The sequence below is a fragment of the Pteropus medius genome, unplaced genomic scaffold (assembly GCF_902729225.1).
Source record: "Pteropus medius unplaced genomic scaffold, Ma_sr-lr_union100, whole genome shotgun sequence".
NCBI classification, from domain to species: domain Eukaryota; kingdom Metazoa; phylum Chordata; class Mammalia; order Chiroptera; family Pteropodidae; genus Pteropus; species Pteropus medius.
In genome coordinates this window covers 21,152,434-21,224,522 of record NW_024344240.1, presented here as the reverse complement: position 1 = coordinate 21,224,522, position 72,089 = coordinate 21,152,434, and the positions used below count along the sequence as shown (strand labels likewise).

Here is a 72,089-nt window from a genome sequence, read left to right as displayed (position 1 = left end):
AGTTAGATTCTCAAGGGCTTTCTCGGGAAAGGAAACGGAGAGAAGCAGCTAATTCCACCGGTCAAACCACCTTCCCTTCCTTGGCGGGCGCTGGTCCCTTTAAAGATAGTTTACTTTTCTGAAAGGTGGTTGAAAATGATTCCTTTCTGGGATCCCTAGACAAACTCAGGGTGGGGACGGCACCTCCCCTTGCCCATTCTCTCACGGTATATGTTTACCCTGCTGGGCCTGAGCACCCCTAACGGGTCGTTGGCTACCACGCTGTTGTCCTCGGCACTCGGGTCTTTCGCCACCACGCTATTGTCCTCGGCACTCGGGAGCTCCTGGGAGCAGGAGGGCAGGGCGGGGACCCACCGGGGACGGGGCCTCAGAACTTTCAGCGGGTCGGGGTCCAAATCGTAGTCTTTGTAGTCCTCCACGCTGCGCGTGTGCCGCCGCGGCCGCGGGGTGTTGAACTGGAACAGGGGGATCTCATTCCTTCGGGACAGGAACTGGGAGTAAGGTGGGGGGTTCGTGCCCGGCAGGAAGGCCCTCTTAGCTCGGCCCAGACTGACGAAGAAGTGATGCTGGGGCGAGTGATACACGTCGTAGCCATTCTCCAGCGTTCGCTGGCGGAACTTGCAGCTCTCGGGGCTGAAGTGATGCTGAAAGGGCAAAGCGATGCAGGTGAGGGCGGGAAGTGTGGACCGGAGCCCCCTGCCCTGGGCTCTGAGCTCAGTGCAGACCAGCCTGGACCCCTGGAGGGAAGTCGTTGATGGGAGGAGCTATTAGGTCGCTGTATTTAACCTCACGGTGCCCTGCTGGGGAGACGTGATTTTGACTAGTGCTTTCCAAATCGCCCAAGCACTGAATACTGCTTCCACTCCCAGGGAGTGGCAGCCACCGGGACTTCACAGCTCCCTACCTGGACGCCAGCTGGCTTGGCACAGGGCTTGCTTGGGCTAGACGTGTTCAGAGCCGGCAGCACTTCTTGTGTTTGGTTTCTGGAGAGAGGGCTCTCTTAAATGCAATCTTGTCCTTCCTACTCTCTACCATTTTGAACCCCCCTTTGGCTAAATGGTGGCTTGGGCCTGCCTCCTTACCTGGAGGAAAGGAGATGGGATGGAGTTTGCGGGGTCAAACATAAGTGAGAATATTCACATCGGAGAGATAATATAGTTTGGGAATTAGGGACATGAACTTTGCCAGTAGAAGACCTAGGTTTGAGCCCTTTCTCTGCCACCAACTAGTATGGGGTTTTATTGAGTGCCTGCCAGGACCTTTACATATTATTTAACTTAATCTTCAAATTCCACAAAGTAATATTTTACAGATGAGAACTATCTACATGCCTATATAAGGTCAACAGATTTGTTTGTTTATTGTCTCTATTTCTTCAACAGATATTTGTCTGCTCTGGGCCAGATACCATTATAGATGCTGAGACACCGCAGTAAGCAAAACAGAAAGTTATTGCTCTAATGAAATTTCTAAGGTCTCTCCCATGGTAAGAGGCTCTTGAGATAGGCAGCCCTATTATTGTACTATCTCAAAATCCTTTGGCATGTGCCTGCAACCTGTAGTTTTGAAAATCCGTTGCTTGCAATCTGAAGGACCAGCCATCACAATTGGGGCAGAGAGATAATTAATTTGAGATCTGTAACATGTGTGTGTGTGTGTGTGTGTGTGTGTGTGCGTGTGTGTCTTGGCGTGCGTGCGCTGTGAGGGGGGGAGAGGCACCCAGAGGGCACACAGTCCATCTCACTGCACTTTTTCCAGGTGAGGAAACTGAACGTTAGAGAAGTGAGGGGACTCGCCCAAAGTCAAAAAGACAACAGAATCAAGAAGATGCCGATGGTTTCTAATCCTTTCTAATGCACTTTGCAACATGTATTTACATGATTAAAGGACATACCGGCTACATACAAGCTGCTGTGCTAGACACAAAAATGAGTACTAACAGGCAGTTCAGACTAGAGGCTAAGAGTCTGTGCTCTAAAACCAGACTGCCTAGGTTCAAACCAAGATGTATAAACCTGAGCACTTTAGTACTTAGACTAAAAAAGTACTCAGTGAAAACAAATCAAGGTATACTGCAAATGGAATCTTCAGGCTATAACTATGTATGTTCTGTCAAAGAAATTAGATAATTATTTGCAAATAGTGACCAGCACAAAAGAAACTCACTGATCCAAAAATGTTGCCTTTGAAGTCCATGCAGAGGTATCTTCTACTCATCACACCTATTATGACCACAAAGCCACTGTCCTCTGATCTTATCATCAGGGCACCTGAGGAGAAAATTATTCATGTCAAATTCTTGCTGCACACTCAATTCTCACCTTCGAGCATGTCCTGAAAACCCACCTTCGTGAATACTCCCTTGATTGATTTTAATGGCGGTGATGATTTTATATAATTCTTCCCTTGTACTTACTTGTTCAGCCTCATTTCTTCTGATTTTCTCTCTCGGGAACCCCCATTCTTCTACTCCACAATTTCTTCCTCCCTCATCTTCTTGCTACATGGAGCAGTCTGAGCTCTCAGTTTTCTTTCACTGGTGCCATACACATATTCCTCTGTCTGCCGGGGTTGTCTTTATTTTCCCCTTGCCTGGCTAATACCTCTTCATATTTGTGGTGGTAGTCATGTTCTCCCAAGTCTTCTGCCTTTGCGATTTTAAAATCTGTACTGAGATGTCTTTCAAGGATCCAGTTTGCATATAGAGCCTGAATCTCCACCCAGGTAGCCGTGTAATAGCCACTGACTCATCAGTCAACACCTATCATGTATTAGAATTGATCATCCCCTCCCTTCTCTGATTATTGAAATCACTCATCCTTTAAGGCAAGGTTCAGATGTCACTATTTCTATAAAAACTTTCTGAATCTCCCTAATTATTAATTGTTCTTTCTTCTCAGCTCCCCCAGAACAATGCCTACACCTCTATTATAACACGTGTTTCATTCACCTTGCTTTAACTAAGTTTACGTATCTAGTGCCTCTCTTAGAAGGAGCTACTTAGAAGCAGAGGGTTTATCTTTCCATTAATAGATACTGGGGATGGATGGAATTTCTTCTTGGGTCCTTATTGCTATTTTTTGTCTTTTTTTTCACTAGGCGGTGTCCCCTCTAGGTACAGTCCCTCATGGTCTTTCAATGTCCCTCTCAAAAACTAGTTTACAACAAAGGCCTAAAACCCATTCATACTACCTACACCTTAAATAATTGATAACAGCTTTAAGTGTGACCCCCCCCCCATATACTCCAGTGTAAACTTGCAATTTTAACAAGTACTAATGACTAGTTAAATAAAGCCTAAAGTTTTCTGTTTTATGACAAGGCTGCAATTCAGCAAGACTTCTGCCCCAAATGCTGTTTAATTACCTGAAACTTTCTGTTGAAAATCATTTCCTTAAGTCTTTGGAGCCACTTCCATTTGCTTACCGTAGAGTTTCCCTCTGCATCTCATTTGTCCTCATGGCCGCAAGGAAGGACCCCAGGTAGGGGTTCGAATCCCTCTTCTAGAAATGTCATGAGCTCAGTAAATGGTGGAACCTTGTGGGGTGACTTACAGCCAGTCGCCCTCCCTACTCCATGTAAGCTCAATATAAGACCTCTGAGAAGTGCTGCAGACAATACTTAGATATGAGCTGAGTATAAATCCTGATATGGACTGAAATTGGAATGGTGTGGGACAGAAGGAACGAGGGTGGGAGCAAGAAGAGAAAGGAAGAGAAAAGAAGAGGCCAAAGAGAGACGTTAATTTGTTTCCAAGTTTGGCTGAGGGTTAGTCTAAGGGAAGCTTCTGGAAGTACGGTGGGGTATGAGAGGTGTAGAGGATATTTAAATTACCTCATAATGGGGTCCGCCTATGTGTCTTAAATATATGGCTAATTTTGTGGTAATCCTTGAGAGAAACATAAGAAACTTATAAGAAATAGTTTCTGTCCTAATGAATTTTCAGTTTAATTAGGGAAAAATTACATTGAGTAACTGCTTTTGAGTGATTGTGCTCTAAGTACTTTACATATTTTAAATTCTCAAGACAACTGCTGTGTTGTTAATATTATTAATATTGGTAGTTGCAGTATCCCAATTTAAGTGATACAGAAACCAAGGCAGGATTCAAACTCAGGTCAGTGACTTTAACATTCACTTCCTATGACCCTATAGCTTCCCTCCAACAGAAATCATTATAGGCACTAGAAGACAAAATTAAGTGCCAAAATACATGCTGCAGGCCATGAGAACCCTAAGCCACCATGCCCCTGAGTGGGTCAGGGAAAGGTCACTGAGCCAGGAATTGAGAACTGGAGTACTTGAGTTCTGGTCCCAATTATGCCACTTACTTGCTTTATAGCCTTGGACAAGTCATTGCTCTAGCCTCAGTTTCCTCAGCTGTGAAAAGAGAATAACAATAGCTGTCCTGCTAAGTTTATAGGGTCATGATTAGAATCAAATGGGATGATGGTTGTAAAAATGACTTGAAAGGATTGAGCAAATGAAAGGCATTATATAGTATGTGCTGACCTGACACTATGACAACCCCATATTTTGGCAATCATGTTGGCCTGATGCTTGGGGTCACTGTGGGCAGTGTGTTTGGTATACTTGCTCCTGATCCCTGGGGCCAGTTCCAATAGAACATAGCTTTTGGAACAGTGAGCAAGTGCTATGGAGGATGCCTAGACTTGAATCAAACCAACATGAGCTAATATGAAAGTTTAGAGAATGTGAGAGACAGATTTCCTTCAGAAGGCATATTTTCACCATCCGCACAGATTCAAGAGCAGAATTCAGTAGAAGGAAGGAACAAAAATCATGGGCTGCTTGAGCTATAACCTGTTGGAACCAGGAGACTTAATGGTCATTTCTTTCAGTGGCTGTGGGTGATGCATGTGTCCCTAGAAGAAGCATAAGTTTGATGTGAAGGTGTCTTTTAGGTCATTTACTACCTATGTGACCTTGAGCCAGTTATTTAAGTTCCTTAACCTTTGTTTTCTCATATGTAGTAGAGTCATTTACCTCATTTGGTTGTCTTCAGGATGTAATGAGATGATATTTTTATCTAACATAAGAGCACTTTCTGAATGCTGGTAATTGTTATATTACCACTTAATTTCACCTCTGCTATCAAAGTAGAAAATTATCTGCTCATTCTGGTCTCACAGCCAGTAAATGACGAATGAGATAATAGATGTAAAGTGCTTTGAGCTCTCCAAAACAAAGATGCGATTTTGAAGGATTGAGGGGTCTGAGGATAATTCAGCTTCAAGTAAAGAAAATGCCAGTGGGGAAGATGAAAGAAATAAAAATACCAGAATCTAGGAAGTGACATTAACCAAGGGTAAAAAGCATCTCTTTTCTGCTATTTCTACAAAGAGGGGATAGTGGGAGATGGGAGGGTGATCTTTTTCAAGTAGGATAGAACACACAGACATTGGAGAGGTTCCCCGACATGAGCACTGTGAGTCTGTAAGGAGGTTATAGAATCTTGTAGGGAGATAATTTCACACTGACCAACAACCCAAAGATGGGTTGGGCACTCAACTATTAATCAAGAATTTACTGAAGCTCAACAATTAAATGAAACAGATTTCACTGGAAAATTCATAATTAATTAGGAGGGGAAAAACCCACCTCACCTTCCCGTCATTGTAAAAGTATTGCTTTACACTCATGGAGGAGGTAATTATAAATCCTCTGTTAATTAGTTGTGCTATCTATCTACATGCACCAATGTTTCTTCTTTCTTTTTCGGTAATTTTTTATTTTAGTATATATTTTTTTTGGCAATGCACCTGATAACTGATTTGAATAGCACAAAGGTTATATAAACTAGGAAAGGTGTCTCCTTCCCATCACCCTGACCTGAGTTCCCTTCCCCAGGTTTGTGTTAATTCCCAGACAAAATGCTTATTTAGTGTCTATATCTGACAAACAAAATCACTTTTCTTTAAACAAAAAATATCTGAAATCAGTTCAATTCATTTTTCTTCTTCTCAGTCATTTTATTCATTCCCACCAGTACTTGGTGCCTCTTCTGGGCCTGATGCCAGTGGATATTTGTGGGAAAGTTCTAGAATCCAGCTTGCCTGTTCAGCAGCCTGAGCCCCCCACATTGGAGTGTTCAGCCCACCATAGCTTGCTCACACTGTTCTACTCTATGTTGTGTTTAGGAGGACATGTCTTTGGTGGGTGTGGGGTGTCCTTTCAGTGAAGGGATTCCATGATTCTGGGAGAGTTTTATAAGCATTCTCCAGTTATATGAAGCCCTTTCCATCTATGGAGATCAAAATAATTTACCATAATCCTCTGTTGTGCATTTTAAATCACCTATCTTGCAGTAGAGGTAAGGGTGACCCTCCATGAGAAGTGCAAAATTGTACTTTCTAAAAGTCTGGTAATGAGCTGGGAGATAGGACGAGGTGCCTGAAGGGCTATGTCTTCCTTTGCAGTCAGAGTTTTGCATGGTATCAAACACATTGTACGTTCCATTAACTATCCATTGGAGCAGCATTTTGGATACATCGAGTGTATCCAGATTTATTTCAGATTTTTTCCTTTAGACTCAAACATGGCTTCCACGATGTTGGCTCCTGAATCCTACTATATCCTTTTGAGTTCCGGAATCTTTGATATTTGAAGAGACCTTTTCTCCTTCCTCATATCCTATCACCATCCACTGAACACCTGAAGAGGTTTGATCTGTTGGGTTTGCATGTGCAGGTATCTTGCTACCAGGTTTGAGGACCTTTGATTCTTAGCAGAATTAATGTCTTGCACACAGCAAGGCCACAGCAACATTACTGAATAATTTACTACAACAATAAAGGGCAAATCGTTATTCCTATAAGGAGTTTTCTTTAGTTAAATAGAGACTGTGATTACTCTTTTATTTCTTTAATTTGATCTGTGTTGAATCAATTTGCATTTTTATGTATCCTTAGAGTAATTTTTACATATTCTCATAAAATAGAAGACCTTTTCTACTTCGGTATTCATCCCCCCTGCTACCACATTATCTCTTATACAGGTGCACACCAAGGATCCCTCACTTGAATCATTAGGATAATCAATTGACTGTTGTAGACTGGTGAGCTAACTTTCCACAAACCTAATCTTTAAAAACATTTCAGTTGTCTCATGTTGCAAAAGAGTTTCCCAGCTAGCTCAGTTTTCTACTGAGTGGGACTTTCAGCTCCATAGAGAAGAATCGACAATTCATATCAAACTGGGTACCTCTGAATACCCCGGTAAACCTTTGGATGGATGAATGGTTAGATGCATGCATGCATGGATAGATGAGTGCATGAATGGTTTGTGTACTTGGTCAGACTCATCAAGATGACATACTTGGATAGTCTGTCTTTAATACATTTTTATGAAGCCAGAATACAAGAAGCTCAGAGTTGAAAAGAGCCCCTGAGTTTATCTGTTCCAAACCTTGGTCTGATACAGTAATCTTCTTCACAACCATTAAGCCAATCCAAGGTTCATGAGCTAAAACTCAGTGTCTATTGACCTACCTGGCTTTTTCCTCTCAGCCTCCTTGCCTTTCTTTCTGTGCATTTTTTGATTCTTTGGACAGGACAAAGAGAAAGTGGCTGCTATTGTGGGAAGAGGGATTTTCGTTAAGGCAGAAATTATTCATTTTGGGAGAAACAAGTAAACGCCAATTAGAGAGGTGATAGAATCTTCTCTCAAGGTTTAAACACACACACACACACACACAGGTACACACAATAAGTGGATTCTGGGGCAAGAAGCTATGAGGCTGGATTAGCTCTCCTATCTCAGGTTCTCCCCAAGTTCTTTGTAGGTATCATGGACAGAAGAGCCCTGCTTCTTCCCAGCCAGAATAAAGCCCCTACTCACTGTAGATGGTCTGATGGGGTGTGCCATCCACATGGCCATCCTTGTGGATCTGCAGGTGGTAGCCGTTCCTGGCTGTGGCTGTGTAGAGGTGGATCAGGCCCCCCAAGCTGGAGCTAAGCAGCGGAGAGGCATCGGGATAGGCTCTGACTGCACCGCACAGGATGCAGACCAGGAGCCCTAGGCTGCCCCTCGGCATCACTGCTCTCTGAGTGGCTGGCACAGAATTTGAAATCTGACACTGCCTCCCTTACTCGGGTGGCCTCTCTGGCCTTTTTCTCCTCTTCTTCCTTGTGGGTATCTGGCATGAGGATCCCAGGCTGGATTCCCTCCTTTTTTTCCCTCGGCCTTTTAAAGGGTAGCAGTGTGACATCAAACAGGAAAACCTCCACTGTCCACATCCTCTGTGTTGTAATCAGCCCATCTGAAGAGAATGCAGAGACCTCTGAGGCTCACGGAAGGCACGTCGATTCCAGACACACACACGCACATGCACATACACACACACAAACCCCTCAATTTCAAGCCAATGCTTCAAAAAGTGAATGATGTGTGGGCAAAAGTTATCTACAACTCTGGGTTCTCTGTTGACCTGTCCCACTTCCAGCAGGAAATGTGAAGGCAGTCAGTGGTTCCGAAAAAAATCCAGCTTCAGCCATGCGGTCAACAGACTTCTGTGCAATTCATCTCCCATCGAGTTTATTCATTTTGGTTTTCTCAGTCCTTTTAATTTCAATCAACAACTATGTGTCCAGTGCTTTCTCTGAGCACAGCACTAGGAGGGTGTTGTGAAGAATACAGAAATAATACAGGGCACCATCAGGTAAATGGCATCCTCTGAAACCCACTTTCTTCTGAAGATATGGGAGCTAGGAGCAGAGGTGCAAAAACCAACGTTGCCATTTTGGGAAGAGTTCAAAATGGGAAGAAAGAAACAAAGCCTTGAGATCACTGATACTCTACAAAATGCTGAAGTTTGATTTCTCAGTTTCCCTGGTTTAGACTGTCCAGGGCAATTAAACTGGTATTATGGTCTCTCCAATAGTATGGAGACTAATTCAGAGACCTCCTGAAGATTGGAAGACTGCTGGCTGAGCACGGGGGGCAGAGCCCAGGAAGGTCCCGAGAGCGCAGAGGCAGGCCAGGGGTCCCCACAGTTAGTGTCTACTAGGTGTCTGGCTCCTGGGACTGGACTCTTTCTCACAGATACTACTCAGAGGTGTGTCTTTTAGGAAGCTACTCCTGATGTGGAGAGAGAGTCCTGGCACAGGCAGTCCAACAGGGAGAAAGCTACTGGAATGCATATTGTTAAAACAAACACATAAGCAGGCTGCTACTCTTCCAATTTCTCATTTGCCAAGTATATACGATGTGTAGAATCAGGCTAGACATCATGATTAATAGAAGGGAGAGCAAGATGAGATCACTGCTTCAAGGACCCCACAGGCTAATGGAAAGGGCAAATAAAAATAAGTAACCATCATACAAAACAACATGGGATGTGCAATCATATAGACACAGGCAAAAAGAGGTGCCATGTGTTATTCTACAACTGTGCAAGTTTTTATAATTTATAAAGCATTTTCACATGTGTTAGTTCATTCGAACCTCACTGCAACTTTGTGAGCTAGGCACACCAGGCATTATCAGTATTTTAAATTCATATATGAAGAGAAGGAGATCTTGGGGTTCATATGTCCAAAGTTGTCAATCGAATAAATGGAAGAGCTAGGATAAGGTCTTCTGATTCCCAAGGCTGCTTCTCCAATAATAACATGTTGGCAGCTAATGCTTATCGAGCGCTTAGCAAGCGCTTTACTTGTAGTAAGTCTTCATAACAACCCTTTGAAGATACGCTATTATCTCCTTTGTAGAGATGAGGAAACTGATGCACATAGTTTAAGCAACATGCCCCAAAATGTACAGCTAGTATGTGGAAGAGGTTAGATTGGAATCTGGGCAGTTTGACTCCAGGCCTGCTAAGTACTTTGCTAGATGCACAAACCCCACACCACATTAGGACAAAAGCTAAAGAGCTAGGGACTTGATAAGAAAATGCAAGTAGCAATAAGGATTAATACTCTTTAGTTTTTCTCTAGGAAAGCCAGGCCTTTACCCAGGATGTGTCCCTAAGAGACTGGGTGCTGTCTTCCCAGGTTAAATAGAAGATTTAGGACATTTAAATGCTTATATATAAGTCAGTCTTCTTTAACGATGTTCATAGAGTGGTTCTGAGGGCAGAACACTGTCTTTTCTTCCAATCTCTCCCCCAGATTTTTTGTTTTGTCACCTGCTACGCTTGATCATCTACCTGGGAGTTACCCACCTGTGGATGGTGACTGGAAGTGTTTAAATTCTCTTCTGATTGGTTTGTTTCTCTCTCCCTGACTTGCTCATAATGTCCACAATGGATTAGAGATAAACTCAAGTAAGGACAATGTCTTTAATCTGATATTTAATATCATATATAGGATTTTATATATTTTATAATTTAATATTAAAGGTCACTATAATATCAGTCTCAGTCCAACATATATGATCAAAAGTGAATCTAAATACATAAATAGAACCCTCATTATACATTCCAAAATGAAATACAAATGACTTCTGTAATATTACAGGATCCATGCCATGCCTATCTTGCCTTTGGTGCCATAACCAGAAGCTAATTTTGCAGGACAAAGGAGTTAGAGCACTGCAGGTGCCTTCGCTGGGGAACCCTAGTAAGCTGAAGGTCTTAGAGGAGCTGGAGGGCAGAGGACATAGGAGAGGTCCAAGTGATTGATTGTAGCTGCAGCCTCAGTCCTTTTTCCTTCCCTCTTTACTCTGCACCCCTCCTCTTCTCCGCTAACATCCTTCTTACTGGAAACCCTCTCTTGGCCTCCACCTCTGTGGCTTGTGGGAGATAAGGCAAAATGTGTCCCAGGCTGGGGGAGGCCAGGCCCATGTGAATGATTTCACAAAAGGTCACGTTGGGTGATAAAACAGGGTTATGCTTGTTTCACTCAGAACAAAGCCAGAGTTAGGCCACACTTGAGCTGGAGGCAGCGTGGGGGACACAGCTTTTGAATTAAGGATTTTCAGTGTTAAGTTTATCAATCTGTAGCCCCTTCTCCAAACCCTACACACAGTCACACTTCCAGAGGGCTCCTCAACTCTCCTTTGTTTCTTTTTAATACTCTCGACCCACCAAGGAATTTTTTTTTTTAACTTTATAGAGATAGGGCTTTTTAACTTGTTCAAAACACTTTCATAATGATTATCTCACTTGTTCCTCACAGAAATGGTCTACTTTTTGAGAGACTTCCCTCAAACTGTTATTCCTATAAGTATCCCTTTGGCTGGCCAGACCTCATGGCCCTTGCTGGGGTGACTGAGTTCCCCAGCTTTCTCCACCCAGCACCCCCTCACCCTGTCTCCTATTCGTGCGTTTCTGAATTGGAACCCCACTTGGAGTTTCTGAGCTTGGAAGACTTGTGAATTCTGAACCCCTTCCCTTTCCCCTTCGTTTTCTTCCCCTTCCTCCCCACTGACTCTTCTAACCAGGGCATTCAAGGGGTCTCTTCATCCCTTTCTTTCCTCTCTGTGTGGGTCATAGAAACATAGATTCTCATAGTTGAATGTTAGGAATCTTGGACATCTTCATTATTGCCTGTTTTTACCGCGAGGAAAACTGAGGCCCAGAGGTGACTTACCCAAGGTCACACAGCCATGTTAGTGGCAGAACTTAATATTAGAATCAGGCTTCTGACCATTAGCAAGAGTTCTTTCTACCACAGAATAATTACATCTATTCCTGGAATAAATTCATTGAAAGGGAATCAGGCCACCTAGATTCTGAGCCTGTCTTGTGACTAGCTGCTGGGTGATTCTTTTCATCTGCTTCTCAGAGTTAGCTCATGCCTCATCTGTGCCACTTTGAACGCGGGGAGATAAAGGAAATGACATTTGGGTGTTGGGTGAGTTCTTTGCAAATAGATCCTTCCTTGCCCACCTTGTCCTAGCACCAGCCCAAGGGTAGGAAGGTTTGGCTTCCCATAGTTTCATTTTCCCCTACCTCAGGGATGTTAACTGCTCTTAGTACCTACAGTGAAGGTGCTGGAATCATTCCTTGCACAATTATTTTGTCTTCCTCCTGGACTTTACCCTTACCAACTCATACTGTGTAGTGGAAGAGCAAATCCTTGAGGCAGGAGTCCTGGAAGCCACCTCCACCAATCTTATCCTCACTTGTATGGATCTCATTTCTGTTCTGTGTTAAAGAAAGGGATTCAGCTAGAAGGTGTTTGCTCTTCTCCAGGTGATGGGAAGAAGAAGCAATTTCTAGAGCCCTTAGTTACTCTGCCTGCAGGGCTTTGCTATGCTGCTTCCCCTATCCCACCCTACGCCTTTGACCAAAGCCAGAGGGAAGGCAGTGATGCTTCCAAAGTTGGATTCTGCCCAGAGAAGGAACAATAGACACTTTGGACACACATAATTTGCGTGATCTGATTGGTGCTCCAAGGCTGCCCATAGGAACCCAGCCCACCCTCTCAGGATGCCTGGGGCTTGTCACGCAGCCCACGTCGGGGAGCAGACATCCTGGTTCCCACTCACCTCCTTAGAGCCTGTGACCCAAGCCAGCCCACCATGTTTGGGGCTCTGTACATCCGGACCATGTTATCTCAGGATCCTGGGACTCCTTGGCTCCCTGGCCTCCTCTCCTCCCTGTGGACACGTAGCCACCACATACTTCTCGGAGGGCTATTTCTAGCTGAGGGGCCAGTAATTCAGCCAGCTTGTCAGGTCAGGCGGGCTGAGTGCTGCAGCTGGAATGGGCGGCCTGACACGTTGTGGGTTCAGCAGAGTGCAGGATGTTGGGGCTTCCGGAGGCAGGCATCCCCCCAGCCTGCTGGAGGTCATGGTTGCTGAGATGTGGGGGTGGGGGGCAGACAGGATGCTCCTGCCGCATGATTGGGAGGAGCTGGGTTCTCTAAGGGGAGAGGCGAGAACTCAGCCTCTCCATATCTCCAGCAGTTCCTTGTACTCTAAACCAGTATAGCCCTTTCCCAAATTATTTTTCTTTAGCATAGCTCAGAGTTAACATGGTTCAGTAGTTAAATTCAGGCCCTGGTGTAGGCAGACTGGTTCAGAAACTAAGTTATGATCCATACCAGCTATGCCATCTTTGTCAAATTACCTCACCTCTTTGAGCCTTAGTTTCCTCATCTGTAAAAAAGAAGAATATAATTGTGCCTATGTTGATGTAAGACATGTCCAAATCTGTAGAGAATTTCTATGAGTTTATTTGAGCCAAACTGATAACAGTTGCTGGGAAGCAAAATGCCAATGGATTGAGAAAATACTTCAGAGAATGACAGTTTCACAGCTTATTTTATACATTTGAATCAAAAGGAGGAGAAGTAAAGAGGGTTGTATGAAATTCACTGGTGGCAGATTAAGGGAGTGGGAGAAAGTAAAGCAGGAAAATCTCTGGGTAAAAAGTAAAACAGAGAGACACATATTTCTTTTACATTGGTGGATACGAGATAGTTAATTAACATTTACAATACACAGTGATGGTATTTGGGGAAAAGATAAAAATGAGGGCTCCTGTGATCTCTTACTCTGGTGCAAGTGGTTGTGCCATGAGGGGTCTGAAAAGAAGATAACGCTGACATTTCAAAGGTATGTTATCTTAGATACAGAAAGACAATAGATGGGCTTACCTAAGGTAAAGATTGACCTTTGTCAAGGTAGCTACAGGCCTAAGACGTGACTATCGCTATGACCTACTCTTAGTTAGGAATTTTTCTGTCCAGACCATCCTATGTGGTTACATTCAGACTCTGAGTTTGTAGTGCCTGCCATGCTGGCCTCTCCTGAGCTTGTCAGGTTTGGCGTGTGGCCTCTTTGTCGTCCACACCTGCCTCCTCAGACTGACAGGATCTAACAATATGACACATATAATACTCCATCTCATGTAAAGTGGTCATGTTTATTGTTTTGTTATTGCCTCTTTTTCAAACTCCAACCTCCTACCACAGCTTCAGGTAGTTTCAACAAGACTCTCACCTATCAGAACCCCTTACAAGTGACTTTCAGAGTTATTGTTATTTCTGATGCCTGACACATTTTAGGTGCTTAATAAGTTTTTATGGAATGAAGAAATGAATTTTTCCCTTAGCTCGATATGATGATAAAACACTGGACTTGGAATGAAAGCAAAAACAAAACAAAAAACCTGGGTTCAAATCCCAGTTGCTCCCCATGGCTAGTGTTGTGACCTGACCAAGTGAACTTGGACATTCATTCACCGCGTCCTCCAGTCTCCTAACTGTCTAGTAGAGATAATGGCTTCTGCTCAATCTTCTTTCTAAGATTGCAGGAACAAATAGGCAATGGGTCTGACATTGCTTTGGAAACTGTGATGGTACAGTTCTAGGCAGATTATTCTTTACTTCCAATTATTTCAGATTTCTTACTCCAGGAAGATAGATCTGTTCTATTTATTTCCCTTTCCATGTTCTCAGCGCTAAGGTTAGCTTTAGCTATGCCACAGTCTCTTCCTTCCTTTTCTCTTCTCTCTCTCAAAGCATGGGACTCGCTTCCTTCAGAACTGAGCCAACCTCACTTCATAAAGGAAACCATCCCCATCAGCCTCACCTGAACCCAAGGTCTCCATTCAACTCACTCCTCCAATATCCCCTGCAATAGTCTTTTCCTTTGGGAGCGTTCTCATATTTTTGAGGAATTCATCCATCCGCCATGATTTTATGGCAAGGCATCTTTCAAAGCAAGGCCACATTATCTCACTTGAATTTCACCTCAGGTCTCAGCTCTGTGGGGGAGGTGAGTCAGGTTATTACCCTTATTTTATAAATGAGAAAATTGAAAGCTAAAAAAGTTATTCACTGACTCAAGGTCTCACAGCCAATAAGTTTTATATCCAGTTCTTCATTCTTCTTTGTGTCGTAGCTGGAGAATCCTGAAGGTGAGGTGGTATAACTAAGGTTCTCCAGATGGACCCCATGGCATGGGAGCTCTGACTTCCTGTCTAATAGACTTGGAGTTTCTAATCTTTGCTTGCCCTCTACTGGCTGTCATTTTGAACAAGTTACTTGGAATCCCTGAGCATGTATGTAAAATGGGGATATACTATCTTCCTCATATACAAATACTTGACCCATAGTAGGTACCCAGCACTCCTTTCCATTCTTTATATTTCCTCAAAGCACCCGCCAACCTCTGATAAGTGTGTGTACATTATATTTCCATTCCTATTCCCATAATGGTCTCTCGAGGTGAGTATTTATCCTATTATTCAATGAATATACATTAAGTACCTAGTATATACCAGGCATTGTACTAGATTCAGAGATAAATGAATGAAAAGACATTATTCTTGCCTTCAAGAAGCTTACAGTATAGTGAGGAAAGGCACCTGCTGGAGAGAAGACTACTCTGAGTGTGATTTGTGCCATGAAGCTCTGTGTTCAAAGGGCTCTGGGACCCAGCAGGAAGAGCCTCTAACTGGCTGGAGGAAGTCAAATTGGGCTTCACAGAAGGGTTGACAGCTGAGCAGAGTTTTGAAGAAGTAAGAATTAGCCACATGAGTAAAGTGTGATATAAGGCAGGTTTTTTTTTTTTTGCATTTTTTTACAGCTTTATTGAAATATAACAGACAATTAGTTGCTCATATTTACAGTGTATGATTCAATGATTTTTTTCAATTATAGTTGACAGACAATAATATATTTGTTTCAGTTGTACAGCATAGTGATTAGAGATCAAAGTGATCGCCCCAAGGCAATAGTATTTCAAACAAAACTGCAGTCAACACGAAACCAGTCCAGATTTTTCACAATTTGAAAAGTCAAAGCACATTTCATTAATCAATGAAGAAGATTTTGTTAGACATAAACAGCAGGAGATTTCAGATATTTCACAGTCCTGTGGATCTGGGCCAATGAAAATGTTGCAGGAAGTTTCTGCAGCAGATGCTTTTGGTCCAGGTACTGAGGGACAAGTGGAGAGATTTGAAACATTTGGGATGGAGGCTGTGATTGATGAAGGAATGCCAAAAAGTTACTTACTGCAGACTGTAAGACAAGGTGGATACATGCCTCAGTGAAAGACTAGTTCTTGTTACAATTTCAGCAGTACCTGTAAAAGCTAAACATATTTTATCTGTGATTTCAGATAAAAGTAGTCTTCACTCATTAAAGATGACCATTTACCCTTAAGGACAAGAATGTACTGTCCTCCCACATGGACTATTTCCATTCCAGAAAATGTGGGATTCTACTTTAAGTACTACATAAACTGACTTCATCCTCTACAATAATGTTAACCATATTTCTTATGGTATACTTTATATCTCCATGACTATTTTGTAACTACCCATTTGTACTTCTTAAGTCTTGTAGGGCAGATTATTTTAAAAGTGGTGATCACAAGTGGAAATATAGAGTGATGAAAGAACATGACTCTTTTGGAAACCTGTCAGAATTTCAAATAACCACAGTATAAAAGGAGGGGTAAAGTATTGGAAAATTAGCGGGGAGAGGTGGTCAGAGTTGGATTACAGATGAACTTGAATGGCATATTAAGGAATTTAGGTAATAATCTCAGCCTTCGGGGACACCCTGGAAATTCAGAATTTCCAGGGAAATCAACATGATTAAACTTGTGATCACTCTGGTAGCAGTGTAGTGAATGAATTTGAGGAGGAATAGGACTACATATAGAATGACCAGTTAGAAAAACATTTTAAATATTCTAGATGAGAGAAGGTAGTAGGCTGAACTAAGGCAGGGGGCGTTTGGGGCTAGAAAAAATAGCATTATGAGAAATATTTAGAAAGAAGAACTCACAGGAATAAATGATAGATTGTAGATGGAGGTCAGAGAGGAGTTGTCAAGGATGATTCCCAGCTTCCATGATGGGTGCTTCCAGGGGCCCATGACACCATTACCAAGCTGGAGGACACCAGAAAGAAATAGGGTTAGTTGGAGAGATGATGGGTTCAGTTTGTTGGGTCTGGGGAGCATTTGGATGTGAGTAGCTCTTGGGAGAAAGATAGGCCTGGTGGTAGAGAAATGGGAGTAGTTTTCATACAGGTCATGCAGAGAAAGAAAGATGGCTATAGTCAGGCTCCCTCCCACACCTGTAGCTAACTTCCGCGTGGAAGAAACTCAGCACTTCTCCCCTTATGGAACCAGGTGCCAGGTACACATGCACAGGTTTCCATTACTGGCAGATTGCACTATTGTTCAACCTGTGTATAAAAGGCTCCACCGCATGTGAGGAGGGCTGTGCCCTTGCTGGAATAAAGAGCTATGTCGCATTTCCTTATGGCTCCCCGCATTTTCTTCTAGCTGCCTGAGCCTCGTACCCCTTACCTCAGAACCACGAATCTCAGCAACACACTTGGCGTAGTCACAGGCAGGATTCCCAGATAAGGGAGCTGTCTGCCCTGTCAGAGGATGGGAAGTACAGGAAGGACATATGGCCCCCACAGAGTATGTGGTATCTTGTGGTGGTGGTATTGATGACTAAGACTCTACCTGAGCCGTGGGAGGCAGTTGATGGTTCCCAATAAGTATTGAGAAGATGCTCGGCTCCTTGGAGGTGCAGCTGCCAGAAAAAGCTTGAGCCGAGGCCAGCAGAGTGGGCTGGGTGCTTTTAATGGCTTTGAAGCAGAATATGGATGAAGCTCTCACAGAGCCCACACGGGTACAGAAGCTTTGGCAAAAGGCAGATGCCTTGGATGCAAGGGTGCAACAACTGGAAGCTGAGCTCCGAAGAAGTTCTACTTCAGAGTTGCCACTCGGCTCAAGGTCAGGGGAAGCACACCCTGATAGAATGGCTTACTGCCGCTGTGCAGACAGTTTGGAATGATGCCAGAGAACTCTCAGAGCATGAGTAAATGGCAAACATAGGCTGAATTAGCGCAGATCATTGGTGAACGGGGCATGCGACAAGCTATGTTTAATTTGAATACACAGGGACTAGATGATGAACGGTTTATGATTGGCATGAGGGACCTAGTGTTAAGGACTGCCCCCTCTAATGATTTTAGCTCGTTGGTTGCTGTCCTGTCTCCCTATGTGGAGAAACATATACATGAAGTGACTACAGCAATGGCTACTCTGTGGGATGTAGAGGGGAGACGCCATGGGGCGGGGCGGGGGAGGGGGCGGCGTGGTGCACAGAAGTGTCCATATGGTAACTCTCAGACCCCAGAGGGGCAAGAAGAAAAAGGCCTTGGGCAGGGTCCTGTTTGTGTGACCTGAATGCAAATATGGACTGATTTGCTAGCTGAAGGAGTCGATCCAGACAAGATAGATCTCCAGCCTAATGCGGTGTTATTAGAATTGTGGCGGCAGTTGAAACATGAACAGCAAGCAGTTCAAGCGTGGGCAGAAACCTCCTACTGAAAGAGCTAGATTCCCTGGACCATCCGCCTATGTAGATGGCTATTAAGGAGACAATATATTAAGACAAAAGCTGCGACTTTGCCTCTTAGAATAGGACTTTTGCCCCCACATCTGTATAAAGTGTATGTTTCTCTGGTGCCGGAGGTTATTCTGGGGGTGAATGTGTTGCAAGGGCCCAATCTGCAGACCTCTCTGCTGGTGAATTCTGTCTGTGAGTCTGGGTGGTGAAAATTGTAGGGTGGAGACATATTCATCACCTGTCACAGGAAGTGCCAGAACAAAGGCACATTGTCAATGTTAAGCAATATCACTTGCCTGGTGGAATGATGAAATCGGGGCTATGATTCAGGCATTGGAGAAATCTCAGACTGTGCGCCCCATGCATAGTCCTTATAATGCCCCTGTGTAGCCAGTGAAGAAGGCCGATGGCTTGTGGAGAATGACTGTGGACTTTTGGGAACTGAATAAAGCGACTCTCTCACTGCATGCTGTACCATCCATCCATGATCTAATGGATCAACTGACTACAAGGCTGGGAACATACCACTATGTTCTGGATTTGGCTAATGCTTTTTTCTCCATAGATTTGGCTCCTGAAAGCCAAGACTAATTTGCCTTCACGTGAGAAGGAAGACAATGGACTTTTGTGGTACTATCCCAAGGCTACTTGCATAGCCCAACAATTTGCCATGTGTCGGTAGCCCAGGATTTGGCAACCTGGACCTGACCAGCAACAGTGGAGTTGTTTCATTATATCGATGATGTCATGTTAGCCTCTGCTTCCCTTAAAGACCTAGAGCAAGCGGCGCTGATGCCGGCGCTGTTTCAGCATCTGAAAACAGGTGGCAGTAAATGCAACCAGGGTTCTGGGGCCTGGCTTATCTGTCAGAGTCTTGGGTGTTGTCTGGTCGGGTAAGACGAAAGTTATACCTGATGCTATAATTGATAAGATACAAGTGTATCCACGACCCACTAAAGTTAAAGAATGGCAGAATTAGGTGGGCCTTTTGGGGTACTGGAGAGTATGCCCCACCTAGCACAGCTGACATGGCCATTGGATAGCCTGATCAAAAAGGGAGCTACTTGGGACTGGGATGAAACAGTAGAGAAGGCCTTTACCACCACTTAGCAGGCGGTGCAGGAAGCCCAAGCCTTATAGGTAATAGATCCAGGTAAATCCTTTGAATTGGACATGCATGTAACAGCTGAAGGATATGGCTGGGCCTATGGCAACGTTCCTAACAAACTAGGACCCCAGTGGGTTTTTGGTCCCAACTATAGAAAGGCGCAGAGAGCAAGGACTCCCTAATAAAGAAGCAAGTAGCAGCTGACTGGTATGGCCAAAGTGCAGGTGCACATCCTAGCAAAGGCTGGTTACGCACAAGGTACAGGCACCCAAAACAAGGGTAGTCCAAACCCCTGATGAAATGGGGTGCCTATCTGGAACAACGAAGTATCATAGCTACTAGCCCTCTGGCCATGGAATTACAGATGTTTTTTTTTTTAATTTAATTTATTTTAATTAGTTTCAAGCATACAGTACATTGGTTAGACATCTATATAGTTCGTAAAATGATCTCCTCAATTGCTCCCTCTCTCCCCTGACCCTCCACCTAGCCAACATATTAATACAAATTGTATTCCCTATGCCACGCTCCCATCCCGTGACCATCCATCAGCTACTAATTTGTATGTTTTTAACCTTTCACCGCATTCTCCCAACCCCCAAAACCCTACCCCTCTCTCCATCACCAAATTGTCCACTATATTTGTGAGTCTGTTTTTGATTACTTTGTTCTTTTTATTCCTTAGATTCCGCATGTAAATGAAATCACACAGTGTTTATCTTTCTCTGTCTGACTTAAATACCTTCTAGGTCCATCAAAGCAATATCTTTTTCCATCCCCTTCCTTTTAGTCTGTGTCTTTTAATCTGAAGTGAGTCTCTTATAGGCAACATGTAGGGGTCTTGTTTTCCTTTCCATTCATCCCCTCTATCTTTTAGTTGGAGCACTTAATTCTTTTCCATCTGAGTTACTTATTGATAGGAATGTAGTTGTTACCACTCTTTATTCCTGTTTTTGATACATGTTTTTTTTTTTCTTAAAGAAGTCTTTCCAACATTTCCTGTAATACTGGCTTGGTGGTGATAAGTTTCTTTAGCTTATTTTTGTCTGGGAAGCTCTTTATCTGTCCTTCAACTCTAAATGATAGCTTTGCTGGATAAATTATTCTTGGTTGTATATCCTGGGTCTTCACCCTGTCGAATATTTTCTGCCAAACCCTTCTGTCTTGCATAGTTTCCTTTGAGAAATCAGTTGCTAGTCTTATGGGTGTTCCCTTTTAAGTAATTATCTGTTTTCCTCTTGCTACCTTTAATATTCTTTCTTTGTATTTAACCTTTGGCATTTTAATTATGATGTGTCTTGGTGTGGGCCTCTTTGGATCCCTGATTTTTGAGATTCTCTGAGCTTTCTGGGGTTGTATGTCCATTTCCTTCACCAGGTTAGGGCAGTTTTCCATCATTATTTCTTCAAACAGCTGTTCAACATCTTGATTTTCTTCAGTTATGCCAATCAGATGGATATTTGGACCCTTAATAGTGTCCCATGTGCTCCTTAAATTATTTTTATAGTCTTGGCATCTCATCTCTAGCCATTCTGATTGTGTGTCCTGGCTTTCCCGTCCTCTAGGTAGGGCATTTTAACCTTTTCTTTATTCACTTTATTTATTCCTTTGTTTATTCCATTGAATATACTTCTCATCTCAGATAATGTGTTCTCCATTTCAGACAGGTTTCCTTTTATCATTTCCATTTCCATTTCCATTTTCATGTTTTTTATCTCTTTATCGGAGTTCTCTATACTTCCCAAAAGTTCATTGAGCATCTTTATCACCAGTGTTTTGAACTCTGCCTCTGTTAGATTACTTGACTATTATATCTGGATCTCTGTTCTGTTCCCTCATATGGTTTCTGCTACTTTGTCTTCCCATTGTGGCTGCCTTTCCATGTCTGTTTCCATGTACTAAGCAAAGTTCCTAAGTCTCCTGGTCTCATTAGTGTGGCTTTGTGTGGTAGGTGTCCAGTGGCACAGTCCTGAGAGGGGTTCAGTTGTAGGCCAAATTTAGCCTAAGCCTCTACCCATCCAGAGTCACCCGTTAAGATTCAGCAAGCAATCCACAGATGCTGTGCTTCAAAAGGCTACACCAGAAACCGAGGCCAGCTGCCTACCCCAGTGTGAGTCTCAGCAAGGAGCACCTGACTCACTGAGGATATACCCAGATGTAGTTTGGGTGGGTCTGCGAGTTGGGGGAAGCAGGGTTTCAGGGAATCCTCTGGGTAGAGCAACCTCTATTGTCCAGTTTGATGACACCATTGCTACGGCAGCGCTGTGTCCAGCACACTGGTAGTGGGTAGGGTGCAACAGGAAACAATGGACCCCATTGGCACTTCTGTATGGAGCGAGTCTCCCCTCGGCCCTCACTCCGACAATGTCTCCTTGTAAGTTCCCGGTGACCCCTGCGCATAGCCAAATCAGCACTTGTGCTCAGAGCAAGCAGGTCCGTCACCGTGAAAATCCGCTCCTGGACGTGACCCCTTTAAGAGGCTTCTGCTGCTGCTACCACTGCCGCAGGCTCTATCTCACTCAGCCACTCGAAACCAGGGCAGCCCCATGTCCAGGTCCTGTCCTACTTTCTTCCATTGCAGGGTGCTTTCTTGGATTTCTCCCTAGTTGTATAACTTGTTCATCCAGATCCCAGGCAATTTTTCCTTGCCGCTGCTCCTTGTTTCCATTACAACTTTGATTTGGTTGCCAGAGGAATGAACACAAGCCTCTATCATCTGCGCCATTTTTTCCCTCTCTACAGATGGTTTTAAGCCCAGTCGAATTTACCACTGACAATACACTGGATGCTGAAGTTCCTACAGATTTAGAAGTGTCCCCCCACAAAGAAAGAAAGCTACCCATACCTGCTGAAGCGTGGTACACAGATGGGTCCAGTAGGAGGCAGGGAACCAAGTGGGTGGCTATATGGGTGCAACCACCTACTGACCATATTTGGTATGATTCAGATATGGGTCAAAGCAGCCAATGGGCTGAGCTAAGGGCTGTATGGATGGTTACAGCCCATGAAGATGGCCCACTGACTATTTGTACCAATAGTTGGGCAGTGTTTAAAGGTTTGACATTATGGTTACCTATGTGGAAATGGCAAAACTAGCTAGTGGGCCAGAGGCCCATATGGGGACAAGCCATGTGGCAAGACCTATGGGAAACAGGACAAGAAAAGGATGTTACTGTTTATCATGTTATGGATCATGTCCCCTTGGTATCTCCAGGAAAAGGTTCCTGCCACTGATGTGGCACACTGGCTCCACAGACTATTGCAATGCATGGTGCTGAAACAACAATAGAACCTTCCCCTGAAGTGGGAAGATGTCACAGATACCTGTGCCGAGTGTCCAGTGTGCAGATAGGTTACACCGCATCCTTGAAGCAAGTGACTAGAGGAAGGGTTCCATTAACCATGTGGTAGGTAGATTACACAGGACCTCTTCCAAAAGCACAAGGGGCATCTTATGCCCTTATGGCAGTGGACACAGCTACCAGGTTGCTGTTTGCATGGCTGTGTGTGGCCATAGACCAAAAGCATACTATCCAAGCTCTCAAATGCTTATGTGCCTTTGATGGTAGACCATTAGTGGTGGAAGGTGACCAAGGTACTCTTTTTACCAAGCATGAGGTTCAAACGTGGGCCAAGCAAAGGGACATTCAACGGAGATGGCATGACCCAGGCAGTGGGCATGATTGAGTGATACGACGGGCTGTTGAAGCAGCGCCTGCAAGTAACTGTCGATCTCCCGGGACTGCGAAGTTGGGTGTCCCGCCTGTGGAATGTGTTGTGGGGCCTGACTGAGTGACCTCAAACTGGAGGCCCCTCCCCGGTAGAGCTGTTATTACATTGGGCCATGGCCCCAATTCAATTTCAGGTCACTACCACTGAAACTGTTGAAACCTGGCCATGGCCTCAATGATAACATACTCCTACTTGCTCCTACTTGTCTAAAAAAGGGAGAAACAGTGCAATGGACTTGGCCATGAAAAATAAAAGCCCCACACTGTCGGTGTGCAGGCCTAAAGTCCATTTGGCGCTGAGTCTTAGCTCTCCTAGGAAGTGGAGCCTGCATCCTAGTGGCATGTTGTTGTTCCCTGTATTATTGTTGTGGCATATAGGTACAGAGTTCTGCCTTCCTGCAGCAATCACATGCCAAACCTCCAGTAGGTGTGTGGGAAGAACTATGAAGAGGTGTGGTGTGCAGAGAAAGAAAGATGGCCGTAGTCTGGCTCCCTCCCACACCCGTAGCTAACTTCTGAGCGGAAAAAACTTAGCACTTCTCCCCTTATGAACCATGCGCCCGGTATGTGTGCTCAGGCTTCTATTACCTGGCAGTATGCCACTACTGTTCAACCTGTGTATAAAAGGCACCGCCGCCATGTGAGGAGGGCTGTGCCCTTGCTAGAATAAAGAGCTATGTCACAGTTGCCTACAGCTCCCCACATTTTCTTCCAACTACCCAAGTCTCATACCCCTTACCCTGGAACCACGAATCTGCAGCACCACTCAGGTGATAGTTAAAACAATCTTAAGGATGGACTGTCTAGGGAAAGCACATGGACTAAAAAGGGAGGGCCCCGGATAGCTGGGAGGATATTAGCGTTTAAGAAGAGAGCGGAGGAACGGGAGTGCTCAAAAGATAACTAGAAATGTTGCTCATAGAGTTTGGCTGAGACCCTTCAGCACCTGATTCCTTATTACCTTTGGTTGCAGTGGATTCCTTTTAGAAGATGTACAGAAGATACCACAGGCAAGTGCACCGTCTTTATTACAAGCCAGAATTTGCACCCTGGTGAGCTGTGCTAGGCAGTGTATGATCCCTGAGAGCAACAGTAACTTTGAGATCTTGCCTAAAGACAGACAAAGAAAGCTTCTTCTTGGCCTCTTTCCTATAAGTTTCCATTCTTCTCTTGATCTTCGGGGACTTACCTCTCCAATTCCCAAAGGAGGAAATAAATAAAGACATTTAAATAAAGAGAAGAATCAAAGGCTCCTTTCTGAAAGACTGGAGCAGAGCTGATGCTGATCTAGTTGCTTTTCCATCCAGCCCTGTCTTGATGCCCACTTAGGTTTCTAAGGAGGCAGAGAAAGAAGGGAAAGAATAAAAGGGATCTTAGGGACTGAAAAGAGGGCATGGTGCGATTTAGCTCATGTTGCTTCCACATATAGCTTATTTATTCCTCCTGCTAAAAAGCTCCAGCCTCTAGTATTAAGACCCTAGTGTGTATGGCTCAGAGCAGAAGCCCATTTGGTTGTTGTCTCACATCTGAGATTCCATTCCCAGGAGTGGAGTGAAGAGGAATTCTTAAGCTGCCTGTCGAAATCAGAGTGTGTTCTTAATTATCAGGAATGGTGAAAGAAAAATGTGAGAGAGAGATCTTAGGGGAGCCAGAGGAAGCAAGATTTTTAGGAAAAAAAAAATATGATTAACATGATAAAATGTGCAGAGAAAAAACATAAATTAAAGAACAGAATTTGCAAGTTTTCATTCATGATTTTTTGAAGAGCTATTTCAACGAAGCAGAATTGGAGACCAGATTGTGTGGACTGAGGACAGGGAATGAAGAGATGAAAATAGAGAGTATAGAACTCTTTTGAAGTATGGAGAGACAGTTATAGGAAGGGACATAGGGTGATGTTCTAAGCCAATTCATTAAGAAATTAAAAATGAAAATGATGTTATTTAGACCACAAGAAAAATTTTAGAGAAACATTACTACTAATTCTCATTTGTTTTACTTGCTCTAATCCCAGGACTTTTAGATATGGGAGGACATACAGGGCTAAGGTGTGACTGTCTTCTCCAGTCAGTGAAATTGGAAATCAGAAAATACATTTTGAATTTAAAAATGATTTCCTCTGCAAAACTGTACAACTTTTAGAAGATAACGCAGGAGAAAACCTACATGGCCTTGGCTATGGTGATGACTTTTAAATATAACATCAAAGGCTCGATCCATGAAAGAAATAATCAACAAGCTGGACTTCATTAAAATTAAAAACTTGTGCTCTAAGACAAAGTCAGCGGAATGAGAGGACAAGCCACAGGCTAGAAAATATTTGCAAAAGACACATCTGATAAACACTTATCCAAAATATACAAAGAACTCTTAAGACTCATCAATAAGAAACCAAAGAGGTAGATAAAAAAATGAGAACAAGACCTGAAAGGACACCCCACCAAAGCTGGTATACAGATGACAAATAAGCATATAAAAAGATGCTCTACATTATGTCATCAGGGAAGTGCAAGTTAAAACAACAATGAGAGAACACTACGCACTTATCAGAATGGTCAAAATCCAGAACACTGACAACACCAAAGCCTGGCGAGGATGTGGAGCTATAGAAACTCTCATTCATTGCTGGTGGGAATGCAAAATGGTACAGTCATTTTGGGAAACACTTTGGTAGTTTCTTAGAAAACTAAACGTATTCTTACCATACAGTCCAGCATTCGTGCTCCTTGATATTTATCCAAAGAAGTTGAAAACCTATGTCCACACAAACACTGGAACATGAGTTTTTATGCCAGCTTTATCATAATTGCCAAAACTTAGAAGCAACCAAGATGTCCTTCAGTAGGTGAAAACGGGTAAATAAACTGTTATATCTAGGCAATGGGTAAATATGGGTAAATAAACTGTTATATCTAGGGATATTTAGTATTCAGTTTTAAAAATAAATGAGTTATCAAATCATGAAAAGACATGAAGGAATCTTAAATTGCATATTCCCAAGTGAAAGGAGCCAATCTAAAAAAGCTACATACTGTGTGGTTTAAACTATATGACATTCTGGAAACGGCAAAACTGTGGAGACAGTAAAAAAGATCAGCGGTTGCCAGGGATTGGGGTGGGGGAAGGATGAATAGGTGGAGCACAGAAAATTTTTAAGGCAGGGAAAATGCTCTGTATAATACTCTGTATAATGTTGGATAAGTGTCATCTGATACATTTGCCCACACCCATAGAATCTACAACACCAATGTAATCTTAATGTAAACTATGGATTTGGGGTGATTATAATCTGTCAGTGTAGGTTCATCAATTGTAACAAATGTGTCACTCTTGCAGGGGATGTTGATAATAGGGGAGGCTGTGCATGTATAGGGGCAAGGAGTATATGGAAATCTATGTAACTTCCTCTTAATTTTTCTATGAACCTAAGACTGCTTTAAAAAAAATAGTCTTTAAAAAAAAGATTTCTCCAAAATATCCATGTACTTTATAGCCTGATAAGTTTGGCAAACTAGAGGATTCATTTTAGAAAGTCAAAAAGCAGTTTCTGTGTGCTGCTGTAACATTTGCTCTATGGTACAACTTCAACATGTATATTTAACTAATAAATAGATATTGGGTAGTATTGTTATGCGATACCTAGCAGTAAAAAATGATAGATATGGCCTCTGCTCTCAAAGTGGGTAGTGTCTAGCAGGGAAGAAAAACAGTTTTATAAGTAACATTAAAGAGCGATAAATGTTACAATAGAGGTAGAACACAGACCTATGAGGGTCCAATCCTGGCATAGGGGTCAGTGAATAACCAGGAGGAAATGATGATGGCTAAATTGAGATTGGAAAGATGAGCAACTTTGGAAACTATAAAAAATAGGTAAAAATATTTATAATCTCTCTGAACATAAATAATTACTTGATAACAACTTAGTATATTTTCTTCTGAACTTTCTTGATTAATATTTTTGGTTTGTGAAAATAAGTTATTAATAAATAATTTAAGAAAATAAAGTAAAAAGAACAAGGTTAAAAAAACTTGCCACCCATAAATATCTACCCATGAATGAACATTATTCAAAATATATCTATATTTATTTTTATAAATAGAAAGAGAGGTAGAAATGTGAACAGGAGCACTTTTGTAAAAATGGAATCACTATATATTCTACTTTTTAAGGAAAAATGTTTTAATTAGCTATTACTTGTATTTAACAGCGTAAAAGAAACAAGTGAAACTAGTGAAGAAATTTGGTGAACTTCAGTTAAATATGACATTTGCACAAGATCATTTTGATAAAATCCTTCCACATATAAAAAAATAGGTTATGAAAATTTTATGAAAAACATTAAAAGGTTAGAATCATTGCCTATGTATGTAATTTTGGTTACTGATTTAAATTAGGCAGTTCAGATTGGGTAAACAAACACTATTACAAATAAGGTAATTAGCACCTCTGACATGTCCTCCTCCTCACAACTCCCTAATTTTGTTAATTATATTAATTTTACATGGTCAAAATTTATCAAAAATTTGTCAAAGTTTGCATTGCACATTGTCAGACTTTGTTCTATAATTATAATTTCTATAACTGCCCAGTTTTCATTCAGTATCTAATGGTTTCAGTGCTCACCACCAGTGTACTTTTTCAGATGTTTTCCCTTTCCTGAAATTTTATTTGTATTCATTTTTTAATATATAAAATTTTATTCAGATAATTCTCCCTTCCCCGGGTAGAATTCCTGGTGTTATCTTCCTAAGTTCTCTAAGATTTGAGAAATTCTGTTTTTTGGCCTTTATGTTGAATGACTTCTTGGTGGTTATAATTTTAGGTGCCATTTTTTTCCCTCAAAACTTTGTAAATATTGTTTCATTATTTTCTGGCATTAAATATTACTTTTGGACATCTGAAGTCAGCTTGACTTTTCCTTCTTATAGGTAAATTGCTTTTTTATGCCTAAATTTTTTACTTAGAAGGACTTACTAAGTGCCAAGCACTGTTTAACTATTTTTAATACTTGAGTTTTATTAATTTAACATTTTACATCATCTTCAGAATGCCTGAAGAATTCCTAAATTTCAGTAAGTTAAGAGGCTATGCCTTGGTGTTGAAGCGTCTGTGTCAGTTCCCTGGAACCAGCTGGGTCTTCCAACCTGCAGATGTGACTCTTCCTGAATTTCAGGGAGAATTCTTGGCTTCCCTGCCTCAGGGACACTAAATAGCTTATGTCGAGTGGTCTTTTGCCTTCCTTCATGTATGTTATTTTCTCTGTAACTGCTTTTAGTTCTCATCTTTGTCTTCTATATTCACTGGCACTATCTCAGGCCTTTCCACTAACAAATACTTTCACATACAGTATATCTAGTCCATTTTTTAAAATCTTTTTATTCAGTAATGATTTTGCTTTGCCTCTCTATTTGTTTCCTTAGCTCCAATAGCTCTCCTTTTTTCCCCTCTGTTCTATTGTTTTATCATCTCATCTTTGGACTTTTGTTTGTATTGAATTCATGTTCTTTTTTACGTTGTTTATTAGTGTGTAACACTTTTAGAGAATTCCTTCTTCTCCTTGGGTTATGATTTCTTCCACACTGGGTTCTTTGTCTATCATTTGCATGCTATGATTCTTTCTGTGCTTTTTATTTTCTTTCCTCCCTTCCTTCCCGCTCCCTGCCTCTCTCCCTTTCTCCCCTTCCCTCTTTTTCTTTCTTCTGTAGTATGTTTGCATAATTTCCATGCCATTTCTTTTTATCTTGCTTATGCCTGAGCAACTTTATTCAGACCTCTGTTTGCTCTGGGTTTGGGGATGAGGCTGAGGATAGGTCTGAAAAATCTGTAGAGGTTTTTGTTAGATTATTTTGACTCATTTCCCTTCTGAGATTTGCTGTCATGGTGGATTAAATACGGCTCAAATTCTTTGCCATTCCTTCTATTGAGAGACAAAGCCTATATCATCTCCCCTTGAGTATGGGTTGGCCCTATGACTTGTTCTTATCAGTAGCTTATGGCTGAAGTAACACTGTATAACTTCCCAGGCTTAGCCTAGAGATATGCAGCTTCTGCTTTTGCATGCTTTAAATGCTCTCTCTTGGAAGCCAGCTGCTATGTAAATAATCTGAATGCCACGAGACAACCATGATGTGAGTTAGTCTGAGAGAGACAAACACTATGGAGCCAGACATGTGAATAAACCTTCTTGGACCTTCTAATTCAGCACAGCCACTGGCTAACCACCACTAAGGAAATGACCGTATTTGATGATGCATGGAGCAGAAGAACCACTCAGCTAATCCTTACTCAAATTCTTGATTTCCAGAATTTTGAGAAATAATAATGATTATTGTTTTAAACCACTAAGTTTTGGAATGGCTTGTTATGCGGAAATAGATAACCAAAACAACTCTATAAATAGTTTTTTGTTCTTTTTTTAAAACCACTTAATGATAAATCCTGACCATGTCTTCCAAATTAGTAAACATTCATGAAAATGTAATTTTTTGATGGTTGCCCAATATTTCATTTTTTTGAATGATAAATAAGGCTTTGATGAATATCTTTGTACATAATTCTTTGGAAATAGAGATTTGATTTCTAAAATTGTACTCATTCTTAAAGCTCTTGAAACATGTTGCATTGAGTTTGAGTTTTAATTCATCCAGCTGCGGAGATAGGCTTGCAAGGAGACAGTAAGTTTTGTGGCATATTTAAAGTAACAGTCAATTGCATTGAAATAAGAGGAAAGGAAATTAGTTCAAAAAGATGTCTAACGTGTGACCTTGGCTTTATTAGCAAAGGTCTTAAATTAACAAAACTGGTGAAAACAAAGTTTGTTTCAGATTTCTATGATATTGCGTTGGTACACGATATAAAACAATTTTGTTTAACTTCATGTCATTCTAAGTGAAAGAATACTTTACATTCTATAAACCCACTCTACATGAGTAAAAAGGAGAGACAACTATCTCAGAGAAAAGAAAACTGACTTTAGAGAATCTTCCTTTAGGGTAGTTGTTCTCAGTCATTAGTGGGCATAAAAATCAAGTGTGAACTTCTTAAGGAGGCAAATTCCCAATCTCTACCACCAGAGAGTCTAATTCTGGGAAAGTGAGTACAAATTTGCATTTTAAACATGCATCTAAGGGATGCTGATGCAAGCTCACAATTTGAAAATATTGTCCTAGGAGAAGAGAACTAATATTTTTGTTGTTGTTGTAGCTGGGGTGAGTTTCACACTTTGGGCTAGTGACCATGCAAGAGATTTTTAAAAAAATTTATTTATTTTAATTAGATTCAAGTATACAGTACATTGGTTAGACATCTGTATATTTCATAAAATGATCCCCCCAATTGCTCCCTCCTTCTCCTGACCCTCCACCTAGCCATCATATAATGCTACCTGCATTCCCTCTGCCGTGCTCCCCATCCCTGTGACCATCCATCAGCTACTAATTTGTACTTCTTTAACCCTTCACCCTATACTCCCAGCCCCCCAAACCCTCCTCCCATCCATCCATCACCAAATTGTCCACTATATTTGTGAGTCTGTTTTTGATTACTTTGTTCTTTTTATTCCTTAGATTTCACTTATAAGTGAAATCATGTAGTGTTTATCTTTGTCTTACTTAATACCTTCTAGGTCCGTCAAAGCAATATCTTTTGCCATCCCCTTCCTTTTCATATGTAGAGGTCTTGTTTTCTTATCCTTTCAGCCCCTCTATCTTTTGGTTGGAGCACTAAATTCTTTTCCATTTAAGGTACTTATTGATAGGAATGTAGTTGTTACCATTCTTTTTTCTTGTTTTTGATACATGTTTTTTCTTCTTAAAGAAGTCCCTCCAACATTTCCTGTAATACTGGCTTGGTGGTGATAAATTCCTTTAGCTTATTTCTGTCTGGGAAGCTCTTTATCTGTCCTTCAATTCTAAATGATAACTTTGTTGGATAAAGTATTCTTAGCTGTAGATCCTGGGTCTTCATCACATCAAATACTTTATGCCAAACCCTTCTGTCCTGCTTAGTTTCTTTTGAGAAATCAGCTGCTAGTCTTATGGGTGTTTCTTCATAAGTAACTATCTGTTTTCCTCTTGCTGCCTTTAATATTCTTTCTTTGTATTTAACTTTTGGCATTTTAATTATGATGTGTCTTGGTGTGGGCCTCTTTGGATCCCTGATTTTTGAGATTCTCTGAGCTTTCCGGGGTTGTATGTCCATTTCCTTCACCAGATGAGGACAGTTTTCCATCATTATTTCTTCAAACAGCTGTTCAACATCTTGATTTTCTTCAGTTATGCCAATCAGATGGATATTTGGACCCTTAATAGTGTCCCATGTGCTCCTTAAATTATTTTTATAGTCTTGGCATCTCATCTCTAGCCATTCTGATTGTGTGTCCTTGGCTTTCCCGTCCTCTAGGTAGGGCATTTTAACCTTTTCTTTATTCACTTTATTTATTCCTTTGTTTATTCCATTGAATATACTTCTCATCTCAGATAATGTGTTCTCCATTTCAGACAGGTTTCCTTTTATCATTTCCATTTCCATTTCCATTTCCATTTTCATGTTTTTTATCTCTTCATTGGAGTTCTCTATACTTCCCAAAAGTTCATTGAGCATCTTTATAACTAGTGTTTTGAACTCTGCATCTGTTAGATTACTTGACTCTATTATATCTGGATCTCTGTTCTGTTCCCTCATATGGTTTCTGCTACTTTGTCTTCCCATTGTGGCTGCCTTTCCATGTCTGTTTCCATGTACTAAGCAAAGTTCCTAAGTCTCCTGGTCTCATTAGTGTGGCTTTGTGTGGTAGGTGTCCAGTGGCACAGTCCTGAGAGGGGTTCAATTGCAGGTCAAATTTAGCCCAAGCCTCTACCCCTCTGAGGCCACCTGTTAACATTCAGCAAGCAATTCACAGATACTACTTATAGTTGCCTCAAAAGGCCACACCAGAAACCGATGCCAGCTGCCTCCAGTGTGAGTCTAGGTGCTGCTCAGAAAGAAGCACTTGACTTGCTGAGGATGCACCTGGACGTGGCTTGGGTGAGTCTGTGAGTTGGAGGAGGTGGAGTTTCTGGGAATCCTCTGGTCGGAGCAACCTCTCTTATCCAGTTTGATGATGTCACAGCTATGGCAGTGCTGTGTCCTGCACATTGGCAAGGGGGAGGGCTCAACAGGGAACAATGGATACCGCTGGCATTTCTGTACAGAGCAAGTCTCGCTTTGGTCCTCACTCCGTTAATGTCTCCCTGTAAGTCCCTGGTGCCTCCTGCGCACAGCCAAATCGGCACTTGTGCTCAGAGTGAGCATGTCGGTCACCATGAAAATCTGCTCACAGACACGGCCCCTTTAAGAGCCGTCTGCCCCTGCTGCTGCCGCTGTTGCCACAGCCTCGGTCTCAGCTGCTTGAGACTGGGCAGCCCCACGTCCTCAGCCCATCCTACCTTCTGCCATTGCAGGGTGATTTCTTAGATTTCTCCCTAGTTGTATGGCTTATTCATCTAGATCCCAGGCGATTTTTGCTTGCTGCTTGCTCCTTGTTTCCGTCATAACTTTGATTTGGTTGCCAGAGAAATGAACAGAGCCTCTATCATCTACACCATTTTTTTTCTTCATGTGCAAGAGTTTTTTTTATGCTTAATCTCATTGCCTCATTTAATCCTTCTAATTATTATATTCATGTTCCAGATGAGAAAACTGAGGCTAAGAGAGAAACTTGAGTAGCTCAAGGTCAAACACGGCTAGTAAGTACAGAGCAGAAATTCAAACATAGATTTGTCTGAATTTTGCACTGTACTTGGACCTTTCCCAGCAATAACCAGGTCAGTGACAGCCTTGGCAATGGAGTCTAGGAGAGCTGGCCATCAATGTATGAGCAGATGCCTGGAGTAATTAAGCAAATAACTACTAACAACTTGAGTTTATCTAGTATTTTTCTTTTGAAAGGTTCTGTTAAAGAAAGTCCTTTCTGTAATTCTTTGTGCTTATGTTTTGGTTACTACATCATTAGGGTCCCAGATGTGTACCTCAGCAGAGGGCATTCAGCTTAGCAGTACAGAATTATTTGCTTTTGTCTACCATGAATAAGTGCTCCAGAGTCTGCAAAAGATAGAAAATAAAAATTTGCTGAGAACTCCATCAGTCTTCGTTCACCTTCTGGTATTACAGAATACACTTATTTTAGGTAACATGATCCCTAAACACAAGCAAACTTCATCTGATACTCAACCCTCCCCAAAACTGTTCTGGAAGAAGAACTGGCAGAGGTGGACTTGATGAGAGACTACATGTTGATCTCCAATATGGTACCTTCTAGAGGGATTTTTGAAGGGCCATTTTGACCCTGCACTCTGTTCCATAGAAGGTTACGTTGGAACACAATCTTCTGCCCAAAAAAGATGGCTCTGTTGCCTCACTCTAGACCCTTCTGGATGGGTGGACTGAGCAGCTGGACTCAATTGTTCATTGGCTCTCTGTGGTGTCAGTCTCCACTTCCATGGGATCAGCTGTTATTCAGTGAAATGAAAGTGGGAGCTGAAGGCCTTTCCTTTGAAGGGTACAGGCAGTCTAAGAGGGTAAAGGGCCATGGGGTCCTGAGAACCAGAGAACTCCTTAAAGCGTTGAGAGCAGGCCAGGAAGCTGGAAAGAAAGGAGTGAGGTAGAGCCAGTTACCTCAGGACACGGGCACCAGGGGACAAAAATCACCTCAGAACCAGGGGGTTCAGGACAAGTCAAACTCTTCACTGTTTTCCCTAAGATTCATGAATCCAGATACTTTTCTTTTGAAAAAGTCACTTCCTTTATGCCCTTTTTATTTTCTTACTTCTGTCATTACTTCTTTTCTGTTTCACCTGAAGACTTGGTAACGTTTCTTTGAGAAACATCAACCTATCTAAGCCCACCCCCAGGGGGTCCAAGAGAAGGTTTCTGTGGGATGGTTGGTTTGCCAACAGGAGGGGCTTGGTGGTAATAGTGAGGAGAAAACCCCATGGAGATGGTAAAAATGGATAGGAAAATGCAGTGTAAAACTTTAATATCAGCCGATCACTAACACTGCCCTTGCTCCACCAGAATCTCAGGCTTGCAGCTTGGGGTCTTCTCCTCACCCTCTTCTCCCTTAGCTCCTGGAAGCAGAGGTCTCCTTGAGTGCTCTGTCACGTATAGATAGTAGCTGGGTGTCCCTGACCTTCCTCTGGTTTGCTCTGGGTCTGTTGTCAGGGGACTCGGTGACTTACTTGATGATCTTCATGGAGTGCTTGTGGTTCTTGGAGTGGCGGTCAATTTCAACTTTGTCCATGAGCACCTACCCTCTGAGGAGAAATTGGGTCTCTTTTTGGTCCATCCAACAGTATTTTCTTTGGGAAGGACATCCCATCCCTCAGCCCAACAGCTGCCCTATGCTTCCTGCACCTCACTGACCCATGAGCTCCTTCCATGAAGCCTCAGGAGCAGATGAAGCTCCTCTGAACCATCTTTGTATACCTTGCCTTCGCTGAAGGGCTTGTGGCCAGCATGCTCTTCTTCCTCAGTTGTCTTTTATGCCACATTGACAAGAGAGGAGGTGAAAGGATAATGATGTCTGGAAGTAAGACTGCTTTGCTTGCCTTGTGGTGAGGGCTGGGAGAGTTTGTTCCCAACTCACCAGCAGCTTTCTGTCAAGCGTGAGGGTTCTTGATGCCTCTCATTTTTAAGTTTGCATGTTAGTCACAATTCAGGGACGACAGGAAAAGTCCCATGTCCCATATTTGTAAGTCAGGCCATCCTAAAACATTCCTCTAAATTTGATTTAAAAGAATTCTCTTTGGTCATTTTTACATAATGTGGAAACAAGGAGCAGGAAGCTAATTTTACTTATATAGATGGTTACAGTTGTCCTTGAACTTGGCCATGGAGTTGGCAGGATGTTTAGCTGGGATCCCCTAAAAGCGTAATGTAAGATGACATCATTCTCATGGAGACAACCAGGAGCTGGAAGGTAGGGACCCAGAAAGCTGACTGTGGAGTCATTCCAGCTTTCGAGGATCTCAAGTGACCATCTCAGACAGGATGTGGAATAGAACAAGGCTCAGGAGTCCTGAGGCCTGGAGCCAATGAGTACTGGTAGAATCGAAAGCCTGAGCTGCTTCTTCCTTAGTGTTTAAGAAACGTATTTGAAAATGTCAGTTTATCTCAGAAGGCTAAGGAGAATCCAAAGCAAGGGAGTGTTTTTGTTTGTCTTCAATAAGAGAATTTTTAATAGACCCATAGGTACACATAATATTTTAGTTATATACATGATCATATCTTGCTATAGAGATGTCCTATGTTCACAACAACATTCGAAACCTGAAATCAAGACACATTGTCTGAACTGAATGATAGTGGTGCAGGATATCTGAGGTTGGGACTGTCCTGGAAGACCTAGAGCTTGTGCTCATTGTCCACATGGAGAACAGCAGCTCCTCTTGTCCCTGCTAGGCCCCTGGCTGCCTGCACGGGGATTTGGCAGCCACCGCTAAAACCCAACACCTGAGGGCTAATGGGGCCTTCGTGTTACCTAGTCCATTTTTTAGATGGAAAATGTGCAGCCCCAAGGACATGTCTTGTCTACAGTCATGGTTAGCAAGATGTTTAGGTTCCACCAGCGGAGTGCACACAACTGTCTTGAGGAATTTTTTCTGTTTTTCACTAGTTGTTTGTAATGGTTGTCATTATCTCTGGGCTGTGATAGTATTTTAAAGTTTACAAAACACTTTCAAGTACATGGTCTCACTTAACCCTCTGGACATTCCTGCATGGTGATGTATCAAGAATGCATCTGGCTATAGTTAACAGAAAACCCAACTGCAACAGCTCAAATACAAAGAGGGATATTTTTCTCACATAGTAAGATGTTTGCTGGTGATGGTCCAGTAGCTCAATATCAGGGCTGACATTATTGTGATTCTTCAGCCTTCACCCTGTGGTCGAATGATGGCTGCTCTAGCATCGGCCATCGCATACGTTTTCAAGGCAGAAATAAAAGGGAAACAGAGAAGATGTAGCTTCCCAGAGCCCTGGGGAGAATTCTGCTCACGTCTCATTGGCTGGAAGTGTGTCACATGGCCACCTCAGGCTATAGAAAGCCTGAGCAAATGAGCATTTTGCCTGGAGCTTCGCACATTGCTAGCCCAAGCAAAACTGGGTTCCATTACCAAGGCAACCAACAGTGCCAGCCATCACCTGGGCTACGGGCCGCTCTTTTCCTCTACTTGTCTGATAAGCAGTGAAGTTTGGCTTTGCTGCATTTTCTCCTCTTTCTGCACCAATCTACAGTTGACCTCTAAGCAACAAGGGTTTGAATTATGCAGGTTCACTAACACATAGATTTTTTTTCAATTGACCCATGCAGTTCAAGCCCACGTTTGTTGATGGTCAGCTGGTGGTTGGAAATCCATGTATGGGAGGGCTGATTTAAGTTATATGTGGATTTTCAACTTTGCTGGCAGTTGGCATCCCTGACCTGCACATTGTTCGAAGGCCAACTGTATTTGTATAATAACCTTAATTTCTCCCATGATTACAAAAGAAGAAAATGCTCATTCTAGAGCCTTGAAAAATTCAGAAAAGAATAAAGAACAAAATCGTTAACAATCTCATACCCCAGAGATAATGACAAATGTTAACGTTTAGAATGCTTCTTTCTTGAAAATTTCCCACACATATATAAATGATATCATATCATATATTAAGTATTGTACCATGCTTTTTTTTTTTTTACTCAACAGCATATTGTATTTTCCCATGCCATTAAAATTTTTCAAAGTCATTATTGTTTGTGCTCACTTTGGCAGCACATATACAAAGTCATAATTATTTTTGATCACCAAAGTATCATAAGCTTTTAAAAAAAAAATACTGATGTTTATGGATATTCCCTATAGTCTCATCTCAAGAGAAAACCACTACAAACAGCTAGCAGCTTTCTCAGAATTTGCTCAACAATTCCCATGTTGTTGAACATTTAGATTGTTTCCATTATCAAAGATAACATTTTGACAAATATCCTTGTACATAGATTCTGACTATTTCCTCTGTGTAGATTCCTAGAAGTGGAATTACTGGGTTAAAGGGTATAAACATTTTAAAAACTCCTGATGCATATTGCCAAATGGCTTTCTGGAAGGACTGTACCATTTATACTCTGACCAGCATTTTATGAGCATGCTCAACTTACTCCAACCTCACCAGCATTTCTGAACCACTTTCAGCCCTTTTGCAAGAAAGCAATGTGGCTTAGCAGAAAGCATGGCAGGCAGAGGTTTGACTAATTCTGACTAGCAGTCAGAAGTCTTGGTTTTAAGTTCTGACTCCACCAGGACTTGTGTATGACCTTGGGCAAGTCACTGCACTTCGTGGTTTAGCTCAAAAACATTGTGTACTGTAGTAGACATTGTTGGTTGTCTGCTAGTAATTATTTCCCCTTTACTCCTTTCTAACAGAATCCTGATTTGTTCAGATAGCACCCTCCTCTGTATAACTCAGGATTTTAGAGGATGCTGACTTCATCCCAACCTGGGCACGTAGAACTGATTAATTTAAGCAGTGGTTCTCTAGATTTTTGGTCTTTGGACTTCTTTACACTCTTAAAAATTATTGAGAAACCTAAAGAGCTTCCTTTTTATGTGAGTTATATCTATTTGTACTTATCGTATTTGACGTAAAACTGAGGAATTTTTAAACTATTTTGAATTAAAGATAATAATAAGCCCAGTGTATATTAACCTAAATTGCATATTTTAATGAAAATGGCTATGTTTTCCCAAACTAAAAATATTTAGTATGTTGAGTGGCATTCTCTTACATTTTTGCAAGTCTCTTTTTAACGTCTGGCTCAATAGAAGTTAGCTGGATTCTCATATCTGCTTCTGCATTTGTCTGCTGTGATTTCACATGGCATGTAGTCTCTGTAGAATTCCATTGTGAGTGAATGAGAGAGAAAAAGGCGATGCTGTTATGAAATAGCTTTGGCCTCATGGACCACCTGAAAGGATATCAGGGACCCCAGGGGCCCCAAACCACACTTTAAAAACTGACATGGTGATGCCATTGCCCTTACAGTGACAGTGACTGGTCCAGGAGTAGGCACATAACATTTTGACCCATGAGGTATTAGGAGAAACTGCCAGCGGACTCCGGGAAAATTCCTGCTCCCAAAGAGAAAAGTAGGAAAGATGTGTTCATGTCTGCATGTGCCATTAGGAAATGCCATGGCTGTTTTCCTGCCAGCCCGAAGATGAAACTAGCACATGTGGGAAGGCTGAGCCAAGGATGGCAGGCCAACAAAGCTGGTGTCCTGTGAGGCAAAGCATGTGTCTTAGAACCTGCACTCACTGTGGGAGATAAACATGGAGCCAGAGAAGGCATATTAACCATAGAATTTGGTGTGAGGAAGTGGAGGCACCCTCAAATGAGGAATGGGTGAGCTGAGGAGGTGTGGCAGCAGGCAGTGAGGATCAAGAGTTCTGCTGTTCAGGGCTGCAAAGTGGAGACGCTGCTTGTGGCTGTGAATTAAGTGATCCAGCAATTTTCAGTGTAACCTTGGGCAAGTACAGTAAGTGCATGCCCATTGAGGGCTTAGTATCAGCAGAAGGGATGGAAAATTAAGGATATTGATGTGTAGGTGTGTTTTGGCTATCTTTGTGGCCGTTAGTAAAGTCCTCTAAGAAAGAGAGAAGCTTATGCCATACAAAAGCAGAGAAGCAAGCAGGAATCTTATATTAAGGAGTTACCAAGGCCCAGAAAAGCCTTACTGGCTAGGACTCTCTCAAACCATTTCCTTTAAGCTTCTCCACCTGATACTTTGGACAGCATGTGGGCAAAATCAGCTTTGTGGTGAGGATCCCCTGCCTGAGAATATTATATAGATTACCTCTGGACAGAGGTCTGTAAACTATGTCCAGGGGAATGGGAGAGCACAAAGGCCATTCAGGGGACTCAGGGATTATATCCAGAAAAAGTCTTTGACCCGTGGTTAATATCCCATGGAACTGACCATGGGATATTTACTGATATGACCATCAGTAAACTGATGGAAGTTTACTAAATTTTAAGAGAATCATATTGCCACAGAAACCCTAGTCTTGGCAAAGTAGAGCCATGGTTTTTTTTATCTGTAAGGAAGTCCCCACATTTCTGAACCTGTAGTTGCTAAAGCTTTGTACCTTCTCTGATGGTATCAAAGATCCATTTTTTTCATGCCAAGGATCTACCTCCAACAGACCTCTTTGAAAATGTGAATACTTCCCAACATATGGCAACAATATGAGTTAATTTCTATGTACCAGATATTTTACATACATTATCACATTGAATCCTCACAATAACCCTACAAAATTGATATCACGATTCCTGCTTTGCAGATGAGGAAACTGACAATTTAATGAACTCACTGGATTATTTCTGCCTTCAGAACCTGGTTGATTTACTCCACCAAGCTGCCAGCTGCTAGAACCTTTGTCTGTATTTAGTCATCTTAGTTTCAATGGTACAGAGGGCCTACCAAGGACTCTGGGAACAATGGGAACAGAAATGAAGTCTTCTGATCCTACAGAGCCTGGAAATGATATCGCCCTTTCTAAGGTAAATGAAATTTAATGTACAATAACATAAAACATTGATTCTGATTTTCTTAAACAAAAATGAAATTTTTTATCTCATTACAGAAAGTCCACAGGTAGGGCAGTTTTCAGGCAAGTAGGCAGGAGGGATGTTTTTGGTTGGAAGAAGGGAGTCCACAGTAATTTCTTGAATCACATCATATAAGTTGCTGTGTGTGCTGGCTATTCCAGGGAGATGCTGGCATTCATGACTATGGCCAGTGTTCTTAATAACTGCTGGGCACCTGTCACTGGTCCCTATTTCCGTCAGCTGACCTACCTTCCAAAACTCAGGGAAGATTCATCTCCAAGAAACCCCCTGATTAACCTGAGCCCCTCTAACCTCTCCATACCTGCTCATAGCTCTATAACCTCTCAGTGCTTCTACAGTAGTCCCCCCTTACCTGCAGTTTCACCTTTCACGAGTTCAGGGACCTGCAGTCAACTGTGGTCTGAAAACATTAAATGAAAAATTCCAGAAATAAACAATTCATAAATTTTAAATCGTGTGCCGTTCTGAGAAGCACGATGAAATCTCACGCTGTCCAGCTCTATCCTGCGTGGGACGTGAATTATTCCTTTGCCCAGAGTCTCCATACCATGTATGCTCTGCACCTGCTAGTCACTTAATAACCATCTAGGTTATCAGATCGACTGCCGTGGTATCTCAGTGCTTGTGTTCAAGTAACCCCTATAGTAGCCTAAGACTATATCACAATGCCTATGTCAGTCATTCACCTCCCTTCACCTCATTACGCAGGCCTTGTATCATCTCATATTGCCCCAAGAAGAAGGATGAGAACAGTATAGGAAGCTATTCTGAGAGACAGGGAGAGAGACCACATTCACAGCACTTTTATTATAGTGTAGTTACTATAATTGTCCTATTTTATTATGAGTTATTATTGTTAATCTTTTATTGTGCCTAATTTATAAATTAAACTTTATCATAGGTATGTATGTATAGAAAAAACATAGTATACATAGGGATCGGTACTATCTGTGCTTTCAGGCATCCACCGGGGTCTTAAAACCTAAGTAACCCCCTCTGATAAGGAAAGACTACTGTATATGTAAAAGTAATCATGAACAAGCATACAGAAAACATGTTTATTACAATTTACCATAAATTTCTTTTTAGAATGCCAGAACTATGCTGTTGCATCTGACCCATGGGCGTTTAGCCCTGTATCCTGTTTCCTCCAGCAGCTCCAAATAATGATTTCTCAGAATGGCAGAGAAGGAAGGAACTTGGAGATCATCCAGTCCAAACCCTCATATTCAGGTGAGGCCCAGAGTGGGAAAATGACTTGTCTGACTTTTCACAGCAAGGAATAAAACCCAGGTCAGGACATATTCTTTTGGCTATTAGCCTCACGGGAACCCTAAACATGCCCATTATTGCAAATGATTAATTTAATTTACTTATCTAAATTTTTTTCCAATCCTAACCATATTATCAAGCTATATTAACTTTGGCTATAATGAGGTCTATAACTTTATCACTTTATGGTTAAAAATGGGTAGCATTTATTCATTTAAAAAATTTCCAGAACTTTTGTAACTTTTGAGAAAGGAGCTTACATTTTAATATTTTGAGATTTGCTGAATAAAGTTTATATTTACCCAATTTACACTTCAGTATTTTGCAGACTTTGTTCATACCATATCTCTACCTTCCTAGTATGCACTTTTTTTTTTAGTCTTTTTAAACTTAGGGCAAGATCTGGGCTGATCTCAAAGCATAATTCATTTTAAAGGCAGAAAAGGTCTTCAGGACTTGATACCACTGTTCTCTAGTATTGGTTAAGTGTCCTTTCTCATAAATTTTACAAGAGAAAGTTTACTTAGTATACCTATAATACAATTTTTTTGTACAAAAATTATTTTGAATACAGTTTTCTTGAAGAAAGTTACTATACATGGTGACATTAATCTGCACTATAGTTGTCTTCTGGAAATGGTCCTATTATCTCCCCCACTTGTCTTGTCTTCCTGGTGAGACTGATCACTGGTAGAGGAGGGGGCATATTTCTAATAATTCTAATGCCGTAGTACTAATAGTGGTCTGAGCACACAGAGGGCACTTAATGAATGTTTACTGAATGAGTGGATCAAACAAATGGATGCAACCCAGTGAGTGAGACTCTCCTTTCTTTATGGTAAGGAGGAGCAAGGCATAAAAAATATACTAATTCCAGAAACAGCAACGAGAATACCATTCCAGTAAAGAGTAGAAAAGACTTGTTTTCAGCTAATATCTGCCAAAGTTGGTCCAGGAAAGAGGACAGCAATGACCATTATTTCTCAGAAAATGTTTTTGTCTAGACACGGATGCGATTGCCCTGGGAAACAAAACCGCGCAAAAGTGCAGAGGCCAGGGGTCCTGCTGCCCACCTTCTCCTTCCATGGCCCCAACCTTCTATTTCTCTTCCCACACTACTGGACAGCAGTGTACTCCAGAGTGTGGTTCAGATTCCAAGAATCTTTGGAACTCGGGAAGGGCCTGAGTCATTAGGACAGAAAGAAAGGGAGGCAATATCCAGAGGCCTTGAATGTCGTCACAGTGTGGAGCTGAACACGTTATGAATTCCTCATTTTCTTGCGAATAAAGAGAGGCCAATATGGCTCATCTGGAGAAGTGGAAACTTCAGAAGTCAGGTGTATGAAACTTTGGGAGTGCTTGAGGAAAATCTTAGCAGATACTCTTTGGAGCACATATCCACTGATGTGAAATTTTCCACAGAAATAAATTTGATGGAGGCTGTATACAAGAGGCCAACGAAGAGAACCCATTTATTCAATTTAGTAAAGGTCTGAGGGAAAGAAAGAGTCATTTTGTTGGTGTTTGGTTAACACTGGATGTTAGGTTTAGTTCTGATTGTTCAATAAGTTGTCTTCTGTGTATATGCTATCCATGTGACTATTTCCTGAGAGATTTGGTCATTCTGCTCATCTTAAGAAGGGCAAATGAGCATAAAAATCAGGGAACAATCTGGACTAATTCCTAAGAAAGCCTCAAATGTTGAACTAATCTAAGGTAGACCACACTTCGCTGCAAAATATGGTACTTGAGACAGAATTTGATGTATAGATTGAGATGGAAAAGGCTGGACTCTTCAATTTATTTGTATTTATAACATTATGACTGGTGCTAATTCTTTCCTCCCTTCCACTTGCAGAGGGTTTGAGGAAATTAAGGGTGTCATTTGCCTTGAGGCTGAATGGAGGGGAAAGTAGTGAGGGGCAGAACAGAGCCAGCACTTCCTTGAGTTCAAAGAGGAAGACTATGCTTATTATAATATAATTATAGGAAATATTGGGGGCAGCACCAACCACTGCCTCAGAGGCTCACATATGGGAACCAAATGTAGTTCTTATGAGGTTTGAAAAGCAGTGTTGTGCCCATGTAGTTAGTTAGAGTTAGAAGTGACCTCAAATTATTTAACTCTTCTGGGCCCCAATTTTTTCATCATCAAAATGAGGGAGCTACTTGGGATTATTCATTCTCTGCCCAAGTTGTACATTGTATCACCTGAGAGTTGTAATATGGCTACACCTCAGATGAATGATTCAGAAATGATTCTGGATTTAGAACCCAGAAATGACTTAGGTGGAACCCAGGCATCGGTATTCTGGTAAAACAAAAACAAAAACAAAAACAAAAAAAACCCACAAGTGATTCTCATGTGCTGTCCTCTAGTGTTATGCAAGGTCAATAGGGAGATTCAGCTTTTCATGTCACAGTCTTGCTTCCCTACATGTGTTGTAGACCCTTGAGGGTTTAGACTCCACTTTATTCTTTCCTCCATTGTGCCTCGCTCAGACCTAGACCTGTGTAAAGACTTAGCACGTGCTTTATGATTAACGAAAGAGTGAATAGTTTGATAACTATTCTAAATATTTTGATTCCAAAGACAGGATCAAAGAAAACACCAAGTTCGCCCTCACTGTTGATTCGTTAGACATGTTGATTGAATACTTATGCCCAGATGAGAGCTCTCCAAGCATGCTCTCCAAGCATTTATCGTCACCATTTTTTAAGTGTTAATTTGAGCAAAAATCAATTTGAATAGGGCAGCGCCCAAACCAGAATTGATTAGGAGTTCTCCTTACCAATCGTTTTTAGGTGGCATCAAAATGTACTTTCCCACCCTACAAAATCAAAGAAACGGTTAAATGCAGTCTTTGTTTTCTGGAAGTTGTGGTTTCTATCGTAAATGAAATCTCAGTAAATCTGAATAGACAAATGTAGAAACTGAGGCCCACAGAAGTGAAACAAATTGTCCAGAGTCACATGGCCAGTAAGTCACAGGGCCAGGACTGGAATCTGAGCCTCCTAACAGAGTATAAGCTTTTTCGCTCTACACGATGAAGGTCGGCAGAAAAATGGCTCCACTTTGAGGGTAGAATAGGTCTTTTGATTTGAGGATTTTGCTAGATTTCTGGCCTGACTTATCTTGTCTCAACTCAGAGAGCACCTCACCCTGTGTTCTTACCCTCACCAAGAAAAGAGCAAGCAGACAGATTCCTCCCAGTGGAATTTCTCTATCTTTTCAGCTCTGCCGTGGTTGTGTATGTGTACTAATGAGGTAGGGGAATGGACATTATGTGGGGAATCTAGTCCAAACTTGCTGTTAGTGAGATGTGTGGTATGCAAAAATTGCTTAAATCTCATTTTTCTTCTCTGCAAAATGATGGATCTTTATTAAATTGATTCTAAGGTTACTCTCAGCTCCATAAATTTCATTCTATAGCAAATAATTGTCTTTTGTCATTTCTTATTCTTTTACTTTATAGAATGAGATAAACTGTAAACACATGTTATAGTGTAGAATATATATAAAAAGACATCATTATGCCACTTATTTTAGTAATGGCTTGTATGTGCACGTGTGAATTCCTCAAAGGGTTGTAACGATAGCTGACATGCTTGACTCTTTTATTCTGTGTCAGGCATTGTGTTAAGCACTTTGTGTGTACTTACTAGTTTAATTCATAGACCCACCCTCTGAGGAAGGTGGTAATGATTATATTCATTTTACAGACAGTAAGACTGAGTTTGAGAGAGATGAAGTCAGTTGCCCAAGATAATGTAGCTAGGAAGTGATAAAGCCAGGATTTGGCCCGAGTGGTCTGTCTTGGAGGTTGTGCCCTCGGCCCCCACACTCCTGCCTTTCCTTGGGGCAGGGATTGTACATTGCACTCTTCCGTGTCCTCCCGTGGTGCCAGATGTTGCTGAGCACAGAGTAGCACAGAGTCAGAATATGACCTGGCAGTGACTGAGACAAATGGAAAGAACAGTGTTTGTTGGCAAACTCTCTTACTTAAGAAACTTCCAGAACAGGCTCCACAGGCAGCTATGGGTCATGTTCTGAAGACATCTAAGAAGTGAGCGAGTACTTTGGGTATGCTCAGTCTCGAGGAGAGATATGGATTTGTTGGCTCCTGTAGGTTCCTCCAGTCCGAGATTCCTAGAACTGTTGGCTGGAAGAGAAATGCTTACGATAAACCACAGAACGGGACCAAAGGTGACAGGAATCACGCATTTGGCCTGATGTTTATCCTGTGGGCCAGCCAGCCATAGGCAACCATTTACTAGCATTTCATCAGCTATTGCAAGGCTTTCCCTATCAGCTTCCTTTCCAATTACTCATAAGCTCTGTAAGAGCAGGGGAGGAAATGAGGACCCGTGGAGGAGTGTCCCCGTCCTGAGTGCCATCACGGCCAGAGGCTGAAGGGAGCTTGAAGCACTGGTCTTTTTGCTGGCCGGACTAGAAATCTCTGGGGCCCGCTTTCCCACGGTCCAGACCCCAGAGCTTGCTTAGTGACACATGCCATTCATTCCTCTCATTCACTGATTGTTTTACTCTCAGAACAAACAAAACGGGCTCACTCTATGCACTCATCAATGCCCCTTACTTTCTAACTACTTTCCCAGCCCATTCCATAAACTCCCAGGCATATCCATGCATTCATTTATTCTTTTAATGCAAATATTTTAGTGAGCACCTATCATGTGCCAGCCGGTGGATTTGGGGTTGGGGTAAGAAGATGAATAACATTCATCTCTGCCCTCAAGGAGCAACCGGCAAGTGGGGGAAGCTGATAAGCACTCAAGCAGTGATGATGTAGTGTGAGAAAAGTGTGCAGAGAATGAAGGTAGATAGACTGGAGGCTTCCATTGGGGGTGACATTTGAGCTGGGTCATGAATATTGCATGGGGTGGGAAAGGGCATTCCAGGAGGAGGAGCAGCTCGTGCCAAAGGTAAACTCAGAAGTAGCAGGATGTTGGGCGATGGTGAGTTCCATGTGACACTGTGCGTGGTGCATGGGGGTGGGTGTTGAAAGTCTTCAACAGTTAGGCCATGAAGTGCTTGCAAAGGGAGTTTAATTTTGCCAGGGAGTTTAGATCTTATTCCATAGGAGATGTGGGCCAAAGAAGTCTCACCCTAGTGGCACCATGAAGGTGCATTGCAGACGGGCAGTGGAAAAGGCTGAGAGACAAGCTAGACAATGATTGCCAGCATTCCGAACACCCACAGTGGAGTGTAATGAAGCATAGCAATGGCTCTGTGAATTTACAAGTTTGATGACCAGTAGTGCACAGTAAGCAAGGGTCGCAGCTTAGAGTCAAACATTCTGAGTTTGCATCCTGGTTCTGCCCCTTTCTTGTGTGACCTTAGGCAAGTTCCTCAACATCTCTGTCCCTCAGGACCATCATCTGTCAATGGGGAAATGGTCAGAGTGCCCACCTTGGAGAGATGCTATGAGAATTAAGTGAGGCTATGTATGCATAAATCCTCTCACACAGTGGGTGCTTTATCCACTTCGGCTCTTATTGTTAAAGAAAGAAAGAGAGGATTCACAGATGACTGGCTTCACCAGCTGAGTGGGTGGTGCTATCATTAGCAAGAAGAGAATATACAAGAGGATTTAGAAGAAAGATAGAGAAGGGCAGAGATATTGGGTTGGGCATAGGACTTGATATGACTGGCTATTTATAGATGCTCACTTGTTCCAATAACTACTGCTACAAACAAATTACCCCCAAACTTAATAGCTTAAAAAAGACACAATCATTTTATTATTACACTTACAGTTGTGGGGTTGACCGGGCTCAGTGAATTGGTTGTTGCTCGGGGTCTCTCAAGTGGATGAAGTCAGAAAATAGCTGGAGCTGGAGACATCCCATAGGTGTCCTCACTCACGTTCCTGGTGGTCGACCCTGGGGGTTGGCCAGAGCACCCACGGTGGCCTCTCCACGTAACCTGGACTTTTCTACAACATGGTGACTACGTTCCAAGAATGCGTGTTCCAGGAGAGCCACAGGCAGCTGCCATGGGTCCATTCTCCTGGAAAGTATTCAAGTGCAGGCTCCAGTGAGAAACCCACTCCTTGCGCAGAGATGTCCCCACCCTCTGAAGCTGAGCATCCCTCCCAGAGCTCCAGCCCTTCCATGGGTCTTCTGCTTGGAACAAATTACTTTCCATAGGTCAGAGCTCAGCAGAGATGTCAAGAGCCCCACCCTAAAGCTACCTTCAGAAAGCATCTTGGTGTCAAGGTGACAAGGCAAAACTCCTCCTGCTGCCAGGGCCCTGGATGAGCTGGCAGGGTTGGGGTTCAGAGTGCTTAAGGCATGGTCAGTGTAGCAGAGGAAAAAGTTAGGGGGACTTCTCAGTCCTGTCTGACTGACAAGCAGAGCTTTTGGGCCCCAATATTCTGGGCACAGGGAGGGGGCAGGAACATTTCAGTTGTGCACTGGGCTCTCCTCTGAGACCTCTCCTTGCCAATACTTCTGAGACAGCTATGGACAATGCACACAGAAGAAGTGGGGGCTGCCTGATGAGCGATGATGACTTCTAAGGCTCTAGAAAAGCTTTCACTTTCTCCATGCCCATATGTTCTCTCACCAAGCACTTAGGCAGATAACTCTTATAAATGGGGGTGAAGTGTGAGTGAGCAGAATCTGTCATTCCATAGAGCAAAGAAATAAATAAGATGTGTAAAGAATATTCACATACATCATTTGATTCTTAAATACACACTGTGCAGTTGGCCTTATCATCTTCATTTCCAATGAGGTAAATGAAGCTCGGAGAGACCAATTGATTTTCGACCAGCTGGATGTGGAACCAAGGTTCAAATTAAATCTTCTAAGTGTAAATTTTCTTTTCTTTTCACTTATATTTATACTGCTTACATTTGTAGTAGTTACAAATGACTGACATGGTGAGGGAAGTATAGGAAGGTAGGGCTTTCTCAAGGGTATGGAGAGGTGTTAGAATTGAATTGCCGAGTCAAATACAAGATGCCCAGTTAAACTAGAATTTCAGATAAAGAATGAATAATTTTTTAGTATAAATATTGCATGAAGGCATACTTATACTAGAAGATTATTTGTTGTTTATCTGAAATTCAATTTTAACTGGACATCCTTTATTACTATTTGCTAAATCTGGCAACCCTGCGTTAAGAGTATGAAAGGTTCACAATAGAAGAGACCAGGGATCTGAAAATAAACTTTATGAAATTTGAGATGCATTGTCAGACTAAGTCCACATCCTCTCCTGCAGTGAACATGTGTAAGAGGATGATACACAATCGACCCTCTGTGTCTGCAGGTTCTGCTTTCACAGATTCAACCAACCGCGGATTGAAATTATTAAAAAAAAATGTCACATTGTGCCGACATATATTATGCAGCTAGGCCTATGATGACTGTGTCTGTACTGAACATGTACGCATTTTTTCCTTAATTCCCTAAACAATACAGTATAACAATTATTTACATAGCATTTACACAGCAGTAGGCGTTTTAAGTAATCTAGAGAATCAAGTAAATGAGAAGCTGTGTGTAGGTTATTTGCAAATATTATGCCCTTTTATATAAGGGACTTGAACATCCAAGGTTTTGGTGTCTTTGGGGGTCCAGGAACCAATCTCCTGTATGTCCTGGATGGAAGGGGTAAGCTGGGGAGAAGAGAAAGTTTGTAAGGAGGAGAGAGAGGTTTAAGAATTCAGTTTGAGGCTACCACGTGGGAGAACCTTGACAATATTATGCTCAGTGAAATAGGTCAGACACAAAAGAAAAATAATGTGTGATGCCACTGTATGAGATACCTAGAGCTGTCATATGCACGGAGACAGAAAGTGGAATGGTGGTTACCAGGGGCTGAGGGTGGGAGGAATGGGGAGCTGGCGTTAACAGGTAATACAGGATATCCAGTTAAAATGAGCTGCAGTTTGGGATGATGAAAAAGTTCTGGAGATGGATGGTGGTGATGATGGCACAATAATGTCAATGTGTTAAATGCCACTGAACTATACACTTAAAAATGGTTAAGGTGGTAAAATTTACGTTTTGTATAGTTTAGCGCAACTAAAAAAAAAAAAGAAAAAAAAGAACTTAGTCCAAGATCCTGCCATGTCCTTAAAAGAGCTCCAGAGGGATGCAGCCTGCTCACATTTGGGTTGTTCCAGACATGGAAAATATAGATGACACTCAACATCCAGGCTGCAGGGGCCAGCCAGCGAGGGAGGTTTACATGACTCAGTGAAGGTCACACTGGACAGAGGCTCAGGAAGCCCAAGTCTCTCAGTCTCCAATGTGGGGCCATTCCTCTGCCTTAAAGGGAGAGGAAAACACCGGCATCCTGCTCCCTCTCCTCCTTCCATGCCTGCCCCAGTGAGCTAATATCCCAAAAGAGCCTGGAGTTTTTCTCAGAAGGGTGCTCTATAAATACAGCAACTTCTAGCTAATCAGGACTCCAGAAGTCACGGACAGATCACCAGAAGGATCCAGATGGGGGACGGTCCCTGGGGGACTTAAATTTAGTCCTGGCAACTCAGCTCAGGTCACTGGCTTTGAAAGCCCTATGCATTGCCTCCAAGAGGGGCCATCAGGAGAAGATTGTTCATTTTTTTGAAATTTGGGGGCTTCCCCTGCTCCCAGTCACAACCTAGGAGCATAATGGATTAATATGGGGTTTTGGATACAGAGTATGAATTTTTATGAGCAACCATTAGGACATCCTCCCTGGTCCTTCCTATAAGGTACCCAGGCTTTGCTAAATTCAGACCAGACAGAGTTATTGCTCAGACAGACCTTACATGGAAGCCTCAAGACCAGAGAGGCATGAGCTATAGACCAGAGAGGCATCTGCCATAGCAATGGCTCACCAGGGGATCTGGAACTGTAGCTTCACCTTCTCTAGTTAAATGAGCTCACAGAATGGTTCTCTAGCCCATCACGCAAAACAGCACATATAACAACAAATATTTTATAACACCGCCTTTACGATCTTAAAGTGAAATTCATAGTTAATATAACTTACAACCGGCATGAAAAAAAATCAATGTAATAGGAGAAATAAAAGGAAAATAAAATACTCTATAGTTCAATAATTATATGCTCAAGCACAGCTCCATTAACAGACTTATGAAGTATTCAGGTGCTTGTACCTAGTCATAATGGATAAATTTGGATTTAAGAGCAGCAAGAAAATGTTCAACTAAAAATTATGTGCCTAAAATTCTTTCTTAATAAATAAAAATTATTTGCCTTTTTGGCATTTGACATGAGTTAAATAATATATCTGTGTGTCTGTATATATATGTGTATATATATATATATATAAATATATATATATATTTATATATATATATATAGAGAGAGAGAGAGACAGAGATAGAGAGACAGAGAGACAGAGACAGAGAGAACACCACTGTGAATGTGGAAGCTACAAATGCAGAGTGCTAACGGGTTGGTACCACGGGCAGCATGGTCATGAGACGATTTTCCAAAATGGCAAACTGCTTTTGAAAAATTCCAAACAAAAAAAGTGCAGTCTTCCCTGGACTTACATCCTAGTTGAAAAATTCAGTGTGTATTAAACTCATGGGAAAAACACTTTTTGCATAAGTAAAACAGTTTGATTCTAGACTCGGGTTATAAAAAGGCGTTTCACTTACATTTTATTTTATTATTATTTTTAGTTACCTTTCCAATTTTATTTTATTTTATTTTATTTTTTTATTTTTTATTTTTTTTGCTGACATTGATTAATGAAATCTGCTAAGTTTCAGGTGTACAATTTAACAGTAAGGCATATATATATATTGCATTGTGTGTTCTCCTCTTATAGTTAGATTTCTTTCTGTCACCACATATTTGACCCCTTTTACTCCATCTGCCTCCCTCCTTCCCCCTCCCCCCACCTCTGGTAACCACTAATCTATTGTCCATGTCCATGGGTCTCTGTTTATCCTGTTCACTACTGGATATTTACCCCAAAGACTTGAAAACCCATATCCGAAAAGATATTTGTACACTGATGTTCATAGCAGCATTATTCACAGTGGCCAGGACATGGAAACAACCAAAGTGTCCTATGATAGATGATTGAATAAAGAAGCTGTGGTACATATATACAATGGAATATTACTCAACCATAAGAAGAGATTAAATACTGCCATTTGTGACAACATGGATGGACCTTGAGATAATCATGCTAAGCAAAATAAGCCAAATGGAAAAAGTTGAAAACCATGTGACATTTTAAAGTAAAGTGTAGGACACTTTGCCATTGTGGAGGACTGTCCCACATGTTGCAGACATCTCAAATCTGTGGCCTCTGCCCACTAATGCCAGCAGCATACCCAATTATTGTGCCAACAAAATACCCTGCCCAATTGCCAGAAAGTTTCCATTGATTACCATGGTCATAACAGTTGTAAAGGTGCTTGGCACTTACAGAAATATTTCTTCCTTCCCTTCCTTCATTTCTTTTCCTTTTCCTCCCTTTGTCTTTCTTTCTATATGATTCTAAGAAGTGGGAGCAAGGACAAAAGAAAAAAGAACTATATCTGTCTTGTTGTGTGGAATGGCTAAGGAAGGACCAGCTGAATCAACTGCCAGGGAACCTGAGGGCAAAGGCCTCAGAGATCTCCCCAAGAGCCCAGCATGAGCAAAGAAAGAACTAGCACGTCATTCTTACTTCTACGGTGATTACACTTCATATAATGCTTTCTAGCATGTCATCTCATTTGAATTTACACACTGATTCTGTGTGGTAGGCAGGACAGGGTTATAAGCAGCATTTAAGAGATGAAGAAACCGAAGAACAGAGAGCTTAGGTGACTCACTGACCCACCATTATTCTCCATTTTAGCCCTGAGTTTGCTTCCTTGCCAGCCCTCCCCATGACGTGTAATAATGTTGTATTGTTGAGTGGTGACTTAATGAACTGTCTAGCCTCCATTGGAATGAAAGCCCCCAGTAGGCGGGAGCCCACCATCTCTTCAGTTCACTGGTCTTCACAAGCACTACTATGGTTATTTAAAGCTCGTAGGTTTTAAATAGATATTTGTTTAATAAATGAATTAGTAGCTTCTTTGCTTCTAATCATTTTTTCCTCTTCACAGAATTCTCCTCTTAAAATAGGATTTCATCACACCACTTCCCTTGCAAAAGCCTGCTGTGGTTTACCACTGTCTATAAGAAACTTTGAGCTCCATAGCTTGGTGTTCAAGATCTGATACAACTTACATTTCCCTCCACCCAGCTATGCCACCCACACTCTAAAACACCTGCAACTACTTGCCTTTAGCAACTAACATTTATTGAACACTTATGTAGGCCAAGTACTACACAAAGCACTTTATGTATATTTTTCCATTTAATCGTCACAAGGACTCTATGAGATAGGCACTATTTTATTCTCACTTTTCCCCTCCTCTTTACTTCCCCCCATCCCACTTCCACCCTGACCTATGGATGTTGCCATCTCCCCTTAAGAACTGGATCTCTGAAGGCGGAATATCTCCTCCTACATGCACCTGGGGCCTGGCGTCCCCAGGGCCTGGCTCACCTGGAGCCTGGTGCCCCCGGCGTACTCAGGGAGCCTGGCGCACCTGGGGTATGGTCCGTGGCTCCACCTGGGGCGCGAACCCAGGACCATCTGCATGTAAAGCAGACGTGCTAACCACTACACTATGGAGCCACCCCTTATCTTCATTTTTATGGAAGAGAAAACTGAAGCTTAAATAACTCACCTAAGACGATGCAGCTCTTGAATGGCCTATCCATGACTTCTTGACCTCCTCCCCGCTGTCTGCCACCCAAGCCTATACTCTGAACCCCCACACTAAGTTGAACTTCACTTGTGCTTTCATATCTTGACCAGGCCTGTGCTCATACCCTTTCCAGCTTAGAATATCCCTCCTCTTCTCCATGTTACTTTCATCCTTGCAATTCCAGACCTAGTGTCATTTTCTTCATGAGTATTCCCATCCCATCCATGCAGTAAGTCATTTTTTCCTCTGCAAGTTCAAATGTATTCTGATTCAAAGCAGCATTAGCTGGGCAGGTGACTGTCCTCTACTCAGGACTGTGAGCTCTTTCTAGGCAAGGACTGTGGTCTATTCATTTGTGGATTCAGGATCCAAGTCCCAACTCACAATTAGCATTAAGTGGATCTTTCCTGAACATCTAGGGATGAAATCTAGTGATGAAATCATCACTATTAAGGAAGTAACCACAAGAGGGCAGTCTCAAAGGGTCTGATAATGGATTACTCTGACTTCCTTCTGGGAGACAAGTGTTCTGTGTAAAGGGGCCCTGAGCGATAAAGGAACCAAGGCATAAAATAACTGAAATGTGCTTAGACAAAAAAAGTAAACAACAATGTTAAGTGTGGGAGAAAAATTGGAAGAAAGTTAGAAAGAGAACAATTTTTTGGAAGTTTTAACTTTCAGACTTTTTAAAAAATTTGGAAAGTATGAAGAAATAGTTTTTTTGTTACATATTTATTGTTCAAGAAAATATTTACTTCTTTAGTTTCCCAAACATAATTTTATTAACGAATCAAGATCCATGTTAACACATTCTATTAAGGAAAATATACAGATTTGTAAAGAGAGCTAAAAATACAATTAATGCTACTTTCTATTATTCTACTCCAAATTTCAAGCAATTCTTCGGGCCCACTCTTAATTGTTATCTATGGATTTAAAATGTTTTCATCGAGAATTATGGGTTATCTGTTTTTCATTGATTTGTTGTTGCTGTTGTTGTTGTTTTTCTGGGGTTTTCCAATTACAAATGAATAGAAGAGCCATACAGATTTTGAGAGATCAGGGTTCAGTGCTGCTTTAGTGATAAGAGTGAAGGGCGGGTTGCTGCTGTTCTGGGGTTAATCTTCACTCCTAGAGTTTGTAGGGCCCAGGATTGTCTGCATGTTTCCCAGGGACCAGGTGTGGGCCACACATGAGAAAGGGGGTGACTTAGACTGTCCAATATACCCGCCTAGAGAGGTTATGGCATGTGGCAGAAAAGCTGCAGGTAGACTGCTGGCTTTCTAAGGAGCTGGGAAAGGAGTAGGCAAAAGTCCTCCTTTTCCCAGAAAAGGTGAACTCACCACACCCTGGATGTTAAAAGCAAGAGTTCTCCAGAGACGGAAGGTCACTGAAAAATCTAAAGAAGCCCCTAATAAGAGAAAAAGAAAAGGGTTGAGAGAATGTGAGCAAGAGCAAGAAGAGTTGGCCTTAATCATTTACCAGGCTCAGAAGGTACAATTCAAAACAGGGCCAATCAGGTGAGAACTTTGCTGCTCACCTTACTGTTCTTCCTCGCTCCCTTTCTGCATCCTGAAAGGGTGTGAAGCAACAGCTAGCAAGTCAGGGAGAGGGAAGAAACTGACCATGCCATAATGCCCCACCTGCTCCAGGCCTGAGGGGAAAGAATTCTTACCTTTGAAGATCAAAGTGCTAATTACTCTGTGTTGCCTGGTGTTGTGATTTCTGAATCGTGGCTGTGTTTTGCGACCTTAAATGACCATATGGCTTTATATTAGCTAAGGGTGGCCAAAAAAGACTTGGAGTGCCTGAGTTTTCCTCCAGGGACACCCGCTCCATGGAACCAGTGTAAGGGGGCAGGGAGCAACAAAAATAAAATTGCTTTGCAGTAGCATCCCATCAGCTGTGCTTGTTCCACGTACTTAGTTTTATACATGAAAGACCGAAGGGAGATACGATAAAATCTTAACAGCAGTGGTATTTGGGTGGTGAGATTATGAGTGGTGAGATGATTTGTTCATCTCCTGGATTTTCTAAATGTTCTACCATGAACAGGTTTCACTTTTATAATCTTTCAAAAATTAAAATAAACAGTATTCTTTGAAAAAGCAATGAAGACACTAAAATTTTATGAGTAAAAATAATTTAAAGCTAAAGTTTTGAAGAGAAGTCGTGCTTGGCTGTGAAGGGGCGATACAGGAGCTGAAGGTGGAGCCCTGATCTAGGTGTGAGAAGCTGAAAGATGATGGCGAGAAAGAGGAGTAAGTGACCATTGAGTTTCTTCACGTCATTTCCCTTCGATCCTAGTCACCTGTCCCCATGCTGCTCCGTTGACCCAGTAACTCTTACCCTGACACCCAGGTCTAAAGTTCTTCAGTGTCCATCTGCCAACTCTTTTTCTGGACAGTTCTTGATAACCCATTACTCTGATCACATTCTCACAGGAACTTCCTGGGGATCAGGATCTAGGTGTAAGGGTTGATAATGGCATCTGAAGCTTCTCTTCCAGGCTTTTTTTTTTTTTGAAGCATCTCTTCCAGCATTTACTCTGTAATCTGGATTTTCAATAAGGGTTAATTTAAAAATTTCAGGACAGATAAGAGGGTGTATTATTTTGGAGCAGGGCTTCTTAACTTTGGCACTATTGATATTTGGAACTGGATCATTCTTTGTGGTAGGAGGCTATTCTGCACAATTGTAGGATGTTTAGCAGCATCCTTGGCCACTACTCATCAGATGCTAGCAGTACACACTCCTCAACTTCAGTTGTGACAATCAAAAATGCGTTCAGATAATGTCAAGTGTCCTCTACGTGTCAAAATCAACCCTAGTTGAGAACCATTACCTTAGAGGTAACTACTTTTTTTTACCCACTCCAAAGAATAAAGTCTCCAAATTAGAGCTACTTATGATTACAGCAGATTCTTTAGAAGTCTGGTAAATGGGTCGACTGATGATTTTCCTCTTGGAATGTTGTTAGAATGACATCAGGTCTGAGGTCAGCCTTCCACAGATGGCAGTGGGGCCCTCTGAGGACTGAATGTTTGTGTCCTCCCCAAATTCCTATGTCGGAGCCCTAATTCCCAATATGACTATGTTTGAAGAGAGAGCCTTTAGGGAGGTAATTAAGGTTAAATGAGGTCATAAGGGAAAGAACTTAATCCTATAGGACTGGTGTCCTTGTAATAAATGAAAGAGATATCAGAGATCTCTCTCCCCATATTCGCACACAGAGTAAAGGCCATGTGAGGACGCAATGAGAAGAAAGCTGTCTACAAGCCAGAAAGAGAGGCCTCACCTAAAACTGACCCTGCTGGACCTTGATCTTGGACAACCAGCTTCTAGAACTGTGTAAAATTAAATGCCGTTTAAGCCCCCAGTCTGTGGTATCTTGTGAAGGCAGCCTGAGCCGACTGAGAAAAGCGCTCTGTGCACTTCTCCAAGAGGGAAAGAGAGGCAGTCCCCTGTGGTTCTTTGAAACTGTAAGTAGCCTTGCCTCGTGGGGACGTAATATGGCCTGGCAGATAGAAAGTGTCCCACTAAAACCAGGTGGGACGGCTCTTGTGTTCCTCATAAAAATAAGTGATTCATCATTGATATATAATAAACACTGTGACTGACCAGAAGAGTGACCCTTCAGCCTCCCAAATGGCCATTGTCAACAGCCTGCCTTTTCTTTTTCTGGGTGACTCCAGGAGGAATGCTCAGGAATGGAATATTTTGATTGACCGATTTTTTTTTTTTTAACTGAGCATTGCATATTGTTTTGAGGAGTGTCCAGAGTTTTGTGTTGAAGTCTTTTTAAAAAAATACACATTTGTTACTTAATGGACACATTTGTCGATTTTTCATAGGTCTTGAAGTTTTCACACTGAGCATCATTTTCTGTTGTATGAGACTGTAGGAGAATATGGTATGGAAGTTTTGATTGAATGTAGACAGATTCCAGAATACCCTCGGAATATTGTTTTGCAATAAAAGAAGTTCAACCCCTGTTATTAGCTTGTTTCCCTGACATTTTGGCTTTTCCAAAAGCCAGAGGAACTGAGGGAAAGTAGCCATCCTGGTTAAGCCCGTGTTTATAAGCCATCGTGTGGGGTCTCAGGGCTCTGATGACAGACACAGATACCAGCAGAGCAGCTTCTTAGTTGGTCCATCTGAGGATGTGAGCAGTCAGAGAGAGAGAGAACATGAAATCTCTGGAGATTCACCTTGGAAAATGGTAGAGGCCAGTTCCTGCATTTTAGAAGAATGAGGTTCAGCCTACAGAGAGCCTTCTGGGGCCCAGACTGTTGTGTGAAATGACAAGCCTTCTTTCCAGCTGCTGTCTCCTTTAGCCTTGAACTCCTTGAAAGTGTTCCCTCTGCACAGGGCTTGCCTCCTCCAAGTCATTTTGCACAAGACAGTTTCAGTGGTCTCTCTAGAACACTTGTCTGGCCCTAGTACTTCTTAAACTCAGCAAGGACCTCTCATTGTTTTAAGATTAAACTTCAAGCTCCTTCAATGAAAGAAGCCAAACACTAGAAACCAGATATTGTATAATTCCTTTGCATAAAATACCCAGAAAAGGCAAAACTATGGAGACAGAAAGTAGATTAATGGCTGTCTGGGGTGGAAGTGGGGAGGTGGGAAGTAAGAGCAAATATGCATGAAGGATCTTACTGGAGTAATGAAAATGCTCTAAAACTGATTTATGGTGATGGTTGCACAATTTGGCAGTTTTAGTTAAAAATCATTGAACTGTATATTAGAAAAGGGTGAATTATATAATATGAAAATTTTTTAAATATTGAAGCCCCTTACCATACATACCAGATGCTCCATGATACTGTTCCTAACTGCCTGTCCCAAGCCCCATCTTGCCTGACTCTCTCTCACTCTGAGTACCTGCAATACTGAGCCTCGTTAGGATGTTCCAAGGTGCCATGTTCTCCTCCTTGGCCCCCACCTGCCCCTTCAAACACCTCCTGTGCCTTCTCTCCTCCAGAACACTCCTCTTCCCCTGCCTGCAGGCCCCCACCCACCTACCCTACATCTGGCTGACCCCTTTCAGTTTAACTTTCTCTGGAATGCATTCCCTTATCCACCCAGATGAGGCTGGGACCCTGCTCTGTGCCCCCATAGGACACCTGGACTTCCTCTTTCATGCCACTCATACTTTGCTGTGACTATTTGTCTCATGTCTGTCTTCCTTGACAGTACATAAGCCCATATATAATTTGTCACAGAATGGTTTCTGGCACATAGGCTCTTAGAAATATTAATGGGGCGAATAAATACAGGAATGAGGTGCAGAAGCGCAGGCAGCTCTTCCGAGAGCACATAGATTTATTCAGAACCCATGTTGCTCAATTGAAGGCACATTTTAATCTCTCCTGAGACGACATGAGGAAGTAGAAGAGGAATGTGGGGTGAGGGTGCAGGTCTAGTGATGGGGAGGTGTGGGGTGAGGAAGTGTGACATGAGAGAGTAAACCCAGCAGTCATGGGTTCTGGTCTGGCTATGTGGTCTTGGGTGAGAGACTGAAACTCCCTGGTCTTCCTATTCTTCTTTTAACCTATAAAAGAGTTTTTATAACGCATAGAGTCTCCCTTAGCTCACATGTTCTACAATTTCAGTCATTGTGCTAGACCAGGGCTTTTTAGGATCAGCATCGCCCAGGGCACATGTGACAAAGCTAGATTCCTGAGCGCCACTAGGCCTCTGCATCAGAACTTCTGCGAGTGAGGCTGGGGAATCCACACTTTAACCTACTCCTGGGTGACTTTTCTGTAATGCATGTTTGTGAGAAGATGGGGACTGCTTACCTCGTTCACTCACATATCCTCCAAACCTAGCCCAATGTAGCACAGAAGCCGGGTGCTCAATAGAGATTTCTTGATGAGTGAATAAGTGAATGAGTGAATGTGTTGGTCACAGAAAAGTGGGTATCTGGCTTTAACCAAGGCAAAAGAGGAAGAAGGTGGCTGCCTCACTGTGGTCCACAGTCTTTAGTACTTCCTTCCTTTTCTGGGCCAAATTCTCCATTTACAAAACATGGTGGTTAAACTGAGTGGCCCACATGACTTCTTCCTGCCTTAATAATCCACAGCACCATGAATCCATACTTTCTGTTTCCCTTCGCTGCCTCCTTGAGAGGTAGAAAAGAATTAAGATGAAAATCAACCACAATCCAGAGATTTGTTGTCAGTTTTAATAGGAGGGATGGAGTCAAACAGTTTTGAGGAACGTATAAAAAGACCTTTTACTTTTTGCTGGAACGTGATATGGTTTGTGCATAGCACATACATATTAAAAAAATAGAAGCATCACATTTTACAAGCACGTGATTGAACAAATTCTGAGTTCCTACTCACTAGACCCAAGCTTGAGGACAGCTCTGTACTGGGACCCAACCTGAGGTACTTATGATTTATAGAAAGGGAAAACCATGTGGAGGAACAGCTGTCTGAATGCTGGAATTTCAGTAGTTCATGAGGTATACAAACATGATTCTGTGTTGGACTAGATTCGGGGTCTGTTTCGAGTGAACTTCTAGGAAGAACCCCCAACTCAGGTGCAAGTGCAGCCTGGAGTATTTCTGTCTATTCTCTGGTCTTGTCCCAGATGTTTCTACCTTTGGGGTTTTCCTGGGAGTAGCAGAATAAGCGGCCTTTCCTTGCTGGGAGGAGAAGAGTCAGATGTTAGAGACCTACTCTATAGGCACAGAGTGCCAAGTGGCAGAAAGTATCTCCTTAGTGACAAAGGACCCAGAGCCTAAGGGGGAAAGGCATTGGGATAGAAAGATGTAGGAGTTTTCTAGTGTGTTTCTACATGAAAAAGGACAAAAGGGGATCGAGGGCAGAGAGGATATCCTGGTGTTTTAGAGACCAGTGACTGCGTATGGCAGATAAGTTAGATAAGTTTGCACCAGCGACTGTGGCATTGGTAGTGGATGTCCCACACTGGGAGGCAGGAAAACTCTAGCTTGTGGACTTTTGTACTTCTTTCTTCCTCAGGACTTGTACACATGAGAACTTAAAGGATCTAGGCCTAGGATAAGGCAGGGGCCAAGAGCCAGCATGAGCAAGAGAATTCCAAACTGCCTAGAACAGGACTGGGGTCGGGAGAGAATTTCAAGCCTGAGTTGTTGGCCTGGGGAGAAATCTACATGTCTAAAAGGGAGAGGTCTGTAGTCTGGATCAGATGACAAGAGAAAATATTCTCATTCTTAAGCCATAGAATGGCCCTGACCAGGGGCTTGGAGTGTGTGTGTGTGTGTGTGTGTTGGAAGTGTTATGAGATGTGGTGGCAGAAGGGGAAGGCTGTGAAGGATAATGATAGGGTATTAATTACAAAATTATATGCTGCTTTCCAAAGGAGGTTCTAAATGTATGGGAAGTGGGAAGGGAAAGGGTATCAGAAGGCAGCAAATGATGAAACAAACATAATCAACAGCTTGAACAAGACAGTTGGAGTTTTCTGGTTTCCTTTGAAGTCCATCTGTTACCCTGAGAAGGGTGCAGATTTCGTATGGACCTGGGGCTCTCCCATTGTTTCTAAGCTAACCTCTTCCCAGCTAAGAAGTCTGTCTTCAGAGGGGTGTAGTATGTTGCTCTCTATCATTTCCCTCAGGGCTCCTGGAACCTCAGGTTTGCATGGAGCTGCCAGAGAAGGTACAGGATAGAAGAGTGACTAATTAGCTACAAATCTCTCTAAACTAGGGGCATAACTCAGGATTTGGGAGAGGGAGGACCCAAGTCATTCTCGGTACAGCCTCAGCAGGAAGGTGGAGTTTGCTCTTGTTCCCTGCCTATGCAACACCTTCTGAAGCCTTTTGGATCCAGTGGGGCTGACAGGTGAGTTCAGGATTTGGCACATGATGATGGTATAGGCAATGACTCTGCACACCAGTGCACAGACACAGTGGCAGGAGAGAAGGGACTGAAAAGCCCTTTGCTGATCTTACTCTCTTCCTGCCCCTTCACCCACTTCTGTGGATGGGGATTGATTTTTCTTAAGCCTAAGCCACCTATAGGTCAAAGAGAAAGCCCTCGGGAGAATTCCTTTGAATGCGAAGGATTTCAAAGAGTCAAAGATGCATCCCTACATCCAGAGGTGATATTCAAAATACTACACAGCTAGCACAGCATAGTCCTGGGACCAGTTAGAACAGATGCACAGCTGCTTGTAACTGATTCTAGTCATTGACAATCAGTGCGCTGGTGCTGCTATGCAGTAATTGAATATCAAGCCTGCTGATTGTAGGCATTTCATAGCTTCTCCTTCTTACTCCCAATGTAAAAAATGGGAGCGGACATTTGGGGAAAATCCTTGTCAGGAGTTTTATGAACCACTAGAGAGATGCAGGAAAGGTCCTGAAGTTTGAGGCCTTTCTCATACCAAGTTAGCTCAATGATCTAGGCAGAAAGGAGCTCATGCTTTGGACCTAAAACTTTTTTTCTCCTCTCCAGATCGCAGTCTATCTGTTCACCCAGCCTTCCTACACTCCCACCATGTTCTATCGGGAACTGATACACACTTCAGGCTCTGAGAGCGTTAGTTTCTGATGATGCTGTTATAGAGACAGATTACTCTGTACAAGATCTCCTGAAAAACAATCAGCTTTGTCCCCTGCCTCCAAGCAGGCCTGCACTTCGAATATTCCAAACAGTCAAGATGGACCAGTTTTCTCTCCTTTCTACTTGAACCAGGACCTCAGTTCCTTCCATTTTCTACCTAAGGCTTGGCCATGTCCACTCTCGCTCTTACCGCCTGTTCAGTCTTTGCTCATCTTGGTGTGGCCTTTTCCTGCTCACCCAGCATATGTCCTCCCTGATATTTGCTGGGCAGAGAAGGTGGCCAGTATGGTGCCTCTCCCTTGGATTGCCAACCTCCATCTTCAGCTCACAGTCATTCAGATCAGACCTATCTATAGATGGGCGCATCTGCATATAGAGAGGTATGCCAAAGATGAAGGCATTTGCAGCAGATGAGGGGTTGTCTTGCAGGCAGGGGCCCCTGAGAGTAGCAGAGGGTGTCAGGTCATTTTGTAACTTGATGGTTCACGTATGCCGAAAATATTTGCACTCTGATACGGCTCTCTCTGGTTTCAGATTTAGGAACGTTCCAATGGTTCAGGAATCTGAAGGCTCAGGCAGACAACATTTATAGTCACTTGGGGAACCTCTGATTTAAATACTCTCAAAGGACAGGAGGCAAGAAGACATAGTACAGCAAGGAGCTGCTTCAGCTTGGCTGCTCGATTTCACAGGATTATCACTCTTCTCTTACTGTAGGGGGTCGGGGGGGTGGAACTCCGGACGTCATGGTGCCCATTCTCCTGCATCCAGGCACCAGTGTATATGTGAGACGAGGACAACCAAGAAGGAAGTGCGAGTATCAGATGAGAACTTGGGTGAGTTTCCTGGATGTAGCTGGAGAAGAATTATCATCTGGAGTCCAAAGCCTCTCTACTTTCTTCATGCCCTATTTTGCACCCCTCACCCCTCGCCAAAGAGGTTGCCATTATTAGGATCCTTGTCATCTGAGGTTAAAATAAGACCCGGTTCACAGTGAGGAAAAGTTATGGGCAGGCAGCCCGGCCCCACTTGTTCTTGGAGCCACACACAGCACCAAATCCTCCAAGCAGAACAGCTCTCCATAGAACAGTCCCTTCCGCTGCTTTCAGCAGGCCTTCCCAAAATGCCCAAGACACCGCTTTGCCCCTTCCCCCCAGCTGCCCTGACAACGCACCTGGTGTCCCCAGCGTCCTCACAGGCAGGTTGGAGTGCCTGCTCGCTGTTTTTCTGGTTTGCAGGCCCTGCTCTCTCTGTACTTAGAGGACAGCTGCTGCTGCCACCCGTGCAACCCGTGCTGTCAGTGGCATCTGAATGGAAAGACGATTGGAAAGAGGCAGAATGGGAGTACTCATCAATCCTTCTGGTTTGACAAGGGACATTCTTGGAGGCAGATGCCTGCAGCTATGATCCTGGAAGAAAGAAACCTGATGCTCTGAAATGCCTTTGCTCTGACAATATATACAAAGATGTATGGATATACACCAACACACACATACTTCCACCCCAGTTTTTTTCCTGTGCACAAGGTCACATTCTACAAGTGTCATCTGTACCTTCTTTCCTCAGGTGTGGTCAGAGCATGGGCTCCATTGCCATTCTAGAATGCCAGCTGCGACCCCTCACTTGGGAGCGTTACCTGGCATGGGGTCTGGTGGCCAAGCGAACCAACTGAGGTCTCCTCAAGCACAAGAGAAACCGGACTTAGGAGTCGTGGGGTGTATGGGAAATTGTTCGCCTGCGCAAAATTCCAACAGAAAAGATGTCGCTTTCAACCTGTTAGCCTTATTTCAGGCTTCTTATATCCTGGGAAGGAAATGAGTGACGGTCATGATTGGGGACACCTTGCTGCCCCGCTTTACACGTCCGTATTTGCTCAGTGCGATGTAGGTCCCTCGGTACAGGTCTGACTCATAGGCATTGTAATTGTTAGGCAGGAGGGTTTCTCTGAACTTGCATTCCTCTTGGAAGCTGGGCTGTGAAAGAATGGACAAACAGCAGAGAATCAATTATAAACGAGGCCCTGTAGATCCCTCTGCTGGGTGCCCTTCCCCTCCCCTTCGCAAGACAATCACTGTGAGGTGTAAGCCATCCTAGGTTAACAGAATCATGAAAGGTTTGAACAGGAAGAGACTTCAGGACTCTCATGGTCCCCTCTCACCTTCCCTCCTTTATGATAAGGAAGCCAAGGCCCAGAGACATAGATGTCACATGGGGTGAGTCTCCTGACTTCCAGTTCGGGGCAATTTCCTCTAAGCACCTAGATGATAATTTATTCCACTCAGAGAAAGGATCAGAAATGGATAAAATAGGCTGTTTCTCAAGTCCACTGTGAGAGGTAGTCTAGGGGAGCAGAACTGAGAGTGTGGGGTTCTAGTTGGTGGCTTTTCCACTTTCTAGTTGTGTGACCCTGAGCAGCCTCTTCTCTTCTCAGCCTTGGTTTCCTTTTCTGCAAACTGTGTGGTGGGGAGTGGTTAGTGGAGGGGTCAAGACAGATGATTTCCTAAACCTTTCCATCATTGTCTGGTGAATGTGGTAACTCTTTCCACTTGTGTTTCCACACTCTGTCTTCCCCAGGTTAAGTCTCAAGTTTGCAGTCTCTTAAAGAGGGATTTTGACTTTGAGCCCAGAAGACGCCTGGTGCCTCCTAGACAGTCATAGTTCTCCAGGAAAGTGCAGGGACAGAGACGGTGAGGGGCAGTGGGTTTTATGGGGAAAAGAACCTGGTTCCTTGTGTGACAGGTGGTGCCATGGTGTCTGGGGCCAGTGATGAATCCTTAATTTGGAGGACTGCGTGTGGACCACCTGTTCAGAAAATGAGTGCTGGACTTCCTTTCACACATCAACAAGTTCATTCTCAATAAATCACCCAAGACCTCCTTTACTCCTAGAAAAGAGGACCTTTTCCTCCCCCAAGCCTGCCTGGGTCCCTGCCCTGAGGGGGCTGGCGGGATTTCTGTGCTTTTGATAGGGAGGAAATCTGTGGGGTCTAAAGGAAGAGAGCAAGGCAGGAGCCAGGAGACCTGGGATCTTGCCTTTAAAAACTAAATAATGAAACGGTAATAGGTGGAGTATAATTTCTGACTTCTTCCTGCTGACTGAAGCCATCAGCTATTAAAACAAACAAAGAAACAAACAAACAAACAAACAAACAAACGAAAAACCTACTCAGTGGCTGACTGCTGTGCCAGAGGTGTCATCTAACCTCTTCTAAAGGAACTGTACTATGAGCTCCCTGGCTGGCATTGGGGGATTGGGCGAGTGCCTCTTCCTGTTAAACGGAAGGTGATGGGCTTGCTCACCAGGGCTCCCAGATTTCCCCAGCCCTTTGAGTTCTCTTCTCAGATGGCATTTAAAACAGTGTGTGATCCCTATGGACAGGCTCTTCTTTCTCAATGTACAACCCTTGAGACAAGGATTGTGCCTTGTTGAGTACATGATACTGAATGAATGATGACTTAATAGGGACAACAGTAAAACATACAGATACCCCCACATGGATGGCTCCTTTGATGCAAGATGGGCGTGAGCAAGAAGGTGGCGTGGTCTATTGGAACGTACTGAACACTTCCCTCCTGCCCTTCGCCCACTGCTGGGTGCATGTCCCACCTCCCCTCTCATGCCCCTACTTGATTGTTTACAGAGAACTTTCACATTATGTTAAATTTGCTTGAGTGAACGAAGAAGCTCTCACCAGCTACCCCTGTCAACTGGTTCCTTGATACCACTTCGGGAGTCTGCACAAGCCTTCCTTTCCCTGGTTATGGGTGCTCGGTAAGTATCTGCGGAATGAGCAGGGGAAATCAGTTCCCTCATCTGTAGAGTGGGAGCCATAAGAATAACCACACCATAGAACTGGAGTGAGCATTAACTGAAATGACGCATGCAAAGTCCTTGGTATAATGCCTGTCACATAGTAAAATAAAAAATAATTTTTATCACTATAATTATTCTTCACCAACTGAATCATGAACGACTCTTCAGTAAAAGTTCTAAAAGACTTTGTCTTATGCTGGACCACCATTTCTGTAAAACTTGCTGTGGGTTATTGAACAACTTAGCCTTTAAGCTCTGCTTTTACTGCCTAAGTGACTGGGAGGCAGTGAGCTTGCACGAGAGAGCACAGAGATAGGATGAATGGAGGCTGAGGCTGGCTCTGGCACTGCACCCTTCAGGGCCTCTCTGGACCAATGTCTCTTTACCTGTGCATGGGGTGTAGAGTCAGCCGCAGGATCTAAGATTATTGATGGGCAAAGCTTTAGAGCAACACTTGGAGAAAATAAACCCAGGATTGATTATGAAAGTTAAATAGAAATGAAGCTACACTGATTAAAAGCCTGGTGCAGATCAAAGAGCAAAATAGAAAGTCAAGAAGTAAACCCAAACATACATGAATATAAAAGTGGCATTTCAAATCGCTGGAGAAAACATGATGTTGGAATAAGAATAATAGTTTGATGTATAACTGCATTCCTTACATTAAAATTAAGGAGTAAAGATTTAAATGTAAAAAAGAGAACCTTAAAAATCCAGAAAAAAAGTTTTTTTTTTAAGTCAGGAAGATCTTTCTAAATAGGATACAAGAAATTAGAAGCCATACACAAAACAAAACAAAACAAAACAAAAACACTAAATTTGACTCAGCCTGAAAAATAATTTTAAACCTTTAAACAAAATAAAAATGTAAATAGCAAACTGTATAAAAATATTTTCAATGCATTACCTTTTGTAATATATTTTGCAATATATTGCAAAGAGGACATTTTGCTACTATATTCAGAACCCTTAACTCACTGATAAATGGACATTCATGCATAGACAATTCACAGAAAAGGAAACACAACTAGCAGTTAAACATAAGGAAATACGCCTAATAAGAGAAATGTAAATCAATTGTGAGATCACATTTTTAATTGTCAGATTACAAAGAGAACAATATTTGATAATATCTTTTCATTGGTGAGGGCATGGATACTAGGAATTCTCATTTAATGTCCACAGGTGTGTAAATTGTTAGAAACTCTGTAAAGAGCTATTGACAATATCTATTAGATTAAAAAAAAATTATAGCTTTGATTAGTAATTCCCCTTCTAGGAATATATCTTACTGGTACACTCCCACATGTGTCACTCACTGCAGCATTACTTAAAACAGCGAAAGAGTGAAAACAGCCTAAGAGTCAATTAGGAGGGGAGTGGTTAACTCAATTATGGCAAATCCACACAATGTAATATGATAAGCCACGAAAAAATAAGAAAACCTCTTTGTACACTGACTTGAAATGGTCTCAAATACATATTGTTAAGTGAAGAAACAAAGTTCTAAACAGTGTATAGAGTATGTTCCTGTTCGTGTGATTTAAAAAGATGACACCAGCAAGTGCTCACGCACAGGGATGTGAGTTCTTCCTGGAATGGTACACAAGGAACGAGTAACAGTGGCTCTCTCTGGGGAGGAAGTAGGTGGCTTCATGACAACAGTGAGAATGAGACTTAATTTCCATGGCATATTCTTTTGCATTTTTGTTTTCCCCCTTAAACCAAGTTCATGCGTTACCTAGTCATACATGTAGATCTTTTAAAATGGAAAAGGAATCTGGGATAGAAGATGGGCCAGGAAATGGAGTGAGAAAACATTTGAATCAGAAACTGGTGGTCTCTTCCTCATCCTGTCACAGCCCCCTCTCCACCCACCGCTTTCCCCTCTGTTCTAACTTTACATGTCCCTGGAAAGTAACCGCCTCCTTGATTTCCAGGAGGATTCATTTCTGATCTGGATGGTGGTTAGGGGAGAGGTTTCATGTGTGGTTTTCATACTCTAGGGAGGAAATCAAGTCTTGGGGCAGAGGGTGGGGTAAGAGGAGGAAAAGGGGGAGGAATTGAGTGATTTCGACAAGAAACTGAGGGCATTCACTCATATCCTCCGTTCTAAAATATGTTCAGTTTAAGGATCCAGCCTTCCCTAGTGACTGGGTCTCTTAAAATGCATTTGTTTAAACACGCACTGTTTTGTTCTCTGCTCATCAGATTTTGATTACTTAAAAATCCCCACCCCTTTTTACTTTCTGACTTTTGTTTTTTTTCCATTCTGTTCCTTTTATCTAGCTTACCTCATATTCCTAGATTTCCTCAGCATTCTGTACAAATCTAAAGAAAAAAGAGCGAAATAGCTGACCACTCCTTTCAGGGATCGCTTCCCCCCACCGCGACTGCACCAGCATCGTTGGGGTTCGGATAGCTTCAAGGCCTGTGGCAAGAGGCCAAGACAAGTTTCCCAAACTTTTTGATGTGGCCAATGCTTCAGGCTGGTGGGATTTTCCTGCTGCCCAGACTGATGCTCAAGCTGGTATCACAACCCAGCTCCTAATTCATCTTCAATGTTTGCCTGAGCTCTGAGTTCTCATGGCTTAGGAATGAATGCTGGCTCCTCAGCTCTGGTGAGAAAAGCACTCGTGCCAAGTGAATGCTGTGATAATAAAAGCAGCTACCATATATTATTACTTGAACAAATGAAAATAATTCCGCCGGATCACATTTCCTGGGTCTGCCAGGCCTCAGGCCCCAGTGTGACAATGTCTTAAATTCCATATAGGTCTAATCAGACTTATGTGGAACCAAACTGTAAAGCATTTAGCTCTTACTGTGGAGAAGGCCATTCGCAGAGGGGTAGATAGGTGAATGTTTTGGCATGACTTACCTGTGGCAGAAATGCCCCTTAAAGTTCGGGGTGGACCACACATCCATCTCTTGTCTTTAGGCAGAGCTAAGTCACCCAGACTGGTGGAGGTGTATTCTTGTCTTTAAAGTTCTTCCTCCTAGGGCTGCCCTTGGCCACTTGCCTCTATTACTCCTGGCTGTGTTTGTGGTTTAAGGAAGTAGGTAGTGAGGGAGAAAAAGAAAATTCCTTGTCCAGAGACCTTTCCTCCTGTGTCCCCTGACTGCTCCTTTCTTTGTCCTTGGATTAAACGAAGAAACAACATCTCCCAGCTCTGATTAGGACTGTAGTCTCCAACCCTCTTTCCTAACTCAGAATTGCATTGATAATTTACGAGTGTTTGAAAATGTTTTCACCAGGCTTATCATTCTTCTCATTCCTGCACAGCTCTCTGTAGCTGGCAGGCCACAGATAAAGCCATTTGTGAGACTCCTCTGCAGAGCTTTCCAGGCCCCTCATGCAGCACGGGCCTTCCCTGCACCCCAGTTCCATCTCCAGGCACTTCCACAGGAGCTAATGCTTGGGGCTCCTTTGACCCATCCCTCAGGAATCCTGTTCTTTGATAGATGAGAGAAGCAGCTAACTGAGCACTGAGTGAGGGAAAGGCTTAGTTCTCCCCTCCTCCAGACAATTCTCAAAGGCCTCTCTGGATGAAGTAAATAGTGGGTTTTGCACATTGTCCTACTACTATTGATTAAAAAGATGTAGACAGTTATAATTAGTAAAACTAAAATCACTTAGAAGCATAACTGAATTACTAGTACCTTTTTGTCACTATGTATTTTTCTCAGCTAAAGGATTCTAATAGAACCACTGTCACGTGGAGATCCTTGATTTTTTTTTTTTTTAATTTTAAAAAGGAGGTTGGAGTTCACTGATTTCTGCCTCAGTCTACATCTGAGAGAGAAGAGGTCCAGGTCCAGAGAAGGCCAGTGACGTTGCAGTAGCTGGAGGATAGTGGGGACGGGAGCTGGAACACAGGTCCCAGTCTGTACACCAAAAACGCTTCTGCTGCAGGCCTTACTTGCATTACCTACAGAACCCTGACAGGTCCACACACAGCCATGATTGACATGAGACCTTGGGGATAAAGATCAAATGCGCCTCCAGGGGTGCTGGAGGATAATGCTCAGGAAGCACAGGGCAACTGACAATCACTAGGTGCTCAGTGTGGGGTAGCTGTTTATATTGTCTATGGAGGCTGAGGTACCCTGCTGCGAGGCTCTGCAGCCCTCTCTCCTGGAGATGAGACATGTGGGAGAACACTTTTCCTTAGGTGGGCTTTCCTGGCACTTAGTCTCAAGACCATGGGTTGTTCCCTGTCCCCCGCCCCAGCATGGTTCCTTTCTCCCCATGAGAAATCCCATTTAGCCACAGCAGCAGCTGAGCTTCTGGGAGATGAGGCAGCTCAGGGGGCTTAAAGAGAAATAGTGTGAATGAAATCATCACCCAGCAGGAGTCTTCCTGGCTCCTGGGATCAGTTGGCAATTGTTTTTTTAGACTGTGATAACGGCCCTACGGCCCTACAGCCCTATGGGTTGTTGAAAGAGGGGTAGAGGTGGTTTTGGTGCATCTGGTGCCCAGGCACACAAAGCCTCAGGCGCTCAGGCTTGGGGAACAGCTTAGCCAACTCCCCGATCCAGCCTCGCTCTGTACACTGGCCTGCTTGGCCCTGGGCTCCAGGGAGTAGATACTACCACCTCGGAGAAGGTGCTCCTGGGCCAAAGGCTCCGGGGTTGGCGGGGGAAGGTGGGGGGGGGGGGAGGGCTGGCATGTGTGTGTGTATTATTGATGTGTGCATGTAATGGTGTGTATGTGGTGTGTGTGTGTGTGTGTGTGTGTGTGTGTGTGTGTGTTTGAGGGGACTGTGAAGAGCAGGCAGGCTTCTCTCAGAAAAGTCCCCCTCTTCCTGGACTCTGTTCATTTAATGAGACCTGCTTGGCCCCCTTTGAGTCGTGGGCCTAAGAGTGAGGGCCAGTGGTGTCTCCCACATTAGGAGTCAGCCCACACTTCAAAGAAACGGTTCCCTTGCTTTGGTTACTCTGCATGCTTACCCATTTGCAGCCAATTCCCTGACTGTTATATGTCTCATGTTCCCAGCCTCCCCCAACTGGGTAAAGACCATGGACTTAAAGTGGGAAGTGGATAAATTTATCCTACATCTGTGCCCTTTCCCGGCCTCACCGGTGAATAATTGGTTTCTGGGTAAGGAGAAACACTAAATAGCTTGTTAATAAAGGTGGAAGGATAAGAGCTTCTGTATACGATGAGTGCTTTCTTCCAGGAGATTTAGCCGCCAAAGGAGGCCCTTGCATAGGGTCCTTATTCCCGGCATTTCAACTAGTGGGACTCCAGGCATTATGCAGGCTGCTGAGAATGGCTCTTCGGGATGACTCACTCCGCAGAAGGGGCACCTACTCCACGAAAACCTAGGCTGGTCCTAGCTGCTTTCTGTTCTCTCCATCACCTTTGCAGAGAATGGTAAAGGGTGTCTGATAATTCCATGCATGTTTCATCAACCTAGCCCTTCAGCTCTCAGGGCTGGGGTGACCCTTGGGCAAGGCAGAGGCCAGGTAGCCTGGTGGTCCACGAGCCCATCTGTGCCTCAGAAATACTTGAGAAAGTTAAACAAACAAACTGATTTCTAGGCCTCTCAGCCCAGCCCTGCTGGATAAACATCTCTGAGGAAGGTCCCTGGAAATCTGTACTTTTAACAAGTTATCATGATGTGGATGCAGATGGTCCTCCCACATGTCTGTCTCATCTTCAGGAGAGAGGGGTGCAGAGCCTCGCAGCAGGGTGCCTCGGCCTCCATAGACAATACAAACAGCTACCCCACACTGAGCACCTACTGACTGTCAGTTGCCCTGTGGAGTGCTTCCTGAGCATTATCCTCCAGCACCCCTGGGAGGCGCATTTGATCTTTATCCCCAAGGTCTCATGTCAATCATGGCTATGTGTGGACCTGTCAGGGTTCTGTAGGTAATGCAAGTAAGGCCTGCAGCAGAAGCGTTTTTGGTGTACAGACTGGGACCTGTGTTCCAGCTCCTGCCCCACCTACCCTCCAGCTACTTGTCTTATTTCAGAGATCCACTGAACTTAATCCATACCCTGTCTCCACGTAAACCAGGCCAGAATGAGAGGTGTTGGTGCCAAAATTCAAGGGCAGAGGCCGCTTGGGCACCCCATTCAGGTTTGTAAAAGACTACCTTGGTTGGGATAGCCTCCCCGGTAGCTGGCACCAATCCCAGATCTCTCTGTTCACTTCCTGATCCTCAGTCTGTCTCCAAGGAGAGGTAGAATAGCCCTCCACACCCTCCCCATAAATAACTCTGGTATTCCTTGACTATGGCTCAGAGGTCTTCCTTTTTAGCCTTCTTATTTCTGTCAAAAGATCTCTCAGTTTCTTCAACATCGTAGAGATGCTTTCCTAGCTCTTATTTTGGAATAAGCCAAATCATGGACTGAGAGATCCAGGCTGAAGGGGGTTGGAGAGGCTAGGGATTTTGGTAAATGTGTTCAGAAGTTGGTGAGGTTAACCTTGCAGGGGTGGTCTGTGATGGAGAGGAGGAGAGGTGGGCCTGGTGTCTATCAAGGGAGAAAATGGAGAGAATATTTCTCCAGCCTATGGCATCAGGGACCAGAGTACTTAAAACCTCGCACTAAAATGTCCACACACTGATGAAGGTGAGAGAAAGAGCCTCTATTTGCCCTCCTCGCACTGTGCTCAGGTTCGAGACGCCTCTCGGAGGGTGGGTTGTGGAGAACACCCAGGCTGAAAGCCAGGCTTGCTTCTGTGAGCCTGTCCAGTTCAGGAAATCAAACGAGCACAGCCTGATGGCAGCTGTATGCCAGAATGCAGGTTTCCCTCAGACTCAGTAGCCCTCCGAGCTATGGTTCCTGTTTAATTACAAAGGCTCTGGCAGGTAAGGTGAAGAAAAACAGAAGCCAGTGCAGAGGCCAATCAATGTACTGTGAAGTTTACAAAGCCTGAGCTTCAA

General features: G+C 42.9%; 2 protein-coding genes and 1 long non-coding RNA gene across 4 annotated transcripts in view; all 3 read right to left on the bottom strand.

Annotated features, from left to right (window-relative positions):
- FGF23 (fibroblast growth factor 23) overlaps positions 1-8,355 on the bottom strand; it is a 9,570-nt gene extending 1,215 nt beyond the window's left edge. Inside the window, exons 1-3 of the mRNA XM_039869081.1 lie at positions 7,861-8,355; positions 2,167-2,270; positions 1-644 (exon numbers count right to left, since the gene is read on the bottom strand). The exon at positions 1-644 is cut by the window's left edge and continues 1,215 nt beyond it. Of these exons, the coding sequence (XP_039725015.1) occupies positions 156-644; positions 2,167-2,270; positions 7,861-8,056 (789 nt within the window). The 5' untranslated portion in view covers positions 8,057-8,355 and the 3' untranslated portion in view covers positions 1-155. The remainder of the gene's footprint in view (positions 645-2,166; positions 2,271-7,860) is intronic.
- Positions 8,356-33,124: 24,769 nt separating this feature from the next.
- On the bottom strand, positions 33,125-47,218 carry LOC120607439 (uncharacterized). Its single transcript, XR_005654156.1, has 3 exons — positions 46,839-47,218; positions 40,143-40,190; positions 33,125-33,220 (listed from the first exon to the last, which is right to left on the bottom strand). It is a non-coding gene; the product is annotated as an uncharacterized LOC120607439 (long non-coding RNA).
- Positions 47,219-62,119: 14,901 nt separating this feature from the next.
- The window catches only part of FGF6 (fibroblast growth factor 6), a 12,295-nt gene continuing 2,325 nt past the window's right edge, over positions 62,120-72,089 (bottom strand). Inside the window, exons 1-2 of one of the 2 annotated variants that reach the window (XR_005654130.1) lie at positions 68,071-68,726; positions 63,225-63,349 (exon numbers count right to left, since the gene is read on the bottom strand). Coding sequence is in view for 1 of the 2 variants with exons in the window: in XM_039869080.1 (XP_039725014.1) it covers positions 63,173-63,349 (177 nt within the window). In the remaining variant the exon portion in view is untranslated. Of the gene's footprint in view, positions 63,350-68,070; positions 68,727-72,089 lie in introns of those variants that run through there. The other variant, XM_039869080.1, reaches the window with a different exon arrangement.